At 51.8% G+C, this 70487-nt stretch overlaps 3 protein-coding genes across 4 annotated transcripts; 2 read left to right on the plus strand and 1 right to left on the minus strand.

Annotated features, from left to right (window-relative positions):
* Window positions 1-12302: 12302 nt before the first annotated feature.
* LOC102456083 (olfactory receptor 52N4-like) lies at window positions 12303-13241 on the plus strand. Its single transcript, XM_006112079.3, has one exon. It carries the CDS (start codon window positions 12303-12305, stop codon window positions 13239-13241), a length of 939 nt encoding a protein of 312 aa, XP_006112141.3.
* A 14903-nt stretch (window positions 13242-28144) lies between these two features.
* LOC106731530 (olfactory receptor 52P1-like) lies at window positions 28145-38261 on the plus strand. 2 transcript variants are annotated; one of them, XM_075919706.2, is made up of 4 exons: window positions 28145-28248; window positions 31130-31233; window positions 31563-31709; window positions 34554-38261. In XM_075919706.2, exon 4 carries the CDS (start codon window positions 34598-34600, stop codon window positions 35558-35560), a length of 963 nt encoding a protein of 320 aa, XP_075775821.2. In that variant the 5' UTR covers window positions 28145-28248; window positions 31130-31233; window positions 31563-31709; window positions 34554-34597; the 3' UTR covers window positions 35561-38261. The 2 variants fall into 2 exon arrangements, with proteins under 2 accessions (XP_075775821.2, XP_089631958.1); XM_089775832.1 differs by lacking the exons at window positions 28145-28248; window positions 31130-31233 and having other exon boundaries at window positions 31264-31709.
* Window positions 38262-40639: 2378 nt separating this feature from the next.
* Window positions 40640-45055, minus strand: LOC149526039 (uncharacterized). The gene is made up of 2 exons (XM_089775833.1): window positions 42429-45055; window positions 40640-41414 (listed from the first exon to the last, which is right to left on the minus strand). Exons 1-2 carry the CDS (start codon window positions 42952-42954, stop codon window positions 40987-40989), a joined length of 954 nt encoding a protein of 317 aa, XP_089631959.1. The 5' UTR covers window positions 42955-45055; the 3' UTR covers window positions 40640-40986.
* Between the last annotated feature and the right edge of the window lie 25432 nt (window positions 45056-70487).

The following is a 70487-nucleotide window of genomic DNA, read 5'->3' on the forward strand; positions in this document are numbered from 1 at the left end:
CTACTGGCCAGCCCACAGAACCTCAGCATCCCCTGTCCCGAGGACAGTTTCTCACGAGGGCATGCCCTCTGGGACAATGTGCGCACGCATGATGGACCGCCTCTCCCTCTTGTCCTCCATAGCCGGACCAGCTGTGCCAGAGGGTCGAGGTACATCAGCCCCGGTCCATGGCAGCCGCAGGCACTGGCATGTCTACCAGGAGCTGATGAGGACACACATCGCGGTCCTGGAGGAACTAAAGGAGACAATCGCAGAGAGGACGTGGGAAGAGGCTGTTTGGCATGACCACCTGTTGGATGAGCTCGTCCAGCAGTGGACAACCCTCTGTGCCACAATATGGGAGGTCATGGCCTTCCTGCTTCTGTCTCCGCTAGCCTCGCGCAGCGGCACGCAAAACTAAATGCGGCCCTCATGACCTGCCAGAAGTAGTTCCGGGTGCCCTTTTGGCAAGAGAGCGTCCTAGCAGTCTGGACACTCTCTTTCAAAAGAGCGGATCGCTTTTTCAATCCGCTTTTGTAGTCTGGTCGCTCTTTCGAACGAAGCTTTTTTGAAAAACTCTCTTTCGGAAAAGCTTCTTTCGAAAGAAGCTTGTAGTCTAGATGTACCCGAAGTCTCAAACTTGGGTTAAGGCTCCGAAACTGATACCTCAAGATTTGGGATTGGAAATATTTTGCTGTTGATTCTCAATTTAAAAATTAACTGACAATATGGCTTTGCCAGGTATTTGGTTTTTTTTTTCTTTATATAAGAATTAATAACGCTGTTCCTGTCAGTTAATTTCTTTGTTATCTCCAAAAAATCTCCACTGGAATTTTCAGGTGCCTAAATATCCTTTGGAATGGAATCCTGGTTTAAGCTGCCCATCTTCAACCCAAATCTGAAATGACACCCTGAGGAGAAAACAACCCATTTCTACATTGATTTCTGAAGGATAGACACAGTATGGAAATGTGATGCTTCCCCAATGCAGAGAGAAGATGAACTATGAGAACAGTTTGAGCTGCCAGATATAAATTCACAGGGTGTATGTCTAGACTACAGGCTTTTGTCGACAGAGGCTTTGTCAACAGATACTGTCGACAAAGCCTCTGTCGACAAAGAGCGTCTAGACTGCAGCCAGCTCTGTCGACAAAGTAAGCCGCTTTTTCGACAGTCTAGACTCTCTCTTGAAAAAAAGCACAGCGTGGATGCAACAGCGCCTTTTGTCGACAGAACTCTGTTGATAAAAGGCATTATTCCTCACAGAAAGAGGTGTACCGCCATCAACAAAACTGCTACATTCTGTTGACTTACTGTCGACAGAACTCGGCGGCAGTGTAGACGCCGGTATAGTTTTGTCGGCAAAAGTCCACTTTTGTCAACAAAACCCTGTAGTCTAGACACACCCAGGGTGGCAAGAAATATATCTACAGGGTGGCAATGAATTTCAGAGGCTAATTGACAAGACTATTACAACTGCATGGACTGTACGCAGACATGCGATGGTACAATTAATTGAAAATGGAATTTGGTACTGTGTGTAGTGGTGGCAATCCCACACAGTGTAAGTGGCAGAACATTTTGCACTAGACTGGACAATCTGCAAGACTCTGTTTCCTCCGACAATCTAATTCCCTGGAATCAGCAAAAAATGTTTTCATTCCCAGGAGAGGCTCTCGGGGGTCTATTATTTGCTCTTCCCATTGTGCACAGAGCTGGGGGAATTGTCTGGGAGTCTTGGCCAACCAGAGATCCCGCAGGGATTGCACAGGGGAAGTTATAAAGTTTGTTGTCCAGCATGTGGAGTGTCACATCTCTCAGACGCATGGAGAACTCTCAGGGCTCTGCCTTCTTGTCGCCTTAAGGAGGTTTCCTCTCTCTGATGAGCTGGATTTTGGTGAGTGGCCTGTTTCTGTGTTAAAGTGAGGGCTAAGGCCTCACAAAGGGTTCAAGTCAAGAACCATCTGATCAGGAATTCACCAGAATGACAATTTGAACTGTTTGCTGTTGTTAAAAACTGTTGGAACAGAGTCTGGGCACGGTGTATGAAGCACGCAGAAGGGTTTATTAACACACAACGCAGGAGGCGTGTCACTTCACTTATTAGGCTTGGTGAACACTGCCAGACAATAGGTTACAATGGATTATATAAGATGCTGATGGGTAGATGAAATGATGGGGGGGAAGATCCCGGACCCCCTGGATAGGTGCTAACCGTGAGGCAAAATAAAAGCAATAATCTAAAGGCTGCACAGTGTTTTGCGCCCATAGCTTACAGGATACTTTAAACAAAGCAGACATCAGTTGTCAGTTATGTATTAAGTGGCGATGTGTTCGTTGGCTTCAGGAAGGTATCTTTGCACGGATGTGATCCATTGGTGTTGCACCTGGAGATTAAAGCAGAGTCTGTAAGCATTTGTTCATAGTACTACTGAATGTGTTATATCCTTTCTCTCACCTGGGATCCTTAGCTCTATGATGACCTTCCTCCGATGGGCTAAGTGGGAGGAGGGTAACCTTCATACACTGTGTATTTGACATAGACACAGATGTTTTGTGTGCCTCTTCCAGACTTGAAATTTAGAATAGGAGTTCTTAAGAGAATATCATAGCCACTTCAGAAATTTTTACCCTACAAAAACACAATGTCCTGGCAATAGTTTAGAGAAATATTTACTTTTTAAGATAAAAAATGTGTCTCTTACCGTGTCCTTCTCTTTGTCGTAGTAGCTTCTTCTCATTTTGTTACACCCAGGTTTTATTCTTGCTTGCTCAAGTTTTGTTCTGCAACTTCTCTTCCCTCTTCGGTAGGGGTATGTCTACACTACCCTCCTAATTCGAACTAGGAGGGTAATGTAGGCATACCGCACTTGCAAATGAAGCCCGGGATTTGAATTTCCCGGGCTTCATTTGCATGAAGCCGGCCGGCCCCATTTTTAAATGCCGGCAGTTCGAACCCCGTGCCGCGCGGCTACACGCAGCACGGAGTAGCTAGTTCGGATTAGGCTTCCTAATCCGAACTAGCTGTACTCCTCATTCCACGAGGAGTACAACTAGTTCGGATTAGAAGCCTAATCTGAACTAGCTACTCCGTGCCGCGTGTAGCCGCGCGGCACGGGGTTCGAACTGCCGGCATTTAAAAATGGCGCCGGCTGGCTTCATGCAAATGAAGCCTGGGAAATTCAAATCCCGGGCTTCATTTGCAAGTGCGGTATGCCTACATTACCCTCCTAGTTCGAATTAGGAGGGTAGTGTAGACATACCCTAGGACACCCAAAACATCTGTGTTACCAGAGGGCTCATAACAAGGATGGGTCACACACTGGCCATGTTCTGCTCTCACATTCTGCCTTCACTGAGTCACTCTAGGTGGACATTGGTTTTCTTGAGTGTGAAATTGGGACTGTGATACCACCATATAAATAAACGACTGTCCGGATAGACACCAGCCTTTCCTGTCATTCCCTGGGGTCATCCCCTGGCCTCCACGGAGGGGTGAGCTCATTTGGACCAAAAAACAAAACTGACAGGGGAGTTACTCAAACATCAAAATCACAGACTTCAAAATTCTGATCAATTAGAAAAAACAGCACCCCGGCCCCCAGCATCTCTGCTACTGCAGAACATAAGCAGCACCAAAAGCAGTAAAAATAAATCCACGTGTTTGGCTTAGAGAAAACCAGGTAGTGTTGGGAATATCCCTGGGGATGTACCAGGAAAGTGCAGTGTGTGTGTTCACGTGGGGAGCGGCAGGCCAGCAGGCCGTGCAATCTCTGGATCACAGTGGTCTCTGGAACATGGCGAAATAGGCCTGGATCCTCCTGCCTAATGCACAGACCACAGCAGTATAAGGCAGCTTCCCGGGGCAGAGAGTGTCTCAAACTCTACAGAGGACTCTGACATGACCCCCCCCCCCATCTAGATCATTCCGCCTCCCATCAGCAGGCCAATGACAGCCGCATCACTGCATCAGCTATGGGAAGGCACCAGGAGGATGGTACGTCTGGGTTTCCAACAGGCTCCAAGATGTTAAAGTTTAGTTTTCATACCCTGTCTCCCTCCAGCCACGTCAGTTCCTCTCTGCTTCCCAACACTGGCTGAGATGACACCGGGGTTCCCTTCACCCCAGAAATGCCGGTCAGGCTCATCTCCCCAGGTTTCCCTGGTCCAGGCAGTCCCTGAGTTCAACCTAGTCAGAGGAGATATTTCGAAATATTTAAAGATGGTTAATTGCTATTTCGGGGGACTCCTGATATGCAGAATTAGCGCCGCTGTCTAGATGTAGCCTAAGTGAATAACTCAAGTCACTGGCTATAGGGCCTAGATAGAATCATAGAATCATAGAATAATAGGACTGGAAGGGACCTCAAGAGGCCATCGAGTCCAGCCCCCCGCCCTCAAGGCAGGACCAAGCTCCACCTACACCATCCCTGACAGATGTCTATCTAACCTGTTCTTAAATATCTCCAGAGAGGGAGATTCCACCACCTCCCTTGGCAATTTATTCCAATATTTGACCACCCTGACAGTTAGGAATTTTTTCCTAATGTCCAATCTAAACCTCCCCTGCTGCACTTTAAGCCCATTACTCCTTGTCCTGTCCTCAGAAACCAAGAGGAACAAATTTTCTCCTTCCTCCTTGTGACACCCTTTTAGATATTTGAAAACCGCTATCATGTCCCCCCTTAATCTTCTTTTTTCCAAACTAAACAAGCCCAGTTCATGAAGCCTGGCTTCATAGGTCATGTTCTCTAGACCTTTAATCATTCTTGTCGCTCTTCTCTGTACCCTTTCCAATTTCTCCACATCTTTCTTGAAATGTGGCGCCCAGAACTGGACACAGTACTCCAGCTGAGGCCTAACTAGTGCAGAGTAGAGCGGCAGAATGACTTCACGAGTTTTGCTTACAACACACCTGTTGATACAACCTAGAATCATAAATCATAAATAAAGCTGCCACAGGCACTGACAGGTGACTGAAGCAGAGAGCCATTGGGACCCAAATGTTAAACTGAGGATGCTCACGGACCATTTGTTAGCCAGCTGTTGGTCATTAGTGGCAAGGGTTCCACAAGATTTTTTTTAGGTCAAACTATTTTCCTCATATAAAATGTTCATCCACGCAGTTGCTTCTTCGAGTGATTGCTCATGTTCATTCAAATGAGGTGCACGCACGCTGCATGCACGGTTCCCAGAGCATTTTTTCCCCAGCGGTACCCGTCGGGCCGGCAGGTCGCCCCCTGGAGTGGCGCTGGTATAGCAGAGCATAAGTACCCTGCCGGCCCTCCCCCCTCCTCTCAATTCCTTCTTACCGCCCGTGACGGCGGTTGGAGCTGTTCTCTTGTGCTGATCCCAGTGTGTTTTCCTTGTCCGTTGGCAGTTTTCTGTTTGTATAGTTAGCTTAAGTAGTTGTTAACTAGTTGTTAAGTGAGTTGGATCTTGAATCCCCAACCCCGCCCCATAGGGGGACAGTGATGCCAGGCCCGCAGGGCTTTCAACCTTGTGCGGAGTGTGCTAAACCCATGCCCAAGGGGGACTCCCATGAACAGTGTCTGAAATGTTTGGGGGAAGCTCACCTGGCCACCACCTGCAAGATCTGCAAGGGGTTCAAGCCGCGAACCAAGAGGGAGAGAGACTCCTGTCTTAAGTTGCTCCTGATGGAGTTGGCGCTGAAGCTTGGGTCCCCCGGAGAAGCTTCAGTGCGCAATGCACTGGTGTCAGTGCGGGAATCACGGTCGGACCTTCCCTGCACTGAAGTATGGAAGAAGCCGGCACCGTGGCACCAGTGCCAGACCCCGGCACCGAAATGGGTGAAGGCCGCCAGCGGGAGATCACCTGAGCGCAGGGCCCAACGGGATGGCCGCAGATGAAGCCGCACTCTGGTACCCGTTAAGCCTCCAAAGGGGACTCAGAAGAAGAAGCAGGCCACGCACAGAGTGGGGAGCCCGGGTCTGTCCTGACCCGGCACCCGTCCACGCCGGAGGTCTTCAAGGCTGCTCAGGACCTGATTAAGCTTACAGCCTCGCCTCTTCCCCCCCTCCTTGGAGGGGTCATCAACTTCGGCTCCGGAAGCTTTGGGGGCACCTGTGGTCTCCTGGGACCCAGAGCCCCGGATGGCACCGGTAGAGTCGAGGGGCCGTCCGTTACTGCCGGCCGCGGTGGTATGAGGGCAGACTGTGCCGGTACTAGTACAGGTGGTACCGCTGGCTCTGTCTCCTGCCCGGCCTCCCCCGGAGGCTTCACTGTCAGCTGTAGGGGCCCCGGTTCTGTGGTCGTCTTCGCAGGAACCAGCCTTGTTGGCTCAGCAGGCGTCGTCCGTGCCGGTGCCGCAAGCCCTCCCACCGATGCAAGCTCCGCCGGTACTGTACTTGCTGGCCCCCCAGATACCGGTTCTTCCGGCATCGCAGGCATTGGCCTTGCTGGCACTGCAGGCACTGTGTGGCCCGGTGCCACAGCTTCCTCGCCCGCAGCCCTGCCCCATGCGGGGAAGCCAGAGTCGATGGCACAGTTCTGCCCTCGGGCGATTCAGGGTCAGCCCTCGCTGACACCTCTATGGTCAGCGTCAGAACTGTCCTCGGAATCTGAGGCAAAGTTGCTGCGATCGATGGGGTCCTCGCGGTTGTCGTCCCGGTACCGATCCCGTTCTCGGCACCGGGCAGCACTGCAAGGTTTTGAACAAACGTGGCCACCTCAGATCCAGCAGCCCTGGCCCTTTTGGACACCCTGGGCCTATCACCAGTGGCAGGGGTCGCTCCCGCCTTCAGGGTCGTTTAGTGCCTTGCAACAGAGGTCCACGCCCTCGACCGCCCTGTCCAGAGCTCCGCCTTCACCTAAAGGGGCTAGCCCCAAGGGGCACTTGGACCTGGGCTAGTGGGGGACAGGGACCCAGCAACAGCCTGGAGTACCGCAGCAACCAGCCCCGGCTCAGGAGGTGGTGAAGCAGCCGACCCTGAGTCGCGAGTTGACAGCTTCATCATGCCCAGACGAGGCCTTGGCTGACCCGGCCCCAGCTATGCCGGCCATCGACGCTAGATCCCAACGGGAGCTGCTGCGCCGGCTTCCTGCAAATCTTGGGGTACCGGTGGAGCGGGTGACCAAGGAGCCAGATCCAATGGTGGACGTACTAACGGATGATTCTCCGGCGAAATTGGCACTGCCACTAAACAAGACAGTGGCAAAATCACCAACACATTGTGGCAGACACCGGCGTCTATCTCCCTAACTCTCAAGGGGGTAGAAAGGAGATACTATGTCCCACAGTCGGGGCATGAGCACCTATATTCACACCCTGCACCGGGATCTATGGTGGTCCAGGCGGCCGCCCAAAAGGAGGGGCAGGGGCAGGCGGGCCCATCCCCTAAGGTGAAAGACCCTGAGCGCATGGACCTGATGGGGCGCAAGGTCTATGCAACAGGGGGGTGAAACTGCATATCGCCAACCAGCAAGCCATGCTCAGTCGCTATGCCTACAACACCTGGCAGGCAATGGACAGGTTCCGTGACAGATTGCCCCCAAAGGACAGACAGGAGTTCTCCACCCTGACCACAGAGGGCAGAACGATTGCGCGCACCACCCTGCAGCGTCCCTGGATGCGGTTGATTCCGTGGCCAAGACGATGGCATCGAGCGTGGTGATGCGGCACAATGCTTGGCTGCAGGTCTCGGGGATCCCACTGGACTTGCAGGCCACAATCCAAGACCCGCCATTCGATGGGAAGGCCCTATTCGCTGAGAGCACCGACTCCAGGCTCCTCAGCTTGAAGACACCAGGTCAACCCTATGGTCGTTGGGTATCCATACGCCGGCTCCCCAACGCAGGCAGTTGCTAAATCGGCAACCGCATAGGGCCCCACCGCAAGCCACGCACCCTATTGGCGGCAGAGACCATGTGGTCCGTCTGCGGCCTTCACCCAAGGGCAGAGCCTGGGGGCTCACAACCGGCGCCGCCGGCCACAGCAGAAGGCAAGCAGCGTCCCCACTCAGCCACCTCCATCTCTACCCAAGCAGCAGTTTTGAGGGTGCGCTTGGGGACCACATACCGTTGCCAGTTATCTCCGCCCCGTTTGGAGACAGACTGTCCCACTTTGCCCAGGCCTGGTCAGGTATCACCTTGGACAAATGGGTGCGGGACATAGTGTCTCGGGGGTACTCCATCCCCGTCCTGGGACCCTTCCCTTCTCTCCCCCCTTCCCTCTTCAGGGACCCCTCTCACGAGGCCTCCTTGCACAGGAGGTCCTCGCGCTTCTAGAAAAGGGGGTAGTGGAAAGGGTCCCTCCCCATCGGGAGGGCAAGGGGTTCTATTCCTGTTACTTTATTATCCCGAAGCCAAAGGGAGGCCTTTGGCCCATCCTAGATCTCAGGGCCCTCAACAAGCATGTAAGAAGGGAAAAGTTTCAGCTAGTAACCCTGACCTCAATCATTCCGGTATTGGACAAGGGCGATTAGTATGCAGCCCTCGATCTGAAGGATGCCTATTTTCATGTTGCGATTCGGATGAGCCACAGGAGGTTTCTCCCGTTTGTAGTATCCCACCAGCACTTCCAGTTGACGGTTCTCCCCTTTGGGCTGTCAACAGCCCCCAGGGTGTTTACGAAGTGTATGGCGGTGGTAGCGGCCTACCTCCGGCGCATGCGAGTCCAGGTCTTTCCGTATTTGGATGACTGATTCAGAGGTCGCTCAAGGGACCAGGTACTCACGCACATAGGTTTGGCGCGATCTCTTTTCAACAAACTGGGTCTGGTAGTGAACGAGGAGAAGTTGACCCTTACCCCCACTCAGAATATAGAGTTCGTGGGGGCAGCTCTATGTGCCAAGATGGGGCGCCTGCACCTATGTAGTCAGACATGCCAGGCTGAGGCTCAGACCGCTGCAGGCATGGTTGGTGGGTGCGTTCAACCAGGCCAGGAACAGCTGGGACCGGATTCTCACCCTATCACAGGGAGTCATGGCCTTGCTCCGCTGGTGGACATTGGAGAGCGAGGTGTGTTTGGGAGTTCCCTACCATACGGGACTGCCGTCGGCGCAGCTCATCACAGATGCCTACGACGACAGTTGGGGGGCGCACCTACAGGACCGCAGGACAAAAGGTCTGTGGACCCCCCCAGGGGTTGCACATAAATTTTCGGGAACTGAGGGCGGCCAGGAGGGCCTGCGAAGTCTTCCTGACCATGCTCTCGGGGAACCTAGTGTCAGTGCTGCTGGACAATACCACAGCGGTTTTTTACATAAACAAACAGGGTGGAGCCCGATTGTCCCCGCTGTGCCAGGAGGCAGCTCTCCTGTGGGAATTCTGCATAGCCCACCGCATCCAATTACAGGCGGCATACTTGCCAGGGTGCGCAAATACGTGCTACCGAGGGGAACAAGCAATGTCTCCAGTACTTCTCCCTCCTGGGCGTAGGAGCAGGCTTGAGAGGGGAGCCCTGACTTCAACGTGGCCTCGGGCGTTGTCTTATGCGTTTCCCCCATTCCTATTAGTTCCCAAGGTGCTTACCAGGATCATGTGGTTCACGTCACGGGTAATCCTGATACCCCGGATTGGCCCAGACAGTTTTGGTATCCCATCCTGTGGGAAAAGGTGGTGGCCTGCCGCTGACCCCGGACCTAGTTACCCAGGACAGGGGCAGGGGTATCCTGTATCACTCGGATGTGCAGTCCCTACACCTGACCGCGTGGCTTATCCGTGGCTGAAGCCCTCTGAGAGGGCTTGCTCTACGGGGGTGCAGGAGATTCTCCCGGGCAGCCGGAAGCCGGCCACCAGGCGGTTGTACGCCGCCAAATGGCAGTGTTTCTCGGCCTGGGCTCAGAGCAGTGGTATGTGCCCCTCCCGGACTCCTGTCCCGGTGGTCTTGGATTACCTACTTGGGTTGCGACAGGCGGGCCTGTCAACTCGGTCTGTACGGGAGCATCTGGCATCCCTGACGGTGTTTCATGAGGGTTCGGGGGGCAGGTCTCTGTTCTCTGACCCCCTGGTGAAAAGTTTCCTGAAGGGCCTAGATAAGCTGTTTCCCCATGTAAGGGCCCCGGGGCCACAGTGGGACCTTAACCTGGTGTTGAATAAAGTCTTGGGTCCCCCCTTCGAGCCACTAGCATCCTGCCCTCTGAAGTTCCTGTCTCTGAAGGTGGCTTTTATAGTCGCCATTACGTCAGCCCGCTGGGTGTCTGAATTGCGCGCCGTGACGGTGGAGCCCCCGTACTTAGTATTCTCGGCAGACTGGGTTCGTCTGCATCCCCACCCTGCGTTCCTCCCCAAGGTGGTGTCAACCTTTCATATGTCGTAAGACATATACCTCCTGGTTTTCTTTTCCAAGCCCCACAGCTCCCCTAAGGAGCGGGCTTTGGACTCCCTTGACGTGAAAAGGGCTCTGGCATTTTACATAGATAGAACTAGGCCGTTTCGCAAGACTTCTCAGTTGCTTATTAGAACATAAGAACATAAGAACCCAAGAGTTTATTGCCTATGTGGATTGGATGAAAGGGATGCCGGTTTCAGCCCAACGGCTGTCAGGGTGGATATCCTCCTGCATTCGGGAGTGCTATGCTCTCGCGCATAAGGAGCCAACTTGTGTGCCGGCACATTCCACCAGGGCTCACGCTTCATCCGTAGCCTTTGGGGCCCACGTTCCGATCCTTGAGATCTGTAGGGCGCTACAGGGTCCTCAGCCCATATGTTTACAGAGCATTATGTGCTCATGCAGCAGGCGCAGGAGGACTCTGCGGTGGGTGTGGCTGTGTTGGGTTCTCTCCTGTGAACAAACAAAGGGACGTGGTTGAGTGGTACACAGCGTGTCGTGTACCTGCTGCTGTATCTATATGTTGAGTTGTTTATGTGTTGTGTTCTGTCCCAGTTCTGCATTAAAGTTCTTGTTGCACTGGCTCTCAGTGTGAGGGTTCTGTTGGATGACTCCGAGCCCGCCTCTGGAGTACGGGCAGCTTGGTAGTCACCTCGTTTGAATGGACATGAGCAATCACTCGAAGAAGAAAACAGGGTTATTTACCTGTAACTGTTGTTCTTCGAGATGTGTTGCTCATGTCCATTCGATTTCCCCCCTGCCTCCCCTGCGTCGGAGTTTCCGGCAAGAAGGAACTGAGGAGGGGGAGGGCCGGCAGGGTACTTATGCTCTGCTATAGCGGCGCCACTCCAGGGGACGACCTGCTGCCCCGATGGGTACTGCTGGGGAAAAAATGCTCCGGGAACCGTGCACGTGGTGCGCATGCACCTCGTTTGAATGGACATGAGCAAAACATCTCGAAGCACAACAGTGACAGGTAAGTAACCCTGTTTTCTCATGGGATTCCTCAGCTGGTGTAACTTTTCCAGGACTCCACTTTCCTATGAAAATTTCTCCCCCACAGGGCTAAAATCACTAAGATCACGAATGGGAAAAAAAAATTTCAGCAGCTGCAGGGAGAATCTTGTAGAGAAAATGCCTCCGTCTCTTGGGGATACGTTCAGAGATTCCGAAGTCAGAAGGTGTCCCGAAATAGCCGTGCAGCGTCGACACACCCTAGAAAGCACTTCTTTGTTATCTATTTTGTGTTTCCCACAGATCGGTTTAATTGAATGTGTTTTTGACCTTGAGGTGAGACAGGGAGAACACAATCCCGAACGACTCTCTCCCACTCAGAGTTTTCTAGACTTGTCCCATGCCCTGTCTCATTCATCTACTTCATAAGGTAACAATCCCAGACCTAGTCCACATGAGAACAGAGTCCCTGTTCATTCTTGCTGTAATTCTGCAACAACCAGCGAGACAGGAGTGCTCAGTACTGCAAAGGGAAGTCCTGAGGAGGGTGAAATATGGACTGACTGATAATAACAGCATACTATGTTCCATATGATTCCCCATCCCACTTCTGGATCCCAACATTTTACGCAGTTTCTCTCAACTTACACTATGAGTAGGGCTTCATCATGTTCAGGTAACAAGGTCAGTGCCTCGAGTTCAAACATTTATATTAGAACTTTTTTGAGTTCAAGTTTTTTCCACCTTCAATTGGCAGGCACGTTGCACTTATTGACATCAAAGTTCATCTACGAAGAGGCTCCCAAATATGTGGTTTTGGTAACTCCCTGTGCGGACTTCTCTAGACTTGGCGAGGATCTAAATAACCTTGTGCCATCCACAAACGCTGCCACCTTTCTAGATTGTGAATAACTATAAAATATTTACTGTATAAATATTTACTATAATATTTACTGATCAAGGGTGTAACCCCCTCTCCCCCTCCATTGAGTATGTAACCTTCCGCCCCACTTAGTAGACTTCTCTTTTCACAGGCACTTTAACCATTTCTGAGACCAACTGACTCATCGGCTACATCATGTCAACTTTCAACCTCACCACCGCTGGCTCTTCAACGTTCATTCTGACGGGCATCCCTGGCCTCGAAGCTGCCCATGCCTGGATTGCCATCCCTTTTGCTACAGTCTACATTACCAGCCTACTGGGAAATTTCACGGTTCTCTTTGTTATAGCAAAAGAGCAGACGTTGCACAAGCCGATGTACCTGCTGCTCTGCATGTTGGCGCTCACAGATATCGGCATGCCTACCTCCGTGGTGCCAAAGGCCCTGTGCATATTTTGGTTTAATTTGAGAGACATTACTATTGGTGGCTGCCTCATGCAAGCATTCTCCCTTCATGTACTTGCTATTATTCACTCAGGTGTGCTCATGACGATGGCCATCGATCGCTACGTCGCCATATGCAACCCTCTGAGATACACCACCATCCTCACCAATGCACGAATAGCAAAGCTAGGGCTAGCGGGTTTGACAAGAGGCATTCTCGTCTTTCTGCCTCTACTCCTGCTCCTGAGCAGGCTGCCGTTCTGTGACAACCACATTATTCCCCACACGTACTGTGAGCACATAGCTATAGCAAAGCTCTCCTGTGGGGACACCACAGGCTACAAGATGTACAGCTTGATTATAGTTTTTGTGGTCATGGGGTTTGACCTGACGCTTATCGTCCTGTCCTATGGTCTGATTATTAGGGCCATCCTCAGAATCTCATCCAAGGAGTCTCACCAGAAAGCCCTCAGCACCTGCACAGCCCACATGTGGGTCATGTTGACATCTTATGGTTCCGTCCTCTTCTCCAACCTCACACACCGGTTCGGTCAAGGCATTGCTCCCCACGTTCACATCATCTTGGCCAACCTCTACGTTCTCCTTCCCCCCATGCTCAACCCCATCATTTACGGGGTCAAAACCAAAGAGCTTCGTGACAAAATGGGCCAATACACCTGCAGAATGTGATTGTTGTGGCCACAGACTTTAATCCTGTGTGACAAGGGAAGGTAAATATATCTCATTAATGAAGAGTCTGGAAGAGCTCAGCCTTATGTATGTTCACAGTCACAGAAGTTCCTCTCACCTAACATCTCATTACTCCATCACCAACCACAGTTTTCCGTTCCGGAGTACCCTCTCTTGACCATCACCTTTAACGTCATGTGTAGGGCCCCAGCCCCCGTGCATCCTGTCACTCACTCCTGTTTTCCCTGATTTTCAGACCACAAGAAGATCCTACAGCTTTCTGAGCTAAGCTTGCTTTCTATTAGAGAAGCTTTAGTTGGTCCAGCAAATAAAGAATATTTCTATCAGAATAGCCAAAGCAAATAAAGAAACTAGAATGCTGATGTTCTTAATCGTATCGACAGTCATCAGGTAAGCAACATTTCCCCGACTTTTCTATATCCAGCCCTTCAGGGAGCCTAACTGGTTAACCAAATCTAGAATTTGGATCCTGCTTATACAGAAATGCTGCTGAAGGAATTGAGGACATTCTACGAGAGTGGGTTGGTGACAGTTATGATGCTTTTTGATTACTGGACTGCTGAGTAAAACAACTTCACTTGAGAGTTAAAAAACTTCCCGCTTTGCACAGCTGATTTTGGAGTTACTTCACAGCTGGAAATTTCCAAGTGCACCCTAATGTTGTCCATTATTGAAGAGTTCAAAATGCTAAGATTTCGAACTGTGGGGGGAAGAGGAAGCGGTCCAGGCCCTGCACACCTGGCGCAGGAACGCCAACATCTACAGCCGCATGGCTCACGGTCTGTCCGATAAAGGGCACAACCCCAGGACATTGCAACAGATCCGGGCAAAAGTCAAAGAGCTTCGGCAGGGATACGTGAAGGCCCGAGAGCACAGCTCGGCTTCAGGTGCAGAGCTCGGCTTCAGGTGCAACCCCAGTGCACTGCGCCTATTATCATGAACTGGACCGCATCCTGGGAGGCCAGGAGCCTATGTCTGCACCGGTGCTCGTGCAGACAGGGTTGCACACACTGGTGCAGCAGAGCCGGCAGGAGGTCCCCAGGGAAGATGTGGAGGAGAAGCAGACGGAGGAAACCCTGATCCTGACTATGCAGCCTGTCCTGGAGACCCAGGAAGCCTCGCAGGCATCCTCCGACGCTGGAGAAGGAACATCAGGTGAGTGCAGTCAGGGTCACAGACACAGGACAGGGGAGGTGGGAGCAGAGAGGATGCAGAGCAATGTTCACATCTTGATCCTCCTGGACAGCTTGCATCTCTGTGCATGTACAAGCAGGCGGGCAGGTGGTGGGTATGTAGGTGGGGGCCATGGGAGACCCAAGGTGCAGCAGGCCCCTGTCCTACTGTGCCTGCACACTGATCTGGCCTGGACAGCCACAGTGGAGGGAGGGAGGATCTAGCGGGTGGAGGTGGACATTGTCCTAGCCACAACGGGTCCCCTGTGCAGCCGAGGCAGCTGGCAAGGCCAGACATGGCCTACCAGTAACAACATTCCCATCCCTTGTTGTATGGACTTGTGTGTGAATTGCTAACACTGATCGGTTCTCCCTCTTCTTCTCCTAAAGCGGCATGTGGAGGCCATGGAGAAAATGGAGAGGACCGTGGCCAAAATGCAAGAGACCATGGCTGAAAGAGTGAGGGAGGAGGCTCGGTGGCATACTCGCCTGCTGCAGGACTTCCTCCCAGAGTGGAGCAGTATGTGTGCCACCGTCCGGGAGTCCCTGGCTGTGCCATGTTCTCTCCCCCTGGGGACTCCTCCTGCCCATCCAGCTCCAGCGCCCTCTGGAGTCCTCCCCCTCAGCCCCCCCTTCTTCTCCCTCTGCCCCTGCCACCCCTTCCTCTCCCTCAGCCCCTGCCACCCCTCCAGCCCTGCCCCTCCCCCCCTACTAGGACAGAGTCATTGTCAGCCCCCACTCGAGCCCGAGGACAGCTGGGTCCACGGACCAGGGGTGGCAAAGCCTTGCGGCCCAGGAGAGGCCACCATTACCCTTAAGGTGTCTGCCCTCCCTCCCTCCCTCCCTCCAGGTTGAAATCCCCCCTCCTACCACAGTTATAAACACAGGTTATTAGTTAAAAAAGAACTTTATTTTTCACTGTTGTTGAACAATTCTATTTTGTATTACAGATCTAATTTCTTACGTTACTCCTTGATAAACATATTTTTACTGTTTAACATGGTGTGTGTGCCTTAACTGTTCAGAGGCTGATGCAGGGATGGATTGTGGGAGGGAAGGTTTTGTGATGGGAGGGAAGGCCCACAGACCCCATTGGGGATACCTTGGGGAGTCATAGGGCTCCAGCTGAGAAGTGCTCACGCAGAGCCTCCCGGATGCGAACCCCCGCCTGATGGGCTTGGCGAACGGCAGCTGTCCGAGCCTGCGCAAACCACCTGCCCTCCACTTCAGCCATTGGCCCCCAACCTGGGAGGAAGGCCTCCCCTTTGCTCTCCACCAGGTTGTGGAGGATGCAACATGCTGCCACCACCTCTGGGATATTGTGTTCCCCCGTGTCAAGGCGAGTTAGCAGACACCTAACACCTGACACCTTCCCTTCAACCGGCCAAATGCGCATTCCACCTGTAAACGGGCACGTGTCAGGTGCGCATTAAACACTTCCCTGCTCGGGGTCAGATGCCCTGTGTATGGCTTCATAAGCCAGGGCATGAGGGGGTACGCCGCATTGGCCACAATGCAGACCGGCATCTCTACGTCCCCAATAGCAGAGGTTCGCTGGGGGAAGAAGGTTCCTGTCTGCAGCCTTTCATACAGGTGAGTATTGCGGAAGATCCGAGCATCATGTGCCCGGCCTGACCACCCCACACACAGGTCCGTAAATAGTCCACGGTGGACAACCAAGGCCTGCAGCACAATGGAAAAGTTCCCTTTTCTGTTGATATACCGGGCGGCTCGATGGGGTAGTGCACGGACAGGAATGTGCGTTCCATCGAGCGCTCCTCCGCAGTTTGGGAATCCCAGCCCTGCAAAACCAGCCATGATCGTGTCTAGGTCTCCGAGGCGGACAATCCGATTCAGCAGCTCTGAGTTGATGGCCCTCACCACCTGCAAAAATAGACACATACAAACACACACAGATTATGACGTAAGAGGGGTTGCCCAAGTCCTTTGGTGACCGTCTGCCCCCCCCCAAGAACCCAGAACCTCCCCCTCCCAGTGATTGCTCCCAGTAGTATGATGGTGTAAGACACAGGAGCCCTCCACCACCTCCCCTCCATTGCCCCCCACCCAGCCTTTTTCGGTTACAGTCCCCTTGCGGACTGCCCTCCCCCTGTCCCCAAGGGACTTACGTCCATCAACACAGCACCAACAGTAGATCTCCCCACACCAAACTGGTGTCCCACTGACCAGTAGCTATCAGGAGCGGCCAGCTTCCAGAGGGCAATAGCTACCCTCTTCTCCAGCGGGATGGCTGGGCGCAGGTGTGTCCTGTCGTTGCAGGGTGGGGGCAAGCCAGTTGCAAAGCTCCAGGAAGTGGATTTCCACATCCTGAAGTTTTGGAGCCAAGCCTGATCATCCCACTGCTCCATTACGAGCCGTTCCCACCAGTCCGTACTTGTTTCCATCCTCCAGAATAGCCTGTCTGGGAAAAAGTTTGGCAGCAGGAACAGTGCTGCTGCATCCTGAAGGAGGGGCTCTAGTCCTGGCTCAGGTTCCGGACGAGGCATTAACAGTATGAAAGTCTCATGCAGTTGCAGCAGCATTTGAAGCACCGTGGAGTGGGGCCAGCGCCTGGCCAGGGGCAGCTCTCGCTCCATGGCAAACAAAGGTTAGGAAAAACCTTCAAAAAAAAACCAAAACCCCGCACACTGCTGTGCTGTGCTGTGCCAGGAAGCAGGGCACTCCAAACAAGCACTGCAGACCCTTTGCTATCCCTCTAGGAGGTAAGCAAGGCAGCTGCAGCAGCAGAGCAACGGCTAGTTGGGGGGGTCCCTTTTACCATGCGTCTCTGCAATGTGCAGGCAGCAGAACAAGCAAGTACATTCTTCCCCTGTGACCTGGCAGAAGCAGTTCCGGATACTTTCTTCTGTCGACAGAGTGTCCTGCAGTCTGGACCCGGTCTATCGACAAAGCAAATAGTTTTGTCAATCTGCTTGATGTCGTCTAGACGCGCTTTGTCGACAGAAGTTTTGTTGACAGAATCTGTTGACAAAACTTCTGTCGACAAAACCCTGTAGTCTAGACGTACGCTAAGGGGTTAACTCTGTCCCTATGCAGGTATCTGGTCCGCCAATAACAATGCAGGTAGGAACTGCAGACTGGGACCAAGGATTCTTTGGGTGTGTCTAGACTACCTAGTTTTGTCGACAAAAGTGGACTTTTGTCGACAAAACTATACCTGCGTCTACACTACCGCTGAGTTCTGTCGACATAACGTCGACAGAACTCAGCAGTTTTGTCGACGCTGGTAAACCTCATTTTACGAGGCATAACGTCTTTGTCGACAGAGTTCTGTCGACAAAAGGGTAGCCTGGACGCAGGGGTTTCTTTTGTCGACAGAAGGAGACCTCCAGGGAAGCCCCCTGCTGGAGAGTCCTTCTTTAGGAAAAACCTCTTCTTGGTCCTGTCTGTAGCCATGTTTTAAAGGCACAGACATCCCTGACAGGCATTGTGGCAGGAAGCTGGCCACAGAGAGATCCATTCAGCTCAGAGCTCTCCCAGCGTCACCTGCACATGGCCATGTGTGCAGCTCCAGCGCCACGAGGCCCCCAAGGACCTTCGAGGGAGCCAGCCCTGGTGACCACAGGCGACAAAAGGAGAGCCCCAGCCTGGTCAGGGACAGAGGTCCTGACCCTGCTTGAACTGTGGGGGGAGGAAGAAGCGGTCCAGGCCCTGCACACCCGGCGCAGGAACGCCAGCATCTATGGGCGCATGGCTCAGGGGCTGGCCGATAAAGGGCACCACCCACGGACACTCCAGCAAGTCCGTGCGAAAGTTAAGGAACTTCGCCAGGGATATATGAAGGCGCGAGAGCAGAGCTCGGCGTCAGGTGCAGCCCCAGTGCACTGCACCTACTACCAAGAACTGGACCGCATCCTGGGAGGCCAGGAACCAATGTCTGCATCGGTGCTTGTGCAGACAGGCTTGCAGACACCGGTGCAGCATAGCCAGGAGGAGGTCCCCATGGAAGATGTTCAGGAGGAGGAGGAGGAGGCACAGGAGCAGACGGAGGACACCCTGACCCTGAGTCTGCAGCCTGTCCCAAATTCAGGGGAAGCCTCGCAGGCACCGTCCGACGCTGAAGGAACATCAGGTGAGTGCAGACACAGAACAGGGGAGGTGGGAGCAGAGAGGATGCAGAGCAATGTTCACATCTTGGTCCTCCCTCCTGGACAGCTTGCATCTCTCTGTGCATGTACAAGCAGGCGGGCAGGTGGTGGGTATGTGGGTGGGGGCCATGGGAGACCCAAGGTGCAGCAGGCCCCTGTCCTACTGTGCCTGCACACTGATCTGGCCTGGACAGCCACAGTGGAGGGCGGGAGGATCCAGGGGGTGGAGGTGGACATTGTCCTAGCCACAACGAGTCCCCTGTGCAGCCGAGGCGGCTGGCAAGGCCAGACATGGCCTACCAGTAACAACATTCCCATCCCTTGTTGTATGGACTTGTGTGTGAATTGCTAACACTGATCGGTTCTCCCTCTTCTTCTCCACAGCCGGACCTGCTGCTGCTGACCGCCACGCAACCCCTGTGCCACCACCCACCCGGTCCCACAGCACCTGCCGGCATTGGAGGACCTACAATGACCACCTGAGGAGGCATGTTGAGGCCATGGAAAAAATGGAAAGGACCATGGCCAGCATGCACGAGACCATGGCAGAAAGAGCAAGGGAGGAGGCTCGGTGGCATACTTGCCTGCTGCAGGACTTCCTCCCAGAGTGGAGGAGTATGTGTGCCACCATCCGGGAGTCCCTGACTGTGCTAGGTCCTCTCCCCCTGGGGACTCCTCCTGCCCATCCAGCTCCAGCCCCCTCTGACCCCCCGTCCTCCCCCCCAGCCCCCCTCTGAACCCCCTTCTTCTCCCTCTGCCCCTGCCACCCCTTCCTCTCCCTCAGCCCCTGCCACCCCTCCAGCCCTGCCCCTCCCCCCCACTGCTAGGGAAGAGTCAGTATCAGCCCCCACTCGAGCCCGAGGACGGCTGGGTCCACGGACCAGGGGTGGCAAAGCCTTGCGACCCAGGCAAGGCCGCCATTACCCTTAAGGTGTCTGCCCTCCCTCCCTCCCTCCAGGTTGGAAATCCATCCTCCCTCCCTCCCTCCCTCCAGGTTGAAATCCCCCCTACTACCACAGTTATAAACACATGTTATTAGTTAAAAAAAGAACTTTATTTTTCACTGTTGTGGAACAATTCTATTTTGTATTACAGATCTAATTTCTAACTTTACTCGTTTATAAACATATTTTTGAAGTTTAACATGGTGTGTGCCCCTTAACTGTTCAGAGGCTGATGCAGGGATGGATTGTGGGAGGGAAGGTTTTGTGATGGGGGGGAAGGCCCACAGACCCCATTGGGGATACCTTGGGGAGTCATAGGCCTCCAGCTGAGAAGTGCTCACGCAGAGCCTCCCGGATGCGAACCCCCGCCTGATGGGCTTGGCGAACGGCAGCTGTCCGAGGCTGCGCAAACCGCCTGCCCTCCACTTCAGCCATTGGCCCCCAACCTGGGAGGAAGGCCTCCCCTTTGCTCTCCACCAGGTTGTGGAGGATGCAACATGCTGCCACCACCTCTGGGATATTGTGTTCCCCCGTGTCAAGGCGAGTTAGCAGACACCTAAACCTTCCCTTCAACCGGCCAAATGCACATTCCACCTGTAAACGGGCGCGTGTCAGGTGCGCATTAAACACTTCACTGCTCGGGGTCAGATGCCATGGGCTATCCAGGTATCTGGTCCGACAATAACAATGCAGGTAGGAACTGCAGACTGGGACCAAGGAGTCTTTATCTTTTCCTCTTTTGTCTGAAAAGAAGAGTGGTTTTCTTCCAGGTATTAAAGGAGATGAAAGATACTTCTCTCTCCAAGAACGGACTTCCTACAATGTGTTAGTAGGGCAAAGTTTAGATAGTCCGTCAGGATTTTGTTGTTTTCCTGCTTTGGGAATTTGAAACTAATGTCTGAGCTGGTTAGTGGGTTTTTTTTCTCTTTTGTACCTAGATCAACTGGTGGCTCTCTCCATCTAGTCATTTCACTATGCTTGCAACTGTAGTTTTGTTTTGATAATAAAAGTTTGTTTTCTTTTTTCTAATTAACTGGTACTGGTTGCTTTTTGTGTCCTGGAAGGTGTGTCTGTGGATCCCCTCTTGTTTTTCCCAACTCGAAGCAAAACAGAGGTTGGGGCAAAGGGAAAGTTTTACCTTAGGGAGGAAATTTCCCTAGTGATTTCTTCCCTGATTTTTTGTGGAATTACTTGGGTGGTAGTAGCAGATTCCCCAAAGTCTTCATATTAGGATTTTGGGGGGAAGTTTTTGTACCAAAGCCTGTAGACACAAGGTTTTGGGGGGCTCTTGCGGGCCCTCTCGTCTGCATTTGTCGTGCCAGGGTGGGAAACAGCCTTAACACCATCTAACAAAAACTGTCATTTACTACTTGATGGCTACGTCTAGACTGGCATGAGTATCGGCAAATGCTCTTAACGAAAAAGTTTTTCCGTGAAAAGCATTTGCGCAAAAGCGTGTCTAGATTGGCACGGAGTTATCGTTATAATGATGCGCTATGTGCAAAAGCGCATCTACATTGGTGGCGCGCTTTTGCGCAAAAGCAGAAGCCCAGAACCATTTTGCAGAGGGCAAAAAGGCACCAGCCCTTTCCGGGGACGGGGGCTGGAGCTCCTTTGAGACACGTGCTTAAAGGGATCTCCCTGGACAGCTGTTTCTCTCCTGCTCCGTGCTTAAGTACCTCTTGTAGGGACTGACAGCCGTAGCAGTTTTGGGGGTTGCCTTCTGCCTTTCGGACACCACTGCCTTTTGCCACCTAGTGCTTTTGCCTGTTTGTTTTTTTTAATTGTGCCTTGTTTTGTCTGCCATGGAGCCAGGGGTGGCCATGTGACTGCTCTGGCCCCTGCCAGCTATTTTGGAGTGCCTGCAGCTGGTGGCTCCAGGCTGGTGCCCTCCTGTTCCAGGACAAGGAGGCGCAGACCGCTTTGGACTCCCTCACCAGTGAGGCCATGGCGGCCCTGTGGATTCCCCACCTCAGGGTGGAGACTGGACACCAGTACGGACTGGTGACACCGGCTAGTCCTGGGGCAATGGGACGACCAGGAATGGCTCCGGAATTTCCGCATGCGAAAGCGGACGTTCCTGGAGCTGTGCGCCAGGCTCGCCCCTGTGCTCCAGAGAGCCACCACCCGGATGCGGGCACCCATCCCCGTCGAGAAGAGGGTTGCCATCGCAGTCTGGAAGCTGGCCACCCCGGACAGCTACCGATCAGTGACACAGCAATTCGGGGTGGGCAGATCCACTGTTGGTGTCATGGTGATGGAGGTAAGTCCCACAGGGAGCGGGGTGGGGGGAGGGTGCTACACTCCATGACCAGGGACAGCCAAGACTCCAGACTGGGTCGCCCAGGCGTTTGGGCCATCCCTCCCTTGCACAGGCCCACTGGTGGGGGGGGGGGGGTCTGTGGGGAGCCCTGCTGTGTGTGTGTGTGTGTGAGGACAGAGGGAATCAAGGGGGGGCCCAAGGGAGTGCACACTCACCCCTGCCATATGTGATGTGTTCCCTTGTGTTTCTCTGCACCCTTCTGCAGGTCGTCCACGCCATCAACGACGTCCTGCTCTCGCGAATCATCCGCCTGCGTGATGTGGATGCTACCGTGGCCGGCTTCGCTGCCCTCGGGTTCCCCAACTGCGGGGGAGCCTTGGACGCAACCCACGTCCCCGCCCGGGCCCCGGAGCATCGAGCAGCCCATTTCATAAACAGGAAGGGGTACTGCTCCATCGTTCTGCAGGCCCTCGTGGACCACTGGGGCCGCTTCCTGGACATCTACGGGGGCTGGTCCGGCCGGGCACAAGACGCCTGCATCCTCCGGAACTCTGGACTCTTTCGCAGGTTGGAGGCCGGCACCTACTTCCCCCGGCAGGACTTGACTGTCGGGGATGTGCCGATGCCCATCTGCGTCATCGGGGACGCGGCCTACCCCCTGCTGCCCTGGCTAATGCGGCCGTACACGGGACAGCTGGACCAGAACCGGGCCCGGTTCAACGACCGCCTCAACCGGGCCTGGAATCAAGTGGAGTGCGCCTTCGGCTGCTTAAAAGCCCGCTTCTGTTGTGTGCTCACCCATCTTGAGATGGGTGAGTGGAATGCAACCAAGGTAGTGGCCGTATGCTCCACAACGTTGTGGAGCGGAGTGGGGAGGCCTTCCTCCCCGCATGGATGGCAGCCGAGGGCCAGGCTTAGGAACAGCCCCACACAGCTGCCATCCGCCAGGCGCTCCAGGATGGGGCGCGCATCCGAGAGGCCCTGACGGACATGTTCGCACAGGCCCCATAGGAGGGTCGCCTCGGTCTCCCCATACAACTCCCTCCCATCCTCTCCTCTTCCCCCTCCCCTCACCTCCCAATAAACACCAAGGCCGTGTCCACACTCAGGGGTTCTTTCGAAAAAAGTACCCTTTTTTCGAAAGAACTTCCCCTGCATCCAGACTCAAGCTGCGTTCTTTCGAAATTATTTCGAAAGAACGTGGCTTTTCTTTCGATGGCGGTAAACCTCGTTTCATGAGGAAGAACGCCTTCCTTCGAAAGTTCCTCTTTCGAAGGAAGGCGTTCGTCAATGTAAAGAGGCCGTCTTCGAAAGAGAGCATCCAGACTCGCTGGGTGCTCTCTTTCGAAAAAGCGGATTTCCTCTATCGAAAGATCCGCCTGCAGTCTACACGCGATCTTTCGAAAGAGGCTCTTTCGAAAGAAGCCTGCAGTCTAGACACAGCCCAAGAGTTTTGTTTTCAACAGAAAAACTTGTATGTTTTTATTTACGGGAGGGGGGGGAGCTACTCCTTAGAGGGGTGGCTACTGCGAGTGCTCCTGCGGGGGCAGACCTGCACTTGGGGGGCAGGTGTGGAGAAATCCCTGTGATATTATACTTTGTATTAAGATCTTGTCCTTTTAGATATATCTTTAAGTGTTCTTATAGAATCTCTGTCACATTTCTCCTATAACTTTGTATAAAGATAAATAGATCTTGTAAGAAAAAATGTCTTTTAAGCTCTCAGCTTTCCTTGATTGTCCTGTTGAAATGAATGAGGTGTGAATGGAGACTGAAAGGGGAGCACCTACAGCAGCAGTTGCAAGGGTGGAGAGGTTCTGGGAGCCAGATCCAAGACAATACCTGCAAAGTGAGCTCATTAAAGTCAAGTAGCAAGTGCCCGCCCTTGGAAGAACTCTCTTTGAAGCAGCATTAAGAAAGGCGGGGTGATGACTAATTGGCTGCATGAGAGGGATAAATAGGAGGCATCTTGCAGAGGGACCCCGGGTTTTCATCTTGTCAACGTGGGAGCAACATGGGAGTGAGGGCAAGCAGAGCACTCCGAGACACAAATGCTTTGCTGTCCCTGTGACGGCGCGTTGGGGTTTTCCCGTCCCCTGCACCCCCGTAATGGCACGGACAGACTCCACCAGCCAGTAGAACAGAGGGAGTTTATTGCCTCTCCAGGATACAGCACAGCACAGATGTCATCTGGTTACAGGAACTGGGGCTAAGAGGCCTCAATGCCCCCCCTTGAGATGGGGGGTGGCTGGGCCCTACAATCCCAGCCCCCTCCCTAGTTCCTTCTCCCCTGCTTCCCAGACAGAAACTAAAAGCCGTCCCTTCCAGCCCTGCCCCCCAGCCAGGGGTGGCATTCCACCTCCCTTTGGGTATGTCTACACTACAAAGTTAGTTCGAACTAACTTTCCTAGGCGATACACTAGCGCTCCGTTAGTTCAAACTTAATTCGAACTAACGGAGCGCTTAGTTCGAACTAGGTAAACCTCATTTTACGAGGATTAAGCCTAGTTCGAACTAGCTAGTTCGAATTAAGGGCTGTGTAGACCCTTAATTCGAACTAGTGGGAGGCTAGCCCTTCCCAGGTTCCCCCTGGTGGCCTCTCTGGGCACAACCAGGAAAACTCTTCTCCTCTCCCCCAGTCCCGGGCCCTTAAAGGGGTAGACTCTGGCCAGACGGCACTAGAGTCAGCCAGCCCTGCCAGCAGTCTCTGCCCCTGAGCCAGTGGCTGCAGGATGAGCCAGGGAGCCAGTGCCAGTGAGATGTCCCCTGCCCAGTCCCCCAGCACCCAGGGGCCAGCCAAGGGCCGTAGACGGCGCGCGGCCTCCTGGTCTAGTGCGGAGGTCATGGACCTCATTGAGGTTTGAGGGCAGGCCCCCAACGTCCATGATCTCCGCACTAGGAGGAGGAATGCGGCCGTCTATGGGCGCATAGCAGCCGCCATGGCCAGCAGGGGACACAGGCGCACCCAGGAGCAGGTGCGCATTAAAATTAAACAGCTGCGGCAGGGGTACGCCAGGGCCACAAGGGGCGGCGCCGCTGCAGGGGCTGCCACCTGCCCCTACTTCGCTGCCCTCCACCAACTATTGGGGGGCAGGGCGGTCCGTGCCAGCCCGGGGGACATCGAGCCGGGACCAGAGGGCCCTGACCTGGGCACACCAGAAGGGTCACCGCCAGCAGTGTCATCCAGGGAGACCGTACCGGGTAAGTAGTTTGAATTAAGTAGTTTGGGGGGGGAGGTGGGAGGGAGACCAGGGACCGCGCGCGTGGGCCATGCCTTCCACGGATCACGCAGACACCTGTGCACGTGTGAGCACGTGCCATGCCACCCTTGGGCAGGTGGCTCCAGCTGCGTGACACCCAGAGGCCATTGCCCAATAGGCACATGCTTGTGCAAAGAGACGTGACACGCTCCCGACCCCGGGGCAGGACCCAGCAGGATGATTTCCCTTCACATGTCCCCTCTACACGGAGGCAGGGGACATCTCCCCCTCCCCCCCGCCTCCCCGGCCACACTATACATGGCACAGGGACATGGCTACGGTCTTGGGGCAGCTCCCAGTCCCGGGGAGAGCCAGACATCCTGACCATGGCCTCTGTACAAGCACAGCGGCTGTGACGGTGCAGGACATGGTCACCCTCACGTTGTGGGGTGGGGGAGGGGGCTGGGTATCATCCTCTGCGTCCCCAGGGAGAACTGACCACTTCTCTTCTTTCTCTACAGCTGCACCAGCTGCTCGTGCAGGGCGCACCACCCCGCCCGGGACATGCTCCCGCACCCGCGGCCTGCTCCGGACCGCCAGCACGGAGCAGGAGTACCGGGACCAGCACCTGGGGTCCTTGAGAGCCGTGCACCGCACACTACAGGCGTGGATGAGGGAAGACCTGCAGGTCCGCCACGAGCTGCTGGCTGAGCTCCGAGGTCTGAGCACCAACCTGTAGCTCCTGCTGCAGAGCATGGTGCCCCGTGCTGGTCCTGCACCTGCTGCCCCCCCAACTGCTCTCCCTCCTCCCACTCCTGCTCCCCCTCCCACCTCTCCCTCCTCAACCCCCACAACCTCTTCCTCAATGTCCACACCCCTCACCTCAACCTCCGCACCCTCCACCCCATTCCCCCGGGGACACCGAGGCCCCCTCCCTCGCCGTACTGGAAGGCGGTTGGCCTGGCGAGACCCCCACCCCTGATCCTTGAGTTTCCCCACCCCCTCCTTTCCCTTGCTTCCCCCTTTCAGCTCCCTCCTCCCAGTTTTCCCCCTCCCCTCTCCCAGCCTCTCTCTTCCCCTCTCCCACCTCCTTTTCCCAGTTTCCCCGAGTTTTGTTAAATAAACAGAGTTTCTATTTTTGAACACACGTGTCCTTTATTTTGTACATCAAGAAGAGGGGCTAGGGAAGGGTAAGTGGAAGGAGGTGAGGGAGGACTGGGGCACGAGCCCCCGATGGGGAGGACTGGGCTGGCTCTGTGGGCTTCTGGGGGTGGAAGCTCTCCTGCAGTCCTCCAATTGCCCCCTCTCCCCAGATGGCAGCCTGCAGCAAGTGCAGCCGGGCTGATGGCCGAGTGGTGTGATGTGCCCAGTGTGCGTACTCCGGGCACTCCAAGCCAGGACTGCTTTGCAAGCGGGGCACCCCTGAGAACTGTCTGTCCGGGGTGGGGGTCGGGTCTCTTTAAGCACAGCCCTCGGCTAGCCTGAGACAGCATCTCCACGCTCTAAGTCCTCCTCTGATGCCCTGCCGGCACTGCTTCCGGCCATCCTTAAGCCCAGTTCAGGGTCCACTCTGTGTGGACATGCTAGTTCGAATTAGCAAAACGCTAATTCGAACTAGTTTTTTAGTCTAGATCCGTTAGTTCGAATTAGCTTAGTTCGAATTAACTAATTTGAACTAAGTTAGTTCGAATTAACATTGTAGTGTAGACGTACACTCAGTTCCTCTCCCCGGGAGGTAACCGGTAGAACAGGTACCTCCCTGTCCCATCAGCTACTCGGCTGGGCCGTGGTACAGACAGCAGCCAGTGGTGGTCACCCACAGCCCAAGCCCAGCAACCAGCAAGGTACCAACATTACCTCACAGTCCCTCAGCGAAGTAGACCAGCAAGCAGAGAAACCTGAGAACTGTCTGCCCAGGGTGGGGGGTCGGGTCCCTTTAAGCACAACCCTCGGCTAGCCTGAGACAGCAGCCCCACAAACCCTGATGCCCTGCCAGCACTGGTTCCGGCCAGCCTTACCTTCGATTCAGGGTCCACTCAATGTGGATGTGCTACTTCGATTTAGAAAAACGCTCTTTTGATTTAGTTTTTGTGTCTAGCTGCGTTATTTCGAATTAGCTTAATTCAAAATAGCTCTGTAGTGTAGACATACCCGGAGAGCATCCACGCTGCATGGACACTCTTGCACAAGAAAGCTCTGATTGCCGTTCACCGAATGGCCATCAGAGTACCTGTGCTTTTTCGGATAGCCTTTTTCGGTGCAAGAAACCCCTGCGGAACATCCACAAATGCCTTTTTGTGCAAGAGCTGTAGCGCAAAAAGGGGTTAATCCTCATGGGAGAGGAATAACGCTACCAGCAAAAGCCCTCTGTTCTGTCCATTTACTGTATTTTTTTTGCGCAAAAACACGCTTGAGGTGTGAACGATCCGCCAGTTTTGGGGCAAAAACCTTGTAGTCTAGACATAGCCTCCATGACTATTCCTTTGTAACATGTGGGTTGCCGTGCGAGATGAACTCCAGGCATTTTGGCCCTGGAAGTTGTGAAGCAGTCGCACAATGTGCGAAGTCCTGTTACCAGTGCTGAGGTGGGAAAACACAACCCGTTTCCTCATCCATCTCTGAACGATCAACACGGTATTGGAATTTGATGCTTCCCCTATGCAGAGAGAGTATCTGCCAGATATATACCCACATGGGACTTCCCAAAATGACACTGGCAAGCACTTGGGATCCCAGAGTCCCAGGAAAAGAAAGTCTGCTGTGTCCTTCCATTTACATCATGTCAGGATCATATCCTTTGGCTGCCACAGTCATGATCTGGTAGTGAATTACAAAGACAAATTCCATGGATATTACAGCAGCTTGGATGGTATGCAGGGTTATGATGCTACCATTAATTGAAAATGGAATTTGTTGCTGTGTCTGTTGGCAGCATTCCCACATGCAGCACAGAAGGCAGTACATTATGCACAGAAAATTAAAGCAATGTCACTTGCTACACTGAACAGTCGGCAAGACTCAACTGGCCCTGACAACCAAATCCCCTGGTATCAGTAAATCATTTCTTCACTCCCAGTAGAGGTTCTCAGAGTCTATTTTTTGCTCTTAATGTGCACAGACATGGGGGAATTGTCTGGGAATCTTAACCAGAGAGCCCGCAGGGACCACAGAGGGGAAATTATAAAGTTCGATGCCCAGCATGTTGCGTGCCACTTCTCCAAGATACATTGCTGATTTTCAGGGCTCTGCCTTCCCTTTGCAGGAAGGAGATTTCCTCTCTCTGATGAGCAGGATTGTGGTGAGTTACATGTTTCTGCATTAACATCTAGGCTGTGTCTACATAGCATCCCTTTTCCGGAAAAGGGATGCTAATGTAGACTTCGGAATTGCAAATTCCACAGGGGAATTAAATATCCCCCGCGGCATTTGCATTTACATGGCTGCCGCTTTTTTCCGGCTTGGGGATAAGCCGGAGAAAAGCGCCAGTCTAGACGTGATTCTCCGGAAAATAAGCCCTTTTCCGGAGGATCTCTTATTCCTATTTGCAAGTAGGAATAAGAGATCCTCTGGAAAAGGGCTTATTTTCCAGAGAATCGCGTCTAGACTGGCGCTTTTCTCCGGCTTATCCCCAAGCCGGAAAAAAGCGGCAGCCATGTAAATGCAAATGCCGCGGGGGATATTTAAATCCCCCGCGGAATTTGCAATTCCAAAGTCTACATTAGCATCCCTTTTCCGGAAAGGGGTGCCAATGTAGACACAGCCCTAGGGTTCAAGCCATGAACGATCTGGGCAGGAATTCACCAGAACGGTGACTTGAACTGTTTAGTATTGTCCAAAAGGTCCAGGGATTTGCCTGGTAAAACTGGAATGACAAACGTATTGGAAATAGCTTAGATAATGATTTGTTCTTAAGATCAGTTTTTTTTCTCTCTCTCTGTGTCCTTCTCTCTGTCTCAGTAGCTTCTCCGCTGTTGGGGTTATGCAATTTCAGTTCAGCAACTTCTCTTCCCTCTTAAGTAGTGCAGTCCAAGCTCCTACCCTGGGTATCGGTGTTACAGGCAGGCTCAGAACAAGAATGGGTTACACACTGGTTGAGTTCTGCTCTCACGTTCTGCCTTCACTGAGTCACTCCTGATTGACATTGGCGTTCCTGAGTGAAATCAGGGCTACAATTTCACCCTATACCCAAAGGTAGGGATTTAAATGAATGCCCTGATTAGACCAGCCTTGAGCTTGCAGAGATGACACCTGGAGCTGACCCCTGGCCTCTAAGGAGGGGTGAACACCTTTAGACCAAAGAAGGACAGACAGGACAGTTACCGAGATGTCAAAATCACAGACTTAGAAATTTAGATCAACTAGAACAATTCTTTTGCGGGGCAGTGCGCTGTCCTCTCTGAGCCACCAGCATCTCTGCTTCTGGAGAGCATGAGAAAGCAAAAGCAGTAAAAATGAAATCATGTTTCTGGCTTGGAGAAAACCAGGCAGTGTTGGAAATATCATAGGGGATGTACCAGGAAAGGAGAGAGAGAGAGAGAGAGAGAGAGAGAGTGTAGATAGTTTTGGGGGGAAGAGAAGGGCAAGACAGTAGGCCTTTTAGGCTATGTCTACACTAGAGGCTTCTTGCGCAAGAAGCTTTTTGCGGAAGAGATCGTCCACAAAAACTTCTTGCACAAGAGCGTGTCCACACTGCAAAATCACATCGAAAAAAGTGATACGCTTTTGCGCAAGAGAGCGTCTAGACTGCATGGACGCTCTCTCGAAAGGAAACTCTGATTGCTATTTACAGAATGGCCACCAGGGCACCTGTCCTTTTTCTCAATTGCCTCTTTTTGTAAAAAGAAACCCCTCTTGCTCTTGTGCCAAAAGGAGTTCTTCCTCGTAGGGGGAGGAATACCTACACCGCAAAAACCCCTCTGTTCTTTTGTTTTACTTGCACAAAAATGCGAGTGAGGTGTGGATGCACCGCACATGTTTGCGGAAAAACTCTGAAGTGTAGACCTAGTCTCAGGGTCCAGATCCTAATGGTATGGAGTCCTGGAACATGGTGAAGTAGGGACTAGACCTCCTGCCTAATGCACAGACCAAAGAGGCATAACAAGGCCTCCTGAGGCAAGATATGGGGTAGAGTGCTCATATGGATGGAGGCAGTACAGTGGGGGCAGGGAGTGGCATGCATAGGGAGAGAGGAGCAGTACTGCTGACATTACATTTTCTTTGTGAGTGTTGCTCCAAAGCCGATGCTGGGACCTATCCTGGCCCTGAGTGGGTTTGTGCTGGGCTTAGGGTCTCTTTTGCCTGGCACGGTGCACAGCTGCAGCCTGTGTGTCACTGCCTTTACGCAGCTTTGTTTCCAACTGTTGTCGTGTGGGGTATCTTCAGGCCTGTCACCGGTGGGAAGAACCACTGCTCTTTGCTCCTCAGTTGGTTCCATTTCCCATCATCCCCTGAAAGCCTGTTCTCACTCTCCTTCCCCATCCCAGGCTGCCCATGTCTCCTTCATGCTCCCCAGTCACCTCTCACGCTGCCAACGTATCTTCCTCTGCATAGGTGAGGTGCCTGCTGTCACACCTGCTCCCTCGGCTGGAGGGAACCAGGAACTCTGTCTCACGGTGTCAGCCGATTGTCAGGGCAGTACGTGTGTGTGTGTGTGTGTGTGTGATTGTCAGGGCAGTACGTGTGTGTGTGTGTGTGTGTGTGTGTGTGTGAGAGAGAGAGAGAGAGAGAGAGAGAGAGATACACCCAAGTCTTCAACTGCTAGGACAGGGTCCCTTTGCAGCAGGCAGCCTGGAAAGGCCGACGGGTGCCCCAAGGGTCTGTCCCATGGAGGCGACAGGACCCAAACACCCAGCTCTGCCTGTGTCTGCCCCTATGACCGGCTCAAGTGCTTTTAATTGTGTTTGGTTCTGTTACAGCAACAGGAGGAGTCAGGTTAAGGCTTAAACAGTTACAGGTTTATTAAAAAGGCTTATAAAGCATGTGGTTACAATGGCTATTGTTCTACTTCTTAACTGCTAGCAAATACAGATCTTAAAACGGTTACAAGGAAAGGGAAATTAGGAAAATAGCCGTACCAAGTGACACCTTAATCTTTAAAGAGCTCTATTCTATGCATGCACTAAAACAAAAGGACACATCCAGGTACAATTTTTACCCCCTTCTGCATCTCTCGATTCCAGCGTGTCAGGCCAGGACCAGTCACTCAATTCCCCGGGAAAGACGAATACGAGGCTGGGCATCCCCATGTGGACCTCAGGAGGCAATTACCTAACCCGACCAGCAGGTAGATGGTAGATTGACGCTCAGAGTGAGTGTGCTGCTGGGCCCATCTTTATACCCATAGGGGTCACGTATTCTCTCTCTTTTCTGTGGTGCCAAATTGTGCTGGGTCACCTTTGTGATGCCAGCTCTTACAAGGGAGTTGTGAACTTAATTTTCACTTGGAAGAGAGATAACTAAATTGGGAGTACTGGGCCTTCTTTTCTCAGCAAGCGATTCCTCTCCCAGGGACGGCTGTGTGATTGTATCAACATAGATGCCAGCCAAGGGCAGTTCTCGCAGCCTCTAGGTCAGCTTATTGGCTTGATCACCCTCTCGTATCTATGTTTACAGTTATCCAGGGTAAGATGAGCCAGCATATCCAGGCCTCTGTCAAGACTGTGCTGATTTTATTGCTCTCTGTGTCCTGTGTGCTCCGGGCACCTCAGAGAAGCAAGCAAGATGGATGTGATGGGGGGGCCTCTGTCCGGCTACACACGGGTAAGAAATTTCACACACGTAGTAGCAAATGCCAGGGCACTGGTGCTGCTGCTCTTCTTGGTGCACCCATAGACACTGTGTGCAGCTTCAGGAACAACTCGCAAAGTTAGAAGTGTGCTCATTGTACAATGAGAGTGTGTAATTTTCGGACATGTGACGGCTGTAGCCTTGAAATAAAAGTAAATGTTGTAATGTAGTGTCATGATTATGAGGGTTAGCCAGTAGCCTGGGGATTAAGGAGTTAACTGCACCTAGCCAGGTGGAGTGACCAGTAGAAATGTAGGTGGGACTTTCAAACTGGGACAAAGAAATTTTGGGTTTTGTTTTTTTTTTGGTCTCTCTGGGTGTGTTCTCTGCAGCTAGAGAGGGAAGATCTTACCCACAAGATCACGCTGGGCCAATCCTTTACAATCTAAACTCTAAAGAAATATTAATGCAAGAAAGAAAATGTTGAGAGTAAGATTGTTAATGAGAACACTTGTCATACATCAATCACCGAGTGCTTGATGCAGGTGGTTAGCAAAGATAGTACAACTTCTAGCTTAGCAGTCTTTGGGTACGTCTAGACTACCGGGTTTTGTCGACAGAAGTTTTGTCGACAGTATCTGTCGACAAAGAGCATCCAGACACATTGAGTTCTGTCGACAAAGCAAGCTGCTTTGTCGACAGAACCCTGTAGTCTAGACGCAACCCTACAGGCAATAACACCTTCTGTCGACAGAACTCTGTCGACAGAAGGTGTTATGCCTTGTAAAATGAGGTTTACCAGCGTCGACAAAACTGCTGAGTTCTGTCGACGTTATGTCGACAGAACTCAGCAGTAGTATAGACGCTGGTATAGTTTTGTCGACAAAAGTCCACTTTTGTCGACAAAACTCAGTAGTCTAGACACACCCTTTAGTGTCAGCCCCAGAGGGCCCTTTGATGTTTCTTGCGTCTTCCAACTGGAGCTGGTCACAGGCAAGCAGTCCATTTTCATTGCTTCCTGAGGTGTCCGGCTGCTTAGCTTTCCCCAGCGCAACTTGGCCCTCCAGTTCTGCTCGCCTCGTCCCTGCTGCTATCTCTGCCAGTTTCACCTCCTGTTGTATACGCCTGGCCTCGGCCTCTCCTTGTGCACACCTGTCCTCCAGCTGTAGGAAAAACTCCAGCTCCTTGTCAGTTAGAGACCCGCTGGTCTTTATGGCATAATCGCACACTGAAGGCGCAGGTGGTGGGGAGGGAGAGCGACAGCCGGCTGCTCCTGCCTCCTCAAGATTACTTCCCCCAGGGCTCACAGAGGTATGCTCTTGGTTCCCCTCTCTGGGGTTGGAATCTTTCCCGGTACTTAACATCATGCCTAGCTCTGAGGCTGTTTCTGCCTCAGGGTGGTGCTTAGGAAGGACTGGTTTCTCTAGGGTTACCTTGCCCGATCCCAAGAGCATGTACTGGGTGCCTTCCCTGCCCTATTCTAGCCTAGCTATCCAGTTGTCACGAAATCTATAAAAAACCAAACTGGTTGGGATGGTCTGTGTCTGGCTTAAGCTTAACCTTCTGTCTGCCCCTCTGAAGCAGCCCAGAAAACAAAAGAAAAAAGCAAGAGAAAAGAACTGCAAAGCTTTCAACTCAAAGAAAAACCTGTGTCCTTTTAAAAATCCTGGGTTCTCAAAATAATCCCACCGCTGTACCACCATGACATGGCTTCTTCCCCACTCTCGCATGAGAAATGCAGAAGTGGGGGCCAGCAAGTGTACCCCAAAGCCTTATCTACCAGGCTTTGGTATAAAACTTCCCCCAAAATCTAGATCTTGGGAATAAAACTTCCGCTGCCACCACCCAAAGATTAATAACGAGATTAGGGAAAAGATCATTTGGGAAATCTCACCCCTATTATAAAAATCAGGACACACAAGTAACCAATGCCAGGTTAATAAAAAGAATAGAGAAAACTTTTATTATTACAACAATATTCCTGTTGCAAGAATAAGGATCAGATGGAAACGTAACAAAATATACTCATGGAGGAATTACACCGTGGGCCAAAACTTAGTTAAAAAGAAAAGCCAAAACATCTTTTAAGCAGTGCCAGATCTCAGATCCCATACCCAACCCTTAAAACAACAAAGCCTAACGAAACTACCTAAACTTTACCCTACTTACAGAAAATGAAGAATGGTGTCTTGGAGAGAAAAAGACATGATTGTCCCTCTCTGTAGCTGCAGAGAAAACACCCAGAGAGACAAAAAAAAAAAAACCAAATTCCTTTGTCCCAGTTTGAAAGTCCCACCTACATGCCTACTGGTCACTCCACCTGGCTAGGTGTAGTTAACTCCTTAATCCCCAGGCTGCTGGCTAACCCTCATAATCATGACATAGTGTCACACCACTGACTGTTCATAGAATCCTAGGGTGGAAGAGACGTCAGGAGGTCACCGAGTCCAACGCCCTGCCCAAAGCAGGACCAATCCCAACTAAATCAACCCAGCCAGGGCTTGGTCAAGCTGGGACATAAAAACCTCTAGGGATGGAGCTTTCACCACTTCCCTACGGAACCTATCCCAGTGCTGCACCACCCTCCTAGGGGAATAGTTTTTCCTAATGTCCATCTTAAACCTCCCCCACCTTGGTTACCTTCCTATGCAGACTTCTCTAGACTTGGCCAGGACCTAAATAATCTTAGGCCAGCTCCGAATGTTGCCACCTCACTGCTCATGCCCTTTCTAGATTGTGAATAATTGTAAAGTATATACCATTTATATAATTATAAAATGTAATTATAATACTATTTAGAATTATAATAGTGATTATAAAATGTGTAACACCCCCCCAACACACACACACTCACTCACTCTGCTTCTCTCTTCACAGGCACCGTAAGCATTTCTGAACACGATTGACACATCCATCACCTCATGGCAGCTTCCAACAAAACCTCTACTGGTCCTTCAATGTTCATCCTAACGGGCATCCCTGGCCTGGAAACTGCCCATGCCTGGATTTCCATCCCTTTTGCTACCTTCTACGTTATCAGCCTGTTGGGAAATTTCACAGTTCTCTTTGTTGTGACAAAAGAGCAGACCCTGCACAAGCCGATGTACCTGCTGCTCTGCATGCTGGCGCTCACGGATATCACCATCTCTACCGCCGTTGTGCCAAAGGCCCTGGATATATTCTGGTTGAATTTGAAAGGCATTACTATGGCTGGCTGCCTCACTCAAACATTCTTCCTTCACACGGTTTCTATGATTCATTCAGCCGTCCTCTTGATCATGGCCTTCGATCGCTACATGGCCATATGTAAACCTCTGAGATACACCGCTATCCTCACCAACACACGAATAGCCAAACTCGGGCTAGTGGGTTTGATAAGAGCTATTCTCTTCGTTCTGCCTACGCCCCTACTCCTGAGCCGGCTGCCATTCTGTGACAACTACATTATTCCCCACACATTCTGCGAGCACATAGCAATAGCAAAGATCTCCTGTGGGGACACCACAATGTACAGAACATATAGCTTGGTAATACCATTTATGGTCATTGGGATAGACGTGACACTTATTGTCCTGTCTTATGGTCTGATTATCAGGGCTGTCCTCAGAATCTCCTCCAAGGAGTCTCACCAGAAAGCCCTCAGCACCTGCACAGCCCACATCTGGGTGATGTTGACATCTTATGCGTCCAGTCTCTTCTCCAACCTTACACACCGGTATGGTCAGGGTATTGCTCCCCACGTTCACATCATCCTGGCCAACCTCTATGTTCTCCTTCCCCCCATGCTCAACCCGATCATTTACGGGGTCAAAACCAAAGAGCTTCGTGACAAAACGGGCCAATACATCTACCGAATGTGCTCTCCTGGGGCCAATGACTTTTAACCTATGAGACAGGTTGGGGTATCTCCTCATTAATGAAGGACGCTATTTCCCAGTCTGGCTGAGATCAGCATTGTGGAAGTTCACAGTCCAGGAAGGTCCTCACATCTCCTGTCTTATCACTCCATCACCAAGCACAGCTTTCTGTCACGGCGTTCCCTCACTTGACTACTCCTGATCTATTTCAGTGTCACCTGTCAGACCCCAAGCCCCACACATCTTGCCCCTCCTGCTTTCCTTGACTTCCAGACCATCAGAAAACACTACAGCATTCTGACCCAAGGTGATTTTCTATTAGACCCTGTGTGAAGAATGTTCTCTCTCTGTTCGACAAACTCAAGCTATCCTTTCAGAAAGGGAAAGGCAAACAAAGAAGGTAGAATGCTAAAGTTCTTTATTACAACTATAGTGATCCAGTGAACTAAATGTACCTGATTTATCTACACCCAATCCTTCAGGAATCCTGGATGATAAACCATAGACTTCCTTTGAAAAGTGCTAATACAGACATGTTAATGAAGGAATAAAGGGCATTCCACTAGAGACTGTTCATGACATTTATGAAACTCAAGTATCAGAGGGGTAGCCGTGTTAGTCTGAATCTGCAAAAGCGGCGAGAAGTCCTGTGGCACCTTATAGACTAACCGAAGTGTTGGAGCATAAGCTTTCATGGGCAAAGATCCACTTCGTCAGATGCACGTGGTGGAAATTTCCAGAGGCAGGTATAAATATGCAGGCCAGAATCAGACTGGGGATGACGAGGTGGATCCAATCAGGAAGGATGAGGCCCACTTCTAGTAGCTGATGGGGAGGTGTGAATTCCAAGAGAGGAGAAGCTGCTTTTGTAGTTAGCGAGCCGTTCACAGTCTTTGTTTAATCCAGAGTTGATTGTGTCAAACTTGAAGATGAACTGTAGCTCAGCAGTTTCTCTTTGAAGTCTGGTCCTGAAGTTTTTTTGCTGCAGGATGGCTACTTTTAGATCTGCAATTGTGTGTCCGGGAAGATTGAAGTGTTCCCCTACAGGTTTTTGTATGTTGCCATTCCTAACATCAGATTTGTGTCCATTGATTCTTTTACGTAGGGACTGTCCAGTTTGGCCGATGTATATAGCAGTGGGGCATTGTTGGCACATGATGGCATATATAACGTTAGTAGATGTGCAGGAGAATGAACCAGTGATGGTATTGGCTGATGTTGCTGGTATATATATGTGGGCAGAGTTGGCATCGAGGTTTGTTGCATGGCTTGGTTCCTGAGTTAGAGTTATTATGGTGTGGTGTACAGTTTCTGGTGAGACTATGCTTCAGGCTGGTGGGTTATCTGTGGGCAAGGACTGGCCTGCCTCCCAAGGAGGGGTTGTAGATCATTTATGAAATTGTTTTTTATTACTGGACTGCTGTGTTCAACTATAACTCCAAAGTGATGTTAAATAGCTACCACTTTGTACAGCTGATTTTGGAGTCATTGCTCAGCTGGAAATTTCAAAAGGCACCCTAATGTTTTCCACTGCTGAAGAGTTCCAAAGTAAGTGTTGAGATTTCACGTTGGCGTGTTTGAAACAGGTGGAAAAAAACCCTATGTTCAGCTACCTTCCAGGTGATAGAATTGCTAGCAATAGTAAATCCTTCTATTGTGCGCAGCCTGTCACTACCTAGATCGGCTGCAATCTCATTTGCACCATTGTTTTATGAAGTCCAATGACAGTTTCAGCAGCACTGGAGAGTCTGGGCTGTGGTTCGCTGGCCCGATACTCACGTCAAGTGAGTGGTGGTTGAAGATCTTGACCACAAGGATCTTGAGTGAACGTGGCTCATTTGCTCTTTTATTGGTGTCACTCATTTTTAATCTTTCAGCTGCCGTGTGGCTAAAACTGCTCATCAGGCGGCAAAAGGAACTTGCAGGCAATGACAAAATCAGTTGTGAAAAGATTGCAGCAATGGAAGAAATAGTTGTACTGCTCATTGATGATGGATGACCAACAGCGATTGTTCATTTTTTTTAATTGTATCCTTTGGTATATATGGTTGTGACTATTTTCTTCCGCTATTTGATCTGAGGAAGTGGGTCTGGCCCACGAAAGCTCATCATCTAATAAACCATCTTGTTAGTCTTTAAAGTGCTACATTGTCCTGTATTTTGTTTCAACAGCGATTGAGACTGCTATAACTAAATAAATACAAAATATGGAAATGGACAACTATCTTTCAATGCTTTTAGTTATAAAAATGAATGATGTTGTTATTGGTTTCACTGCTAAATGCATTTGGGGAGACTTTTGGGCTATTTTTAACACTGATATATCATGTTCTGTTTAAAATATCTGCCAGCCAGCCAGCCAGCCATAAGGACACAATGGCTGATAGTATTGGGGGTTTGAATGTGAACTGGATTTTTTTCATCCCACAGTTTCGTTGCTGATGTGTACGAACTAAAGCTGTATAAAAAAAAGCAAGTCTGTACTTAGTATTGAACAAAAGAGCTACGTCTACACTGGCATAATTTTCCGGAAATGCTTAAAACGGAATACTATTCCGTTTTCAGCTTTTCCGGAAAAGGAGTGTCTACATTGGCCACAGAGTTTCCGTGATAACGATGCGCTTTTCCGGAAAAGCGCGTCTACATTGGCGGCGCGCTTTTCCAGAAAAGCAAAAGCCCGGAACCATTTTGAAGAGGGTAAAGGCCACCAGACCTTTCTGGGGGCGGGGCCGGAGCTCCGTCCAGACGCGTGGTTAAAGGGGTCTCACCGGGCAGCTGTTGGTCTCGTGCTCCCGTGCCTTGGAACCTCTGCCAGGGACTGGCACCCTTAGCAGGCTCGGTGGTTGCCCTGTGAGTTTTGGGGACACCACCCTTTGGCCCCCAACTGCTTTTCCCGGCGTTTTCTTTTGTCTGCCCTGCTCTATCTGCTATGGAGCCGTGGGTGGCCATGTACCTGCTTGGGCCCCTGTTGGACCTGTACAGGTGCCTGGAGCTCGTGCTGCAGGCTGGTGCCCTGCTGTACACGTACCAGGTGGCAGAGATCGCCTTGGACTCCCTCACCAGGGAGGTCCTGGCAACCGCGTGGCATCAGAACCCGACCATAGACCGGTCCATCTGGACTTTGGAGACGAGCACCGACTGGTGGGACCGTGTGGTCCTCGGACAATGGGACGACCACCAGTGGATCCGGAATTTTCGGATGAGGAAGCAGACCTTCATGACGCTGTGCACCTGGCTCACCCCCGCGCTGCAGAGAACCGCCACCCGGCTGCGGGCACCCATCCCCGTGAACAAGAGGGTTGCCATCGCGCTGTGGAAGCTGGCCACACCGGACAGCTACCGCTCGGTGGCACAGCAGTTCGGGGTGGGAAGATCCACCGTTGGAGTGATCGTCATCCAGGTAAGTCCCAGGGGGAGTGGGATGGGTGGAGGGTGCTCCACTCCAGGCCCAGTGACACCCAAGACTCCAGGCTGGGTCACTCAGGGGTTTCGGCCGTCCCTCCCTTGCACAGGTCCGCTGGTGGGGGGGGGGCGTGGGGCGAGGGGGGCCCTGGTGTGTGTGTGTGTGTGTGTGTGTGTGTGTGTGTGTGTGTGGACAGAGGGAATCAAGGGGGGGGGGACCCAAGGGAGCACACACTCACACCTGGCTGTATGTGATGTGTTCCCTTGTGTTTCTCTGCACCCTTCTGCAGGTCGTCCACGCCATCAATGATGTCCTGCAGCCGAGAATCATCCGCCTGCGCGACATCGATGAGACCATGGCCGGCTTCACTGCCCTCGGGTTCCCCAACTACGGGGGAGCCCTGGACGCCACCCACATCGCCATCCGGGCCCCGGAGCATCGAGCAGCCCACTTTATGAACAGAAAGGGGTACTGCTCCATCGTCCTGCAGGCCCTCGTGGATCACCGGGGCTGCTTCCTGGACATCTACGGCAGCTGGTCCAGCCGAGCACACGATGCCCGCATCCTCCGGAACTCAGGACTGTTTCAGAGGTTGGAGGCGGGCACCTACTTCCCCCGGCGGGACTTGACTGTCGGGGATGTGCCGATGCCCATCTGCATCATCGGGGACGTGGCCTACCCCGATGCCCTGGCTCATGCGGCCCTACACGGGGCAGCCGGACCAGAACCGGGCCCGGTTCAACGACCGCCTCAACCAGGCCCGAAACCCAGTGGAGCTGGCGTTTGGACGCTTAAAAGCCCCTTTCCGTTGTTTGCTCACCCGTCTCGACATGGGTGAGCAGAATGCAACGGAGGTCCTGGCCGCGTGCTGCACAATATTGTGGAGCGCAGTGGGGAGGCCTTCCTCCCTGCATGGGTGGCAGCTGAGACACAGACTTTGGACCAGCCCGACACAGCTGCCATCCACCAGGCGCGCCAGGAGGCGGTGCGCATCAGAGAGGCCCTGGTGGACATGTTTGCCCAAGCCCCGTAGCAGGGTCGCTTGGGTCACCCCAGAGTACTCCGTCCCAGCTCCTACCCTTCCCCACCTCCTCCCCTTAGCTCCCCCCCCCATAGTATAGTAAAGCCTCGGGTCACAGCACATCGGCCGTCATCGAGTCTGTTCATCGGGTGCGTCGGGTGTAGTTAGGGTTTTTCTTTTAAGTTAGGCTAGGGTTTAGGCCACCATCGCCGTCCTGAGGAACAGCCAACAGGATTTGGGACTTGTGTGGAAGGCTCACATCAGTGCCATCTTCGATGGATCTCCTGGCTTTTCCTCTCCTGAGGCCTGGAAGGACCAAAGGACTGACATGGCCAGCAACACCGTCATCGTCCGTCGAGGGATCTCCTGGCTGTTCCTCTCCTGAGGCCCGGAAGGACCAAAGGATCGAGGTGGCCATCGTCCGTTGAGGGATCTCCTGGCTGTTCCTCTCCTGAGGCCCGGAACGACCAAAGGATCGAGGTGGCCAGCAACACCACAATCGTCCTCCCTGCGCCTAAACTATGTTTTTGAATCTGTACTGTACTGCATATTTGAACCATTTTTTTTCTGCTTGTTTGTTGCTATGTAAATATAGATTGTGGTTTATATCTTTACTGAAAAGTCTCAGTATTTCTTTATGCGCCGCAAACCAATGACCACTGAAAAAGGTTCCCCCCCCACCCACCCCGGTGATAGAGTCATGAATTTGTTGTCCACAGTTTGTAACCCTCTTAAATTGAAGTGGCTAATTGGCATCTCACATAATTTCTGTACAGTTACTAGAGGAACACAATAACCACACAAGATTCAAATGAAAACAGAACTTTTTATTTACAAAGGAGGGGGGGGGGGCTTTAACTGGGAGAAGGAGGGAGGGGCAGTTACTGGGACGGTTGGCCCCTGCGAGCGCCCCTCTGGGGGCGGACCTGCCCACGCTGGGCAGACCGCGTTGGGGCAGCCTGCACGCTGAGGTGCCCACGAGTAGGAGCACGAGTAGAAGCACGAGAAGGAGCACGGTCAGGGTCAGGGTCAGGAGTCAGGGTCACGAGCAGGAGCAGGAGCACGGTCAGGGTCACGAGCAGGAGCAGAACCAGGAGCAGGGAGAGGAGCAGGAGCTGGGAGAGGAGCAGGGATAGGAGGGGGCATGGGCTGTGCTCCGGGAGGGATGGCGGGGGCATGCGGTCCGGCCATGCCATAGTGGATGGCATGTATCAAATGTGCCGTCAGGGTGCCCATTGTAGCGCGCATCTCGCGGCATTCCTCCAGGAACGCAGCCCATCCCTCCTGCCGCCACTCCTGGTCCCCCTGCACACGCTCCGCAATGGAGGTCTGGATCCCCTCCACCGCGGTGACATGACGCCGAAGCAGCTGGTCCCGGTGTCGGAGCCTGGGCCTCCGGGCTTGGGCAGCTGGGGGTGCCGCTGCTGCTGGAGTCGCGGGTCTGGTGCTGGGTCCCGCTGCAGGGAAGAGAAGAAAGGACGGGTCAGTCAGGCAGGCCATCCACTGTCCCCACACCTCCATGCCCTCCACCCCGGAACCCCAGGTGACCGCACAGTTGTGGCTTGGGCCCGCTCGGTTCCCCTCCTGCTCCCGTGTTGTATGTTGGCAAGAAGGACCACGCCTGGGAGTAGGGTCCTCCCTGCAGTATTGCAAGCACCAGTCTGTATCCTGGCCCTGTGCAGGGCGGGAGGGTGCTTGTGCTGCGTTCACCTGTGGAACTCCCTGCCGGTGGACACTGTAAAAAGCTTAGGGCTAATCAGTGGTGTTTGACAGGGAGCGAGATGCATCCCCATGCAGTGCCTGGCAGCACACCTGTCAGTGGCGGTCTGGGCTCTCAGATCCCCTCGCGTGGGATATCTCCTGGTCAGAACCAGAAGGGTGACTGGGTGGGGGGATGTCCCATCCTTGCAGCAAAACTCAGGGGCCCTTCTGCCTCCCACTATCCCTCCCGCAAGCCTGGTAGCCCAGGGACAGGTGTGGCCGCAGTGGGGACTTCCCTCGGGGAACCTGCCAAGGCACTGGGAGCAGGTGAGCGGCTCGGTGGCAGTCCACGGTCACAGGACTGTGATGCTGCACTTATCCCAGGAGCAGCTGGCGGTGCCTCACAGCCAGGCCTGGGACAGTGTGCCGTTCCCTGTGCTGCACCCCTTGGTGGAGCAGCAGGCTCTGGGCTGAGTCCCTGGGGCCCTGGCCGGTTCCAGCCGGCATCCACCCTTCCCCCTGGTCCGGCCGAATGTGTGTGAGGAGCACGGTCCCAGGCGTGCTCTGCAGCTGCCTGCCACGGCCACCTGCCGCTCGGTCACCAGGCTGCACGTGGGTTGCATGTGCTGCTAACTGCCTCATGCTACGCAGCATGCAGCTCACGTGGCCTGAGTGACATGCTCTCCCCCTCCCCCCTCCGGGCACCTGGCTCTCGCTCCCCCCCGCCCTCCCCCCCCCGCCCTTTGGGAGTGTAACCTTCAAAGACTCACCAGTGGGTTCCTCCCCGGCCACAGAGGAGCTGCTGGAGGGGGCCTGCTGGGTGGCAACGCTGGCCTCCTCTCCCGACGCGCCGCTGCTGTCGTCTCCCTCCTCCGGCTCGGTGGGACGGTTGATCGGGGGGTGCTGGCAGGTGTCTACTGGGACAGGTGGGCCTTGTGGGGCTGGCTCACCAAGAAATGAGTGCATCCTCTCAAAATAGGGGCAGGCATCGGGTCCTGCTCCCCTCCCCTCCGTGGCCCGCACGTACCCCAGCCGCAGCTCCTTGACCTTCGAGCGGACCTGCTCGCAGTTGCGGCTGGGGTGGCCTTGCTGGGCCAGGTTCTGGGCCAGCTGGGTGTACAGCTCTGCGTTCCGGCGGCGGGACTGGAGGTCATGGAGACCCTCCTCCTCCTCCCACAGGTCCAGGAGGGCCTCCAGCTCCCTGGGGGTCCAGGATGGGGCCCTGCATTTCCGGCCTCTGGGGGCTTCCTCCTCTGCCCCGGGTGACGGTGGCTGACGACCACCTCGAGCTGCCATGCCTGCGCTGAGGTGGCTGGGGAGCACAGTTGCCACGTGGCAGAGCTGGGAAGGGAAGTCTCCGGGGGGCTCCTGCCACGTGCGGCCACTAGCGTGCGGGCTCTTTAAGCCCTCGGGTAACGCGGAAGTCTGCGGCTTCTACGGGGTCTCCTGCCGTCCAAACCGCTTTTTTACGTTTCTTCTGCTTTTCCGGAAAAGCTGTCTACACTGGCCCTTTTCCGGAAAAAGGACTTATGCCCGAGCGGGAGCATTGTACGGTTTCCGGAATAGCGGCTGATTTTGTACAGTAGAGCGTCGTTGCTTTTCCGGAAATTCAAGCGGCCAGTGTAGACAGCTCGCGGCTTATTCCGGAAAAGCGGCTGATTTTCCGGAATAAGTGGCCCAGTGTAGACGCACCCTGTCTGCAGTGGTTTGCCACTGTCAGAAGCTCCTCTAAGAGTTTAGTTTCCCAGCCAATGGTTATCTGTTTTAACAGGGTCTGGATAGCTGGATCCAGTCCAGTAATAAAAGCGGCACCCAGCGCTTGCTTGGCAGTGTCAGCTGGGGTTTCAATGCCAGAGTGCCTTTCAAACACTTTAGTAAGCCTTTCTAAATAGGCACCTGGTGATTCATTTTCTTCCTGTTTGCAGGTGCTAATTTTAACCCAATTCGGAAGTTTGGGAAAGACTTGAAGGATACTATCAAGCAGTCCATTTCTAGCTCGGGTGAGAGCCTCTTTATTAGCTGCTAAATCTGGGTCTCCTGAAATAGGTCCAGGTGGCCAGCCTGCCTTCTTTAAAATCTTTTTACGCTTATCATCAGGCAGAATCACCCTCAAAAGCAGATCGAGGTCTTGCCAGTTATGATCATAAGACCGTATTACTAGTGCCAGTTCTGCTTTAAATTTTACCGGGTCCTCTTCTACTGAGGGAAAATCTTTGGCCATGGCGTGTAATTCGGTTTTGGTCCAGGGTTGGTAAACCCGCATACGCCCTCCTTGTGGGTTTGGGACTTCCCGTAAAGGATAAGCGGCGACGGGGCTATTATTCCCCGTCTCAATACGTGCTACTGATCGTTGTCCCTTAGGAGTTGCTGGCTGGAGGAGAATAGTGCTTCCCCCAGAAATCTTATATGTAGTCGGGAACACCCCTGTTCCTTGTTTTTCCTTCTCAGTCACAGCCTGGCTTCCTGAAGCTACTTGGGGCTCGGGAGCTGGAGGTGGGGCTGGGAATGGCGGGGGATTCCATGCGGGGCACAGGACATCATTCATGTCATCCTGTGAATCGGGGTTTGGGAGACAAGGATACAATTGCCCAATAGGTGGTGCACTAGGCTTAGTTATCACTGCTTTTGATTGAGTGCCAGCCTCTTTCAGCAGTTTAATCTGTGTTTGCAGTTTTTCTTGAGTATCTTTAAAGCTTCTTAATTGAGATTCTTTCTGCCTTTTAAAAGTTTCTTCATACCATGGTAGACAGGCAGACCATTGCAGATCGGGAGTTTTCGCTCCACGACCCTCAAGAGCCTCCCTTAAATGTAAAATTTTAGTTACATCAAAAGTCCCTTTCAATGGGAATTGCAATTTTGGGTCATTTTGAGTATACAGATTCCATTTATCTAGAAACTTGCAAGTATTTTTCCCATAGTGGGTATACATAAAGAAAGCCGGACTGTCCTTAGAAGGCACTGGAATTCCTGTAGACTGACCTAACTCCATTTTCTGCGCGCGCTGAATTCTGTAAAACACCGAACCAAAGTCCGCCTGCTTACACCATATTCTGCAAGTCACCGAATCAGAATCCGCCTGCTCGCTCTGCAAGTCACCGAATCAGGATCCGCCTGCTCGCTCTGCGAGTCACCGAATCAGGATCCGCCTGCTCGCTCTGCGAGTCACCGAATCAGGATCCGCCTGCTCGCACTGGTCCCCCCCTTTTGGTTGCGAGGCACTGGACTCAAGGTCCACCTGGCTCACAGGGGTTTCCGGCACCTGCCCCAGCCCGGCAGAACACCACGTCCTGGCGCCTGGAGACAGCCTGGCGGAATGGGGCACTATGGCCTGGGGTTAGCCTCAGAGGTCAGTACTACGCCCACAAATAACAGAGAGAGACAACAAAGCTTCCCCACAGTTCCGTGTGCCGAGAGTGAGTAATGGCACCACACCAGCTTTTAGCGTCCGAACACAGAGGGTCCAGCGCATGGCTGCCTCACTAGAGACACCGGTGTGCCTTTTTGGAACAGTAACACATAAGACAGGCTTAATAGACAAAGACAGACACGGACAGACAAAAATGTTAGCCGCTCCACAAAATTGAATTCCGTAGCTCCCCTTACCCCGATGGCCGGCCGTCACTCCAAATCCCAAGCCCTCAACAGGAGATTTCATAACAGGTATCTCCTTACCTTCTATTGAGCACTCTGAGAGGTTTGGAAGTGGAGTGCCGGTCCGTCCATACGGGCAAGTGGCGCGTTAGGAATCTCGATAGAACCTCCAAATTGTCGAAGCAAACGCCTCACTCAGTTTACGCGGCTGAACAGACAGTTTTATTGGCCAATAAAAGCAAAGTGAGCCAAACGTGGTCCCAGCAAAGCCGGGCCCAGGAAGGCTGCTTAATACAATCAATCCTAGTATCTTTATACCCTTAACCAAACAGTCTGACGTCAGGGCATCCAATTACAGAAATAATCAATTAAACTAGGAAAAACAAAGCCTTATCAACAAGATGGCGGACAGGTATGAGGGAGTACCTCTCCTCTCTGAACCAGCCCAATTAACACATTCCAATAGCACATCTGTCTTGGCCTGGCGCATGGGGTGATCGAAAGTTCACTCTGGCCTACGTGCAAAGACAAAAAGCTGAAATGGTTTCTGTTATATAAGATGGCTTCTAGCTAAACATAAAATAGCTTCTACATGCGTGAATTTGCCTCTGTTCCCCCAAATGACATCCTACTCTAGACATGAGAGAATCCACAGAAGAGAATTCACTTTTCCCCTTTGTTTCAATCTTATCCACTACCCACTCCCAAATTGACTATGATGAGGAATCTTTGAGAAAGCATAGCATATTCAAGGGCACAAGGAGTAGCCCTCTATTTTTGCATGCCTTGTTTCATGCCACTGCAGTGGAGGAGCAGAAAGGAACTATGAGTTCAAAGAGGAAAGTAGATGCCCATACCAAGTTACAGAGATTAAACTTCAAAATGCTTTTGTTTACTGATGTGGCAGGGAAAGATGCGCACTTACCCTACCCGGACAGTATTCAAAGAATAGAATGTAAAGCAGCATTTGGAAAGCAAACATGAATCCATAAGTAAGAACATGTCTACTGAAGAGAAAGTCAGAAAAGCCCAAGAGATGGTTCCTTGAAGGCAAAAAGAGCAAAGCGTTTTCACAAGTCTGCCTACAGCACAAGGCAGAATTAAATACAAGAGCAAGTGTGCAATCACGTGTCTGCAACAACAGTCAACCATTCCCCGAGGGAGACTTTATCAAGGAATATTTGGTTGATTCAGCTACAATTTTGTGCCCGGACAAGAAAAATCAGTGTAAAAAACGTTTCATTGCCAATGTGAACTGCGATGAGACCCACCGAAGAAATCCCCAAGAGCCTGGACCAACAATTAAAAAGCAACAATTCTAGAGTTTCATCAGTTCAGTGAAGAGCTGCCCCTAGACGTACACTCGGAGGGCGTGAGTGTCTGGTAGCCTAAGCTGGGGAAGGCACAGCCTTCCCAAACCGCCTGTCATGCACCTGCCCACACCCCTCCCCAGAACGCCTGCTGTAAGATTTCTAGGGGCAGGGCACCCCTCCAGTGCACCCCTCTCTGTGCGCCAGGGGTCAGGTAAGATGGGGGGTGGGCGAGCATGCACTGCGCTTGGCACTCTACATCGCTTCCTGTCCTGGTGGCAGGAGGTGGGGCGTCAGAGGGGACAGGGCTGCAGGTGAGGCTGAGGTCCTGCCTCCCCCGGTCCTAGCTACACCGTCACATATAGGAGGGTGACAAGCTTACGTGCTCCTGTTCCGCCTAAATGACACCCTGCTCTAGACATCAGAGAATCCACAGAGGAGCGTGTCCTGGGAGTGGGAGGAGCAACCATGGGTTGCTTCCTTGGAGGGGAAGACACCCGGGTGAACTGCATTGGGTCTGGCTGCATCACTGAGGGCTGTGGGGATGGGACACCCGGGTTTCTCAGATCAGGTGCGGCAAGTGACTGGGGTCCGTCCCACCTTGCTGGGAGAGTCCTCAACACCGCTGATTTTCTACCTGGTCCCAGAAGATGCCAATCCCATCTCCTCTTGTAGGCCAATCCCATCTCCTCTTGTAGGCCAATCCCATCTCCTGCACTGGAGGCAGAGGTTCCTCACAAGGAGTCGGTCCTCGCTCACGTCAGTCTGAGGCCTTCTGCACAACGAGTACCAGGCCTGGAGGGCACAAGGGTGTTAGCATTTCTCCCGCAGCTGTGGCCACATTGTAAAGTAACGGCGCCCTTAGACCATGTGCAGAAACTGTAGCTAGCGAGGCTTTACTGCTCTGGACTTGTGCGTAACGCACGGTATATTTTGGCAGGCGAAATACCTGCCAGGGCGCAACAACTTGTTGGCCGATACACTGAGCAGGCCCTTCGGAGCCTACGAATGGTCCCTGAAGGATTCAGCCCTTCATCAGGTCTTCCACCTAGCAGACCTGTTGGCCTCAGCACACAACACGAAGTGCCAGAGCTACTGCTCCCTGCTGGGGTAGGGCAGGGGCAACACTCCAGAGCCGATGCCATGACCGTGCCGTGGCTGGCCAGCATCCTCCATGCATTTCCAGTTTCCCCTAATTCCCAGGGCTCTGACCAGGATCAAGATGTTCAGGTCCACGGTCATCCTGATACATATCCACCAGAATAGGGAACCAGAACTGCCTGGGCCACCGAGAGGCTGAGCGAGGAGCCTATAATGCTCCCGTCGGATCAGGATCTCCTGACCCAGCCCTGGAACGAGGGGGCTCACGATTCACCCGAATCTCAGCTCTCTCCACCTGACGGCCTGGTTTATCCGTGGCTGACACAGCCAGAAAGGGAATGTTCCCAGAAAGTGCAGATGGTGCTCCTAGGTAGCAGGAAGCCATCCACCAGGCGTCCTAAGCAGCCAAGTGTCAGCAGTTTATGCACTGGGCGTCCAGAAGGGGGGTGCACCCATCCTGTGCACCTGTCCCGTCCATTCTTGGCCAGCGCTCCCGCTAACGTATCGGGGGAGGCTTCCTCTGCCCCGGGAGGGACTGCGGCGGTGGGAAGCGTGCGCCACAGACAGCGGCGGGGCCGGCGCCCCCGCTGGCGCCCCAGGGGAGGCCCCAACACTCGCCGATGTCGGCATGGGGAAGGACGCTGGGAGTGGGGGCGGCAGGAAGAGGGGAGGAGTCGCCCTGGTGGACGCAGGCACCCTAGAAGAGAGGGGCGGCGCCCTACACAATATAAGGGCAGCAGAGGCACTTGGACAAGGGAGGCCAGCCAGAGCACTGGATGAGGGGGCTCAGGGCCTCAAGGAAGCAGCACACGAAGCACCCTGGTGAGCAGGGATGAGGAAGTAGCCCAGGGTGGGTGCAAAACAGGAGCCTGTAACCCCCTCAGCCAGGTGAAAGGAAAGGATATTCTCCCCCACCTTAGGGCCCTGGGCTGGGATCTGGAGAGAGGGGGGGCCCAGAGCCCCCTCACCTCCCCACTCGGGGTATCACCTAGACAACCAGGGAGTGGTAGAACCTCACGATCCGGTGGGGGGGGGGAGGGCCGGACGGGAGGAAAACGGAAGCGGAGTAGGGGGGTGGGTGACGTGACCAGGGCACCCCATGACACCTGCCCTACCAGGTGTTCTCGGAGAATAACGTGAGACTCCGTCCTCACCCAGATTTTCTCCCCAAGGTGGTGTCACCGTTCCATCTGTCCCAAGAAATTTACCTCCCGGTTTTCGTTCCAAAGCCCCATGGCCTCACCTAGGGTATGTCTACACTACAAAGTTAGTTCGAACTAACGGACGATAGTTCGAACTAATTTTCCTAGGCGCTACACTAGCGCTCCGTTAGTTCGAACTTAATTCAAACTAACGGAGCGCTTAGTTCGAACTAGGTAAACCTCATTTTACGAGGATTAAGCCTAGTTCGAACTAGCTAGTTCGAATTAAGGGCTGTGTAGCCCTTTAGTTCGAACGAGTGGGAGGCTAGCCCTCCCCAGGTTCCCCCTGGTGGCCTCTCTGGGCACAACCAGGAAAACTCTTCTCCTCTCCCCCAGCCCCGGGCCCTTAAAGGGGTAGACGCTGGCCAGACGGCACTAGAGTCAGCCAGCCCTGCCAGCAGTCTCTGCCCCGAACCAGTGGCTGCAGGATGAGTCAGGCGGCCAGTGCCAGTGAGATGTCCCCTGCCCAGCCCCAAGCACCCAGGGGCCAGCCAGGGGCCGTAGACGGCGCACGGCCTCCTGGTCTAGTGCGGAGGTCATGGACCTCATTGAGGTTTGGGGGCAGGCCCCCAACGTCCATGATCTCCGCACTAGGAGGAGGAATGCGGCCGTCTATGGGCGCATAGCAGCCGCCATGGCCAGCAGGGGACACAGGCGCACCCAGGAGCAGGTGCACATTAAGGTGAAGCAGCTGCGGCAGGGGTACGCCAGGGCCACAAGAGGCGGCGCCGCTGCAGGGGATGACACCTGCCCCTACTTCCCCGCCCTCCACCAACTCTTGGGGGGAGGGGCGGTCCGTGCCAGCCCAGGGGACATCGAGCCGGGACCAGAGGGCCCTGACCTGGGCACACCAGAAGGGTCACCGCCAGCAGTGTCATCCAGGGAGACCGTACCGGGTAAGTAGTTTGAATTAAGTAGTTCGGGGGGGGAGGTGGCAGGGAGACCAGAGACCGCGCGCGTGGGCCATGCCTTCCACGCATCACGCAGACACCTGTGCATGTGCGAGCACGTGCCATGCCACCCTTGGGCAGGTGGCTCCAGCTGCGTGACACCCAGGGGCCATGGCCCAATAGGCACGTGCTTGTGCAAAGAGACGTGACACGCTCCCGACCCCGGGGCAGGACCCAGCAAGATGATTTCCCTTCACATGTCCCCTCTACACGGAGGCAGGGGACATCTCCCCCTCCCCCCCGCCGCCCCGGCCACACTATACATGGCACAGGGACATGGGTGCGGTCTTGGGGCAGCTCCCAGTCCCGGGGAGAGCCAGACATCCCGACCATGGCCTCTGTACAAGCACAGCGGCTGTGACGGTGCAGGACATGGTCACCCTCACGTTGCGGAGTTGGGGAGGGGGCTGGGCATCATCCTCTGCATCCCCAGGGAGAACTGACCACTTCTCTTCTTTCTCTACAGCTGCACCAGCTGCTTGTGCAGGGCGCACCACCCCGCCCGGGACATGCTCCCGCACCCGCGGCCTGCTCCGGACCGCCAGCACGGAGCAGGAATACTGGGACCAGCACCTTGGGGCCCTGCGAGCCGTGCACCGCACACTACGGTCGTGGATGAGGGAAGACCTGCAGGTCCGCCACGAGCTCCTGGCTGAGGTCTGAGGGCTGAGCACAAACTTGCAGGTCCTGCTGCAGAGCATGGTGCCCCGTGCTGGTCCTGCGCCTGCTGCCCCCGCAACTGCTGTCCCTCCTCCCACTCCTGCCCCCCCTCCCAACTATTCTTGTGTCAAATCCTTACAATCGTAGAACGGGAAGACATTGATGGTACCATTCATCAACAACATCAAGTGCAAGCTTGGTGAAGAAAAGGTGACCATGCAGATCGGTCTACAAGATATGGATGGTGTTGGCATCATGGGATCAGACATGATCAAAAGATTGGGACTGATCATTGATCTTGTCAACAAGCGGATCTACAAAGCTCCAGACCAGCTGTGTGCAGGCGACGTTATTTCAGCAATTCATCGCTTAGGTGCAGTAAAGGCATCAGAAGACCTGAAGTTGCCTAGATGGGAATCTGATGTGATGGACATTGTGAATCAACATCGATCAGTGTTTGCATCACGCAAGTTAAGCTGCGGCAAAACAACGGAGACAGAAGAAGTTCCTGGTCCTGATCCTCGACCCATGCAACAATACCGATTTCCACAAGAAGCACAAGATGTTATCAACGAAACCATACGAGCATTGTTGAGCCAGGATGTGCTGATAAAGACAACATGTCCGTGTAATTCCCCGATATGGCCAGTAAAGAAAGCTGACGGAAAGACATGGAGACTCACAGTGGATTACCGTGGGGTGAACAAAGTTACTCCCAGGATGGCTCCTGTGGTTGCCAAGTATCCTGAGATCATGGCGCAGAGCGCAAACGGAGCACGGTGGTTTTCCGTCATCGACATCTCTAATGCTTTCTTCTCTATTGGATTACATCCAAGCAGCTGGCATAAGTTCGCCTTTACTTACAGGGATCAACAATATACTTTTACACGGCTGCCACAGGGATTTCACAACGCTCCCACCATATGCCATCGTGTGGTATCCAGATTGTGGAAAGGACTGGTACATTCTAAGAATATCATCAGCTACGTGGATGACATTCTGATAGCCACACCTGACAGAGAAACTCACTTTGCTGCACTGAACGAAGTATTAGATGTCTTAACGAAAGCTGGATATGTTATCAACCCTGAAAAGGCCCAGCTGTTAAAGAATGAGGTCACCTACCTAGGCGTCCGTCTGGGACATGAAGGCCGTACTCCTGATAAGAAAGAGTTGAGCTGATATCCAAGTTACAAGCACCTACGGATGTCCACAGCCTTCGGATGTTTCTCGGCTTAATTGGTTTTTGTCGAGATTTGATCAAAGATTTTGGGAGCCTCGCACGACCCTTATATAAATTGTTAAAGAAAACGCAGCAATGGAGTTGGGGTACTGAGCAATCAGAAGCTTTCGCCACGCTTAAGACAGCGCTCATAAAAGCACCAGCCTTGGCTTACCCTGACCCTAACCGAGAATTTCATCTCAGAATTACCACCGGAAAAGAGGCAATCGGAGCAATCCTGATGCAACATAATGGGACTACCTTGAAACCAGTAGCTTATGGCTCTCGATCCCTGAGTAACGTTGAGAGACAGTTCACATCATGTGAAAAGGAAGTCTTGGCCCTTACATGGTCACTCCAGCATTGGGAGTACCTAATTGGAAGTGCACCCATTGTACTGAAAACGAGCCATACACCGGTTCGTTATATTATCTCAGGAAAAGCTAACAACGGACGAGTCAGCCATCCTCGATTGGCTCAATGGACATTGACATTGATGACCCACGACATCAAGGTGGAACCATCAACTAGTCAATCCAACCCGCCAGCAATACTTTGTCAGCCTGTCCAGGCTACAGACATGCACGAGTGTCCTATACCAGATCAGGCAGTGTCCAATATCATCTCTCCATGCGAATTACTGTAATCGTTTAAAGAAGTTAAAGAGAAGACTCCTGAAGGGATCTGGGCAGTTGATGCAAGCTGTCGGCAAAAAGATGGTCCTAGCTTCTGCTGCACATAGCACGCAAGTAGCTGCACATGTCACCACGTGCTGTTGCACACAGTACACTCACCCCAGACAGTTAGAAGCTGTCTATGCAGACACCCAATCAGAGGCCCTTGTTTACCCAGATGAGGTCCAATGAGTTTCAAGTTACAGCTCATAAACATTCACGGGGAGAGACTACTCAGGTTCTGGTCAGCATTCCCGCTCTGTTCGCTTCTCTGCTTCTTTGCTTCTGTAGCAGTCCACCCTGTCCCCGTCCTTGTTCATTAGGTAGCTAGGTTAGTTAGAGGTTCGTCATTGAGTCTCTCTGTTAGGATTAGTGCGTCGGTTCACTGCACCAGCGGCCGGGTACTTGTTCGTGACGGGAGGCGTCGTGTTAGTTTAGTTAGGGATTTTGTGTATCCAGTCTGGGTACAGGAGTAGCTCGTCTATCGCCGGTTCCAGCTGAAGAGCGGAATCCACCTGAAGACAGCGCCAGGCAACTTACCAGCAGTGAATCCTGCGTCCAGGAGCGGAAGGTCCCGGAGGAGGACTTCACCACCTGCCTGCATCACACCCGTCCCCAGGGTCTACGAGGGACCGCCTCTCTGTTCCTCACCAAGGGCTCAGAAGGAACACCGCAGAGGACATCGCTGCATCGAGAGCACCGCAGAGGACATCGCTGCGAGGGATCGCCTCCGTGTCTCTCGCTACAGGCTTTAATTAGCCAAAGGCTTGAGAGACAGGAGCATCACCGTCCATCGTCGGCGACTGGAACTGTAATTATTGTCTGTGTCATACCTTGTGTCTGTGGGGGACTTTTCTATCCTCTCATTTCTTCTTGGGCTGGGGGTATTAAGAGTGTTTACCTAGTTCCTTGTTGTACCCTTTACAACTCTTACAATATATGGTTTGGCCCTTTTAAACTGCGTACGTTTTTATTTCTCTGCGGCACATTAATCAACAAACACCTATGATAGATGAGGTTTGGTTGTATCTGCAACTTCCACTGAGGTTTAATTAATTAATTCATAATAATCAGATTGCAAATTCAGGCTTAAGCATCCCTCAGTGTAACACTCCGCCCCGGACGCACTATACATGGCACGGGGGGGCATGGGTGCGGTCTCGGGGCAGCTCCCACTCCGGGGCAGAGCGGACATGCCAACCACGACATCTGTGCAAGCACAGCGGCTCTCACGGTGCAGGGCACGGTCGCCCTCACATCGCGACGGGGCTGGGCATCATCCACTGTTTCCCCAGGGAGAACTGACCACTTCTCTTCTTTCTCTACAGCTACAGCAGCTACTAGTGCAGGGCGCACCACCCCACCTAGGACATGCTCCCGCACCCTGCTCCGGACCACCACCGCGGAGCAGGGCACGGTCGCCCTCACATCGCGACGGGGCTGGGCATCATCCACTGTTTCCCCAGGGAGAACTGACCACTTCTCTTCTTTCTCTACAGCTACAGCAGCTACTAGTGCAGGGCGCACCACCCCACCTAGGACATGCTCCCGCACCCTGCTCCGGACCACCACCGCGGAGCAGGAGTACTGGGACCAGCACCTGGGGGCCCTGCGAGTCCTGCATCGCACCATCCAGGCCTGGATGTGGGAGGATCTGCATCTCCGCCGGGAGCAGCTTGCTGAGGACCAAGCGATGAACTATCACCTGCAGGCCCTGCTGCAGAGCATGCTGCCCCGTGCCGGTCCTGCACCTGCTGCACCCCAACTACTGTTCCTCCCTCCCACCTCTTCCCTCCTCAATCTCCTCACCCCCCACCTCAACCTCTGCACTCTCCTCTCCATCCCTCTGGGGACGCCGAGGCCCCAGCTGCTCGTGCAGAGCACACCGCCCCGTCCGGGACTTGCTCCCGCACCCGTGGGATGTTATCCGATGCGTTCTGCATATGTCTGTACTCATAGTGGTTGTGGTGAAAGCTAGAAAAGAGACTATATACCCCACAGTTCCATTGGGCATGTTTGTAAACGGCTCGTTGATGATGCCAGTGCATGATAGAGCCTGGGCCTATACTAATGACCAGGAAACCTATAACACCGTCAATGTGCAAGCGTGTGTAGAACAACATGGTCTAGGATATGCATGCACAACCGGGCTCTAGGAACAAGATCACTCGTGTCTAAACCCGAATGAAGGAGAATGTTTGTACGAGCTTCACACAGTACAACCCGAGCATAATAAGTCTGTAGTTGTACAAGTAGACCAAACTTGTGTATGTATTCGAAGTCTATGTCCAAGCTTTGTGGTAAATAAGTTCTATACCATCAATATGACTGTAAACATGAACCTTTGTCTATGCAGAGTGTTCCAGATAAAGGGATGTGAGCTGGACGTATCATTACTAGATCTGTCCTTCGAAGATGTGGGCTTAGACTTTACCGTAGTGAGACATATATCACCAGTGTCTTTGGGCCCTGATGTGTCAGTTGTCAGGTCCATGATGCACCACGAAGACTTAAAAGCTTTAACAGATGAGGCGATAGCTACGGGAGATAAGATACACATTAGTGTACAACACGCAGCTCAAGATATCATTAGTATCGGGAAACGTATACAAAGTATTTCCGGAAGTGGTTGGTGGAGTACTATGTTGGGAAACGTCTTTGGAAATGGTGACGTTACGTTTCAGTCGTTAATATCTAATCCTTTATTCCTTCTGTATATCTCTGTAACAATATTGTCAATTCATGCTCTTGTAATAACATGTTATCTGTGTGGCAGATCTAGAGGTAGTGAGAGAAGTCCCATCTTTTCATTTTTGTGATGGATGATTCTCTAGTAGTCACTCTCAAATCACCATCAAGGAATATACATGAGCAGTGACACTGAATATGCAATAACTGTCATGAATATTTACATAGATGGTTCTAGCTTCTGCTGCACACTGCACTCAAGTAGCTGCACATGTCACCACGTGCTGTTGCACACAGTACACTTACCCCAGACAGTTAGAAGCTGTCTATTCAGAAACCCAATCAGAGGCCCTTGTTTACCCAGACGAGGTCCAATGAGTTTCAAGTTACAACTCATAAACATTCACGGGGAGAGACTACTCAGGTTCTGGTCAGCATTCCCGCTCTGTTCGCTTCTCTGCTTCTTTGCTTCTGTAGCGGTCCACCCTGTCCCTGTCCTTGTTCATTAGTTAGCTAGGTTAGTTAGAGGTTCGTCATCGAGTCTCTCCGTTAGGATTAGTGCGTCGGTTCACTGCACCAGCGGCCGGGTACTTGTTCGTGACGGGAGGCGTCGTGTTAGTTTAGTTAGGGATTTTGTGTATCCGGTCTGGGTACAGGAGTAGCTCGTCTATCGCCGGTTCCAGCTGAAGAGCAGAATCCACCTGAAGACAGCGCCAGGCAACTTACCAGTAGTGAATCCTGCGTCCAGGAGCGGAAGGCCCTGGAGGAGGACTTCACCACCTGCCTGCATCACACCCGTCCCCAGGGTCTACGAGGGACCGCCTCTCTGTTCCTCGCCAAGGGCTCGGAAGGAGCCTAAGGCCTGAGGTCGAGAGCACCGCAGAGGACATCGCTGCGAGGGATCGCCTCCGTGTCTCTTGCTAGAGGTTTTAATTAGCCAAAGGCTTGAGAGACAGGTGCATCACCGTCCATCGTCGGCGACTGGAACTGTAATTATTGTCTGTGTCATACCTTGTGTCTGTGGGGGACTTTTCTATCCTCTCATTTCTTCTTGGGCTGGGGGTATTAAGAGTGTTTGCCTAGTTCCTTGTTGTACCCTTTACACCTCTTACAATATATGGTTTGGCCCTTTTAAACTGCGTAAGTTTTTATTTCTCCGCGGCACATTAATCAACAAACACCTATGATAGATGAGGTTTGGTGGTATCTGCAACTTCCACTGAGGTTTAATTAATTAATTCATAATAATCAGATTGCAAATTCAGGCTTAAGCATCCCTCAGTGTAACAGTGGGGAGGCCTTCCTCCCCACATGGATGGCAGCTGATTGCCAGACCTACGAACAGCCCCACACAGCTGCCATCCGCCAGGTGCACCAGGATGGGATGCACGTCCGGGAGGCCCTGACGGAGATGTTCGCCCAGGCCCCATGGTAGGGTCGTCTCGGTCTCCCTTTACAACTCCCTCCCATCCCCTACTCTTCCTCCTCCCCTCATCTCCCAATAAACACCAAACACTGTTTTTTTTTAACACAAAAACTTGTCTTATTATTTACAGTGGAGAGAGGGGAGACCTTGAACTGGGAGGGGGAGGAGCTACTCCTGGGAGGGGTGGCCCCTGCGACCGTTCATGGACCTGGATGGGGCCCGTCTTTTTCTGGCCCTGAAGACCTCCTTTGCTGGGGGTGCAGGTGCCTGACCCCCCTCCCCCGGAGCTGCCATCGTGCTCTGGGGTGGCTGTTGAGGACAGCAGGGGGCACGTGGCAGACCTATGGCCAGAGGTCCGAGAAGGGCTCCTGCCTCGTGACCTTAGCAGCCTGCATCTGCTTTAAGGGGGCTCGGGTTACCAGGAAGTCCGTGAGCTGACTGCGGCTACGGAGTCTCCAAGCAGCCACTAGGGCTTTTTTCCATTTAGCCTGTTTTTGCGCAAAACGTCTTAGCTGCCTGTCTACACTGGCCCTCTTGCACAAAATCATTGCCGCCAGAGAGCTTTTTCCTGAACTGGAGCCTCAAAGCATTTATGCAAGAAGCACTGATGTCGGAGAGTAGAACGTCAGTGCTCTTGAGCAGAATCAAGCGCCCAGTGTAGACAGCTGGCAGGTTTTGCACAAAAGCGGGTGCTTTTGCACAAAATCTTGCCAGTCTAGACGCACTCAGAGGGTGTTACCCTCAACTGTTAAATTATTTCTTTTGTCCTTCAGCCTGAGCAGTGATTGGTAGGGAGGGACCTTAATCCTTTAACAAAAATAGGAGAGCAGAGGCCTGGGTCTTTTGGTTGGGCTGCAGCTGAAGGAAGGAGCCAGGGACCCCAGGGTGTGGAAGAGAGCCCTGGTTTGGAGGGGTAGCTGGAAAAGAGGTCTTAGGGTGAGTTTGATTAAGTTTGTTCTGAGGTTTCAATGTAGACTTAGCTAAGCGGTTTTGTTTCTTTTGATTTGTAACCTACTTTGCTCTGCCTGTTTTCACTTATTACTACTTCAATCCTACTGCTTCAACTTCATAAAACCGTTTCTATTTTCTATCAAGCCCAGTGTGACGGCGCGTTGGGGGTTCCCCGTCTCCTGCACCCCGAAATGGCACAAACAGAGGAAGTTTATTGCCTCTCCAGGATACAGCATAGCACAGATGTAGTCTGGTCACAGAACTGGGCTAGGATGCCTCAGGCCCCCTTGAGTTGGGGGGAGACTGGGCCCCTAAACTCCAGCTCCTCTCCCTAGGCTCTCCTCCATGCTCTCCCACAGTAACAACTAAATTCCCTTGCAGCCCTGCCCCCCAGTCCAGGGCAGCATTCACCTTCCTTTGTTCCTCTCCATGGGGGGTGTCTGGCCACTGGTTCAACCAGTTTGGCCTTACCTCTGCCTAGCGAGGTTTTCCCTGCTGGGTCTTGCTCCAGACAGCAGAGGTCACCACAGCCCAGCAAGTACCCCCACTACGTCACACCCAGTGTAAGTGATTGTTACTTGGGGGGGGGGCAACCAGCGTGCACGTTCCCCTTTTCATTGTTAAAGGGGGCTTACCCAATTCCTTAGGGTCTGATCTCACCTGGGGAGTGCTACCTCAGGAGGCCGGGCCCTAAACTGCACTCTCCTTGGACCCGAAGTGGTTCAGTGTCTGTGCGGCTTCTCAGTGAGGGCAGGGACCTCAGCTTGGGGTCTTGGCTGGGGGAGACCAGCCAAACACAAAAAGCACAAAACTTAAACTTAAGCACAAAAAGGGAGCGGAGGGCAACCAAAATGATTAGGGGGCTGGGGCATATGGCCTACGAGGAGAGGCTGAGGGAGTTGAGTCTGTTTTGTCTGCAGAAGCGAAGAGTGAGGGGGGATTTGAGAGCAGCCTTCAACTTCCTGAAGGGAGGTTCCAAAGAGGATGGAGAGAGGCTGTTCTCAGTAATGACGGATGGCAGACCAAGGAACAATGGTCTCAAGTTGTGGTGGGAGAGGTCCAGGTTGGATATTAGGAAAAACTATTTCACTAGGAGGGTGGTGAAGCACTGGAACGGGTTCCCTAGGGAAATCGTGGAGTCTCCATCCCTAGAGGTGTTTAAAAGTCTCGGCTTGACAAAGCCCTGGCCGGGTTGATCTAGTTGGGATTGGTCCTGCCATGGGCAGGGGGCTGGACTTGATGACCTTCTAAGGTGTCTTCCAGCTCTATGGTTCTATGATAGCTTTTGAGCATCTTTATAGCTGCTTAAATACTGGAAAAATAGTTTAATTTGTTTGACGAACAAATGACAGTATGTTCATTGAACACACACTTTATGGTTGTTAATTCCTAGTAAGTAGACATCAAATTGTGGCTGTGATTTTGGAGACTGCTTCAGATTATGTAGTCCTATGATCTGTAGCTGTGGAACGGCCCCAAAACTCAGCACCGTTCTGAAAGCTGTATGGTTAGCTTTCATTCTTGGTGCCATAAGGCATGGGTAATTTCGGGTTACCTCTATCAGTCTGAATACTCACCAAAAGGAGCAGTAATTTAGACTGAAATCTCCCACTAGCCATATTAGCTGACTGTTCTTGGATATAAGTTTTAAGGGGTCTTATTTTTATAGCCATTCTTACCGTCTTGGGTTGTCATTAAGTATGGTGCAGTGACTCTCAGAATTATCAGGATATAACCTAAACAGGGATGTTAAAATAAATAACTAAAAATAAAAAATTGACCAGTTAAAATAAAAACTCCACTGGATTTGATGAAAAAAGTATGTTGCTTGGAATTTTAAAACAAAATGTTGGCTTCTGATCAGGAACGTCTGACTAAGGTCATGTCTCAGAGGGAAACTGGAGTCTGGAGACTTTCAGCCGTAGATTGAAAGTTGATAACTAGAAATGAACCTGTATACAACATTATAATCTACAGCTGCATGCAATTTGGGTTTTGAAAGTGTTTCTCTATACCTAGCATGTCCTGAAAAGGACTCACTCTAACTGTGCACGGAATGAAGCAGCACATGCATGAAAATATAAGAATTAAAATTAGTCAACCCAGAGAACTCTTTGGGTCAAGCAAGGGAAAACCCCAATAGCACTTAATTCATTTCTGGAAAGCATTCTGGAGCATCCTGCAGTACTTGTAGACTAAAAATACCCTGGATAACATGGAGTCCCCTTGCTAGTCATACAGCCACCTTAGTTAAACAATAAAAACATTACTGGAAATCCCAGTGAAAATGCCAACAAAGCAGATGAAAACAAATGTCTTTACTGATTTTCAAGCCTGTATACGCAGAAGTGGTGGTGCCCCCCATGTCTGGCTCCCTGCCTGTAGAGCTACTGAGGAAAGGGCAAGGGAATGATTGGAGGAATGATGATGAGGCTTGGAGATTTGCATGCACACAGACCTCATCTCACTGCAGTTTTTACCCAGATAATATGAATACTGTGAATGGGAAGGAACAGGGGAGGCAGGAGAATTGTCCATGCACTGGATACGCTGACTCCACCTGAAACTCATTTGGCTGAGTTTTAAATGCACATTTCAGCAGGGTGCCGTACAGAATAAAGTGAGTTAAGCAAGTGATGGGGCTGTAGGGAAACAAGAACATGTCAGAATAAAAGGTATTTTCTAGAGAATTTTTTCCTGGCATGTTTCTTCTACTCTCTCTCCCTGCCCTATGCTAAATACAAGGGTACCCCTCCTATGCTGTGCCTTGAAATATCAGCGTGTTCTCATGCAAGGTGTACACATTGGAAGCAGAGCATTGGACACTCGTTAAAACTCCGATTCAGCCAGAGCTCCAGTAATGTACTGTTGTGTTACATCTCCCCCTCCCAACACACACACACACACACACACACACACACACACACACACACACACACACACACACACACACACCATAACTCAGGACCTCCATCTAAAACACAGAACCTTGCTTATTTTCATAGCCTCACAGCTTGGCTAGGCTTCAGTGGATATCAGAAAGCAGTGGGTCGCAGTCCACTTCCCATATCCCAGAAATCAATGCAAATTGCCACTGAATGCATTTGAAGATTCAACTACCTGCCTCCCTGCCATCCTGAAGATCTCTCTCCATCAAGTTTGTACTGAGGCAGATGGAGAAGCTTGCATAGCTGCTTTGTGTGGACCAAGGGAGGACTTCAGTGTCTAGCAATGACATAGCCAGAAGGGCCCACTTGGGGGGCACCTAACTTTGGGTGGCTGGGCAAGCATAGGGGGCAGGGAGAAGCAAGACAGGAGGAACGGGAGGGGGATAAACCCTACCCACTCCCCAGCCAGAGTGGGATAAGCCCCATTCCCTGGCCAGAGCACCAGTTTTGAGTGAGGCAAGCCCCAAGCATTAGGCTTGCATTCAAAGAGGGTGAGCCTGTTTAGGCTGGTGTCTAATGCATGTCAGTCTGGCACCTTTCAGCTGCCTAAACAGAAGCCTGAAAACTAAAAGGCTGGAAGGGACATCGAAAGATGCTCCCCATGCTGACAGGCTGGACTTGGATGGGCTAGATTTACTCAGTCCTTACTCAGACTTTCACTGATGGGGATACCACACCCTGCCTTGGAAGGCAGTTTGCTTCACTAGCCTTATAGTTAGGTTATAGATTAGTGAAACATTTCAAACTCTTCCTTGCTGCAGATGAAGCCTGTTACTTCCTGTCCTACTTTCCATGGACACAGAACAATTCATCACAGGCCCCTTTTTAAGAGCCCTAACCATATTTGAAGACTGATCGGATCTCCCCGTTACGTCATCTTTTCATGGCCGGTAGGAAAGAAGTGTTAGGCCACAGAAAATTGGGCCATGGGCAGTTATGCTAAGACAGACCGAAAAAAGTCCAGCAAAGGGTTCTGGGTGTCCCTGAACAAAATCTGAGACATAAGTTGAGCAAGGAAATAAGGTAAGCGAACAGCTGCATCTTTGTACTCGCTGAGCTGTACAGCTTACTTAAGGAATTGATAAGAAAACTCCCTGTCTCCTCATTGTCTGGTACTCGCCTTCTGTCTTAATAAGAAAGTTGCTGATATATCAAGGTCACCTTGTATAGTTGGCAAGGTATGCATGCTAGAAGTTTCTAACTAACAAGGGGGGGCTTGCTTAAGTAAATAGTCTATGACGCGACAGAACTGTCTATATAACTCCCGCTTGTTATATTAATCGGGGGCTGGTTCTTGGTAGAGACTGGCTGCTCTCTGTTGTCGTGTGCACTCTTCAATAAAGAGCTTTGTGATGAGACCTTGCTGGTGTTGCCTGTCTCTTTGCAGTCAGACAACGAACTGAAGCCATCTAGGTTAGAATCCCTGACAGAAAGTTCTCTAAAATACAGGTATTGTTTTGTTTCAAATTGCATGCAACATGCCCACTGCAAACTCAGTCTTTGAATTTACAGAGTTTGCCTCCCTTCTTAGTGGACCTGGTTTGTAGAGAGGCTACACAATTTGAACAGCTATGGAAAAAAATAGGGATTCATTTTTACCAAGTCTCTATTTCTTCCAGCAAAGTCTTAAATTCATATGGCTGCAAAGAGACCAAACAGGCTGACAAGTTTTGCAGCCTGAGAAGTAGCCATTGCTCAAATGTAACACTACAGTCATGGGTAGAAGTGGGTTTTGTTTACAATGGAAGTTTGAGAGAGACTGACACTGAAAGTAGAAAACAGAAATCAGTTTGCAATCATAGCAATGGCTGCTGCAAATACCAAGCAGTTTTTACATTAGAAATGGGAGTTTTGGTACTTTCTGGAGACACACCAGAATTGCTGCAGCTGCATGTAAAGGAGTAAAGTGTTTTGCAGCTGAGGCTGGAGTTCCCTAGTGCATTGCTACAGCCACCCTCACCATAGCATTTGCACAGCTAACGAGAAAGCCAGCCTGACTAGCTACTACTACGTCTGATGCAACATTAACAGCCCATGGTTGCTCTCCCTGTCCAAGCCAGCTTTTTCTGAGAAGTGCAATTCCCCTGACACTGCCTACTGTGCACTGCATGAGGGACAGACAAATAAAACTAGACCTCCTTGCACTAATCCAGAGCTTGTTTAAAGCAGTTACAGGGAGCTGCTCCTCCTGCAGCCTACATGCCTTCTCCTGGCTTGCAAAGGGTCTTTTTAAGTGTTCCCTCCAAACTCTTCCCCCTGCAACCTTCCTCTCCCCCACACTACAGGCAAAATCCTTGCAGCAGCTAGCACATGCAGAGCTGGCTTTGCACAGCACATGTCCAGAAACTGGGACACTACTCTGTATCCTAAGCACCTGCACTGAGATGCAAACACTCCAGCAGAGCTAACCCTGCCCAGGCACTCCTCCAAGCACGCACACAGACAAATTTGCCTTGCTCTGGTCTTTCTCCCAGCCACCCTCCTTCCCCCATTTTCTGAGCATGTGCTCAGGAGATAGCTCAGCTTTATGGCCCTGCCCCTGCCTCCAACTGGCCCTGTCTGCTTATAAAACAGCAGGCAGCAATCCCAAAGGACAATTCTGGGAAGGGGCTGAGCTAGGGAGGAGGAGGGGCTTATCTTGATTGGTTCTAGGGCAGTGGGGGTGTTAAAACAACTTTCTGCTTTTTCTGGCAGTGCAGACCATGCTGTGCCCCAGCAACAGACCTCTAGCCAATGGGAAAGCAGGTGTAGGGTAATCCATGTACTTAATAGGGAGCTAGCTCTTAAGGAGGGGGTAAGAGTCAAGTCTGGGTCACTGTTACTAGGCAGATTTAGCCCTTCCCATACTAGCCATGTCTACTTCCAGAAGTTTCTGAGTGGGGCCTGCTCTAATTGGGCCTGTCTCTGTTGCTGGGTCAGACTCTAGGCAGCTGTTTGGCTGAAGATCTGATAAGCTGGGAGAGGCTGAGCTAGGAGCAGAGAGCAGGATGCTGCCCATCCCCCAGAGCACAGGAGCAGGGCTAATGACAGCCAGGGGCTGCTGGTGTTTGCCTGCTTGGCCAAACTGCTTTAGTTACTTTCTCAGCCCTTCTGTGTCTTCAGCGCGTCTTTAAGTGGAGCAAGGGGGAAAGAGCCACTTCTGTTGTGGTGTTCTCGGGTTCTGGATCTTCTTGTCATGGGGGTTTCTTTCAGTCTGTTCCCTTGGGACTTAGCTCGAAGTTTCTCCAACTTTTTTTTTTTTTAATAAAGCGCCCCCAGTACCTACAGCTTTCAGACACCATTTTTTTCTACCATTGCAACACATTTGTTTAAACAACTTAATTGCAGCCCGGCGGGCAATGTCCTTTTTGGGTGTAAAAAGGACAAAAATAATAAAATGCTGTCAAACTTAAAGCAAAATTTCAGTTTTCTCCAAATTTCAGTTGTTGATGTACACCCCCTACATGCCTCCCCCCCCCCCCCCCCGACTTCTCTTCAGTACTCCTAACAGTACTCGTACCACTAATGGAGAAACACTGAGACTGCGTCTAGACTGGCCTGATTTTCCACCAATGCTTTTAATGGAAAAACTTTTCCATTAAAAGCATTTGTGGAAAAGAGCGTCTAGATTGGCACGGACGGTTTTCTACAAAAGCACTTTTTGTGGAAAAATGTCCATGCCAATCTAGACGCAGTTTTGCGCAAGAAAACCCCAATCGCCATTTTCACCATCGGGGCTTTTTTGCGCAAAATAATTTTTAGCTGTCTACACTGGCCCTCTTGCGCAAAAACATTTCTGGAAAAAAGGCTTTTGCCCGAACGGGAACGTCAAAGCATTTGCGCAAGAAGCACTGATTTCGGACAGTAGAATGTCAGTGCTTTTGTGCAAAATCAAGTGGCCAGTGTAGACAGCTGGCAAGTTTTTGCGCAAAAGCGTCTGCTTTTGCCGAAAAACTTGCCAGTCTAGACGCAGCCTGACTTAGCTGACTGGTTAATCAGTGGGCTAGCAGTGATCCACAGCAGAAGAGGCTGCCTGGACTCCTGCTGAGGATCCCTGTAAGCAAGTAGAGACTCTGCATGTGATGCAGCTTTAAGGATCCAAGACACAAACTGAGACTGTGAATGAAATCAAAGCTTTGGGGCACTCTGTTGCTTCCTATTGTGCCTTGGGGCCTAAACTGTTGAAATTTCACTTTGGGGTGACTGCTTGTTTGGTGTAACTGTGAAAACTGTGTCTGTGGGTCATAAAATAGTTGTGGTAAAACTAGATTAATTGTTTCTTTGTATGATTTTATAAAGTTATTTGATTAAAATCACGGCTTTAGTTTCTTTGGGGATTTGAATGGAGGGAGGCTGACACTTTTTGTAATCCTTGCTGAAAATCCTTAGACTGAACTCTAGGTCTCCAGCTATTTCTCTATGGGCGTGGGGCAGTTTTAAATACTGGAGAAGAGCAGTAAAGTCTAGCCCACTCAAGGTTACACCAGGACAAGCAGGTAGTGCCTTAGCACCCCTGCTGATCACCTGATCCTCCCCGTATCCACGAGACCCTGTGCCTAACATTCCACCACCCAGGATTGAGGGGGGTGACCCATAGGTTGGAAAACCACTGTTATAGAGTGTCTTTTTTTTTTTTTAAACAATACATCTCAGGAATAATCTGCTACCTGAAACAGAGACCCAAAATGATCTGTACATTACCATTTTAATTATCCATTTCAAAATATATTACAAACAGTAGTAAAAGAAATAAATGACAAATAAAAGGAAGTTCTTCTTCATACAGCGCATTGTCAACCTGTGGAACTCCTTGCCTGAGGAGGCTGTGAAAGCTAGGACTATAACAGGGTTTAAAAGAGAACTAGATAAATTCATGGAAGTTAACTCCATAAATGGCTATTAGCCAAGATGGGTAAGGAATGGTGTCTTTAGCCTCTGTTTGTCAGAGGGTGGAGATGGATGGCAGGAGAGAGATCGCTTGATCATTCCCTGTTCGATACACGCCCTCTGGGACACCTGGCTTTGGCCACTGTCAGCAAGCAGGGTACTGGGCTGAATGGACCTTTGGTCTGACCCAGTATGGCCATTCTTATGTTCTTATGATAATATATTCTATTTTAATTTCATAATCTAAACATCTATCTGGGATGGTCTAGACGCTACTGGGTCCTGCCATGAGAACAGGGGACTGGACGCGATAACCTCGCGAGGTCCCTTCTAGTTCTAGTGTTCTATGATTCTCATATAAATCTTGTACAGTTGCCGCAAAGCTGTCACTTTGCTATAGTTGAGCTTAATACCAGCTTTTTGTGTTTAAAACTCAACTGGTCTAAGAGCTCTAAAAACATTCGACACATTGATGGTCTTGACATCCGGTGAGCCTCATAGAGCTGTGGAGTACTGTCAGTGCTCCAAATTTGGGGACATTTGACTAAGGGATTTTCAAAATGCAGCCCCCACCAAACCCCGCACTTCTTAAACTTGACATTTTTGGCACACCGGTAGACACTACTGCACGGTCTGAAAACGCTTGAGGTTTATGCCAACAAGCTGTCTTGTTGGAAGAACCAAATGAAAAGATTATTGGAAAAGAGTTTGCTGCGTCCGTGAGAAACACACTCAATCGAGGCTCATGCACTTAATGGATCACACTGGGCATGTGCAGGGAGAGAAACAAACTGTGTGGAAAAGGACCCGTACTGGTGGACCTGCATGGTTCTGAGAGTAAGTTAGTCACCAAATCTGAACTCCACTCTTGGCACATTGAGTTCACCTCCAATCTGCCAGTGAACGGGAGTTGGGCGGGAGGTGCTTAATACAAGTGCAGCAGAACATGAAGGAAGCACTGGAACTTTTCTTTTTTGAAAGAAAATAAACAAGATAAGAACATAAGAACGGCCACACTGGGTCAGCCCAAAGGTCCATCCGGCCCAGTATCCTGTCTGCCCACAGTGGCCAATGCCAGGTGCCCCAGAGGGAGTGAACCGAACAGTTAATGATCAAGCAATCTCTCTCCTGCCATCCATCTCCACCCTCTGACAAACAGAGGCTGGAGACACCATTCCTTACCCATCCTGGCTAATAGCCATTGATGGACTTAACCTCCATGAATTTATCTAGTTCTCTTTTAAACCCTGTTATACTCTACGCCTTCAAAACCTCCTCAGGCAAGGAGTTCCACAGGTTAATTGTGCACTGTGTGAAGAAGTTGTCAGTGCTTGTTGGGATTGCTGGGGTGGAAGAGTAGGTGAGACTAAGGGAGAGGGCTAGCGGATATAGCAGGGTGAGAGAAGTCTACAGAGGGGAGCCTCACTCTTGAGCGTTACTCCCGGTCTCAGTGATAGGATGGCTGCTGCAGGCCCGGGACTCAGCACTAGCCCATAAGTCAGGGTCGGCTCGGAGGCTCTGTGGTGGGACATGTGGCCTAGCCGAGATGCATTGGGCAGCTGCATTTACCTGGTGGTCCAGGGCAGGTGGGAGCTGGCAGCTGTTGCTGCGGCCCAGAGGCCGTTTGGCGTGCGGCCGGAGCTCGGTGGCCCTTGCACAGTGGGGAGGCCAGGCCTGCTCCACGCCAGGCACGTGGGCAGGAAGAACGCGAGACCCTGTGAAGGCCGGTTGAGGAGGTTTTTTGAGCAGTCACAGGCTGCAAACCACGGTCTGGCCTGGCAAGAGAGGCTGCAGGGCAGAATTAGTGTGGAGCGGAGCCGCTGGGGGGCCCAGGATTGGGTCAGCAGGGAGCCATAGGCTAGGGCAATTCAGAGTACTGGCCAATCTGGGGACGGGCCTGCTTGTAGAATGGCAGAGCTGTGGGGGGGAGTAGGTTAGGGCAAGAGTGGGGAACCTAAGCCAGGGGACCGGATGCAGCCCCTGTGTTGCCAGGATCTAGCCCCTAAGGCTTAGGGTCTCGCCCTGCATTGGGGAGCCCATGCTGGCTTTCCTCCCCCATCCCCGCAGCTCTTGTCCTTCACCCCAAAAAAGATCCCCCACCCCTGGGTTAGGGTAACTGTTGGAACAACTCTAAACATTCAAAAAGTAGGTGTCGGGCCTCAAAAAGTGATGAATGGTTTGAAAGCTGAAAAAAAATAGATACATTGGGGCTCATTCTGTCCTCTGGGTTCCAGGCCTTTAGGGGACACCTGGGGTGTGTGTTCAAATTTCTCTCTGTATCCAGAAGTGGAGAACCCCTGCAATTCGCATTTACTCCCAGGCCTCCAGGAGCCGGGGCGCTGAGGCAAAACATCTACCTTTGAGGAGACTAGATCATGTTAGGAGGGATGGGCGTGCTGAGGCGTGGAATGGGGGGGTGAAAGGCAGGTCTTAGGTAAATCTCTCAGGGTGTGTCTAAACTACATGGCTCCGTCGATGAAGCCATGTAGATTAGACAGATTGGCAGAGGGAAATGAAGCTGCGATTTAAATAATCGCAGCATCATTTAAATTTAAATGGCTGCCGCGCTGAGCCGACAAACAGCTGATCAGCTGTTTGTCGGCTCAGCGCGCTAGTCTGGACGCTTCCCTGCCGACCTGAAAGCCCTTTATCGACCTCCCCGTTATGCCTCTTAGGATGAGGTTTACCGGGGTGGTCGATAAAGGGCTTTCATGTCGGCAGGGGAGCATCCAGACTGCCCCGATCTGCTGACAAACAGCTGATCAGCAGAGCGGGGCAGCCATTTAAATTTAAATGAAGCCGCGATTATTTAAATCGCGGCTTCATTTCCCTTTGCCGAACAAACAAAGCTGCATGGCTCCGATGACGGAGCCATGTAGTGTAGACGTACCCTCACTGACTGCAGTGCAGGGTGATAGCCGGGGCTGTGTACTCATGAATTATGACAGTAATTTGTACTGAAGCACAAACAGCACGTGTCAGTGGAGTGCAGGGGCAACGCATGAGCTGCTGATTGCGGGCAGTGAACTCCCAGCTTTCCACCATAGGCTCTGTCCCTTCCATGCCCCCCGGAAACCAGAGTCCTCCCGAAGCAGCCACTGAGAGGTTAGGTCGTTCCTAGCTTCAGAGCGCTTGGAGGGAGAGTGTGTGGCCATGGTGCACCCTCAAATCCCCCAGCCCTGGAGCGCGGGGAGGGAGCGGCAGGCCATCTTGTCCCTGCGAGTAGTGAAGGAATCACACAATGGCTGTGTCTAGACTGGCAAGTTTTTCCATAAAAGCAGCTGTTTTTATGGAAAAACTTGCCAGCTGTCTACACTGGCCGCTTGAATTTCTGCAGGAACACTGACTTCCTACTGTCTGAAATCAGTGCTTCTTGCGGAAATACTGTGCTGCTCCCGTTCAGGCAAAAGTCCTTTTGCGCAAAGCTTTTGCACAAAAGGGCCAGTGTAGACAGCTCAGATTGGTTTTCTGCAAAAAAGCCCCAATCGTGAAAATGGCGATTGGGGCTTTTTTACGGAAAAGCGTCCGTGCCAATCTAGACGCTCTTTTCCGCAAATGCTTTTAACGGAAAACTTTTCCGTTAAAAGCATTTACGGAAAATCATGCCAGTTTAGACATAGCCAGTGAGTGGACATGTTCCATGGTACGCGTTCTGGCACACGATAGCGCAACCTATTTCTGCATTGATTTCTGAAAGATCGTCACAGGACTGAACCTTAGTTTACCTGATGCACAGAGTAGAGACGTTATTCGAACAGTAGCGAGATGCCAGGTATAGATCCACATTAAACCTCATAAAGGGAGACTAGCAAATACCATTGATGCCAGAATCTTGGGAGAAGAAAGCCTTTCCCAAGCCCTTAGGCCTGTATCCATTCAAGATTCTGCCTCCCCTGAGTTGCAGTGATGTTTAACGGCTAATAGACTAGATATTACAATTGCATGGGCAGTATTGCATGGAGCGCTGCTACGATCTACTGAAAACGGTTTTGGTTCCTGTATCGTGTGGGCACCTTCCCACGCCTAGTGCGGATGGCAGCACTTCACACACAGGATAGACAGCCATTGTCAGTTCCTAGGCTGAGCAGTCTGCAAGACTCCATTTGCCCTGACAAACTGAGCCTCTGGTATTGGTAAATCAGTTCTTCACTCCCAGGGGAGGCTCTTAATTTGTTGTTCTCCAGGAGCTATTTTCTGCTCGCTGGTCATGGAACCGAGGGAATTGTCCATGAATTCTGACCAACCTGAGAGTCCTGAGGGACTCCACAGAGGAACCATAAAGATTGCTGTCCAGCCCGGTGTCACGTATGAGAGATTCACACAATGATTCTCAAAGGTCTTCATTCCTGCGGCGCTGCACAGATTTCCAATCTCTGCTAAGCAGGAATTTGGTAAGTTCCTATTTCTGCATTAAAGTTAGTGCTAAGAGGTTCCAGGGCTCGTGCCAAGAAGCGTCTGGGCTGTATTTAAATAATACAGAGACCTGTTTAGTATTTTCAGAAACATCAAGCAATTGAAATGGTAAAACTGAAACTACAAAGGTACTGGAAATAGTTTAGACAAATATTTGTTTGGAAGATCAGTTTCTTGTCTCCTACAGTGTCCTATCTGTCTCAGTAGTACATAGCATACAAACGTCTCAGACACTTCTCCAAAGAATCAATGCCCACAAAACAAATATTAGACAGGATCACAAAGAAAAACAGTTTCTTGCCATTTCAACCAGAAAGGACACTGTCTCAATGACCTAATCACATGCATCCTACTTCAGAAGACTTTCAAATCTGCACTTGAAAGGGAATCCTCTGAACTGGCATTCATGCTAAAATTCGACACTCTCCGCAGGGGGGCTGAACAAAGACCCCAACTACCTTACCCATTACAAAGATAGCTTCCCCAATTATCACCTCTAATACCATTAGCTCACAGACATCTACCTTTCCCCACCTCTAATATCATTAACTCACAGGCATTCACCTTCCTTCTCCCCCCCCCCCCCAGCATCCCTCTTCTGTTCTGAAATGTGATTTGTCCTTTTCATATGTTTTCACTTTTTTTTAATTGTATCCTTTGGTATATATGGTTATGACTATTTTCTTCCACTATTTGATCTGAGGAAGTGGGTCTGGCCCACAAAACCTCATCATCTAATAAACCATCTTGTTAGTCTTTAAAGTGCTACATAGTCCTGTATTTTGTTTCAGCTACACGGCTACATTTCTATCACTATATATATAAAG

This window comes from Pelodiscus sinensis, chromosome 1, assembly GCF_052426305.1.
Source record: "Pelodiscus sinensis isolate ZL-2025 chromosome 1, ASM5242630v1, whole genome shotgun sequence".
Classification (NCBI taxonomy): Eukaryota; Metazoa; Chordata; order Testudines; family Trionychidae; genus Pelodiscus; species Pelodiscus sinensis.

Excerpts from the sequence above, each read along its gene's own strand:
- LOC149526039 (XM_089775833.1), bottom strand. The coding sequence starts at position 42,954 with ATGGCAGCTCGAGGTGGTCGTCAGCCACCGTCACCCGGGGCAGAGGAG. Across the intron at positions 41,415-42,428 it reads GGCCGGGGAGGAACCCACTG|CGGGACCCAGCACCAGACCC; the intron begins GTGAGTCTTTGA and ends TCTTCCCTGCAG.
- LOC106731530 (XM_075919706.2), top strand. The coding sequence starts at position 34,598 with ATGGCAGCTTCCAACAAAACCTCTACTGGTCCTTCAATGTTCATCCTA.
- LOC102456083 (XM_006112079.3), top strand. The coding sequence starts at position 12,303 with ATGTCAACTTTCAACCTCACCACCGCTGGCTCTTCAACGTTCATTCTG.